This window comes from Neltuma alba, unplaced genomic scaffold (genome assembly GCF_004799145.2).
Source record: "Neltuma alba isolate B1F8T4 unplaced genomic scaffold, ASM479914v2 tig00010603_pilon, whole genome shotgun sequence".
NCBI classification, from domain to species: domain Eukaryota; kingdom Viridiplantae; phylum Streptophyta; class Magnoliopsida; order Fabales; family Fabaceae; genus Neltuma; species Neltuma alba.
This window is the reverse complement of record NW_021635465.1, coordinates 854,844-926,932: the sequence shown is the minus strand read 5'-3', so window position 1 is coordinate 926,932 and position 72,089 is coordinate 854,844. Positions and strand designations below refer to the sequence as shown.

The 72,089-nt window shown below is 35.3% G+C and overlaps 2 protein-coding genes across 2 annotated transcripts; both read right to left on the bottom strand.

Moving 5' to 3' along the window:
* Positions 1-48,603: 48,603 nt before the first annotated feature.
* Positions 48,604-49,463, bottom strand: LOC114757512 (uncharacterized). Its single transcript, XM_028946587.1, has 3 exons — positions 49,224-49,463; positions 48,870-49,147; positions 48,604-48,793 (listed from the first exon to the last, which is right to left on the bottom strand). Exons 1-3 carry the CDS (start codon positions 49,461-49,463, stop codon positions 48,604-48,606), a joined length of 708 nt encoding a protein of 235 aa, XP_028802420.1.
* A 93-nt stretch (positions 49,464-49,556) lies between these two features.
* On the bottom strand, positions 49,557-51,034 carry LOC114757511 (uncharacterized). The gene is made up of 5 exons (XM_028946585.1): positions 51,013-51,034; positions 50,574-50,882; positions 50,289-50,498; positions 49,991-50,200; positions 49,557-49,904 (listed from the first exon to the last, which is right to left on the bottom strand). The coding sequence occupies exons 1-5, from the start codon at positions 51,016-51,018 to the stop codon at positions 49,557-49,559; spliced, it is 1,083 nt and encodes a 360-aa protein (XP_028802418.1). The 5' UTR covers positions 51,019-51,034.
* Between the last annotated feature and the right edge of the window lie 21,055 nt (positions 51,035-72,089).

The following is a 72,089-nucleotide window of genomic DNA, read 5'->3' as shown; positions in this document are numbered from 1 at the left end:
ATATATAAAAAAAAAAGAGAGAGAGAGAAAAGAAAGGGATAAAGATATAAAATTAAAAAAAAATAAGTAGCTTCTCTCACAGTTTTTATTTAGATTAATTCTGTCTTAATAATTTGTATGTTTGTACTCATTTTCATTTTCATTCTCATTTCATTCATTCCGACTGACCCCCATTCCAAATTTTGACCCCTAAAAGTCCTCTTGATTTACAAAGATGTTTCTCATAGTGGAGAGGTAGAATTATTACAAGCCTATGGTAGAAATTGGATTGAGTAGACTTGGAGTGAAATAACCCTAAAGACAAGTGAGTTAAGAGTGAAACACTTATCCGTGAGATGGATCTTTCTTAATCAATCTTTTAAGTTAACTATCCATTGTGCTCATTTTCTTAGCATATCCTTGTTTACTGATGTCAACTCTGTGAGAATCTCTTACTAATCTTCTGCTTTCATCTTTAAGCATGGTAGTGTTTCTCTTTGTGCTAGTGTCACTTTGAATTATTCTTGAGCTTTGTCTAGGAGTACAAAGGTCTAAGTATGGGGGAATTTGATTGAGCTCAAGATATTATTATCTTTTCATCTCATTATCCATGATTTTGTGATACTTTCTGGCCCTTTTTAATGATAATTGTGCTTAATTTAGATTTAGAATCCTTACTTTAAGTTAGTGTCATTTTGAGGATTAAATTGTCATAATTGGTTGTTAATTGGATTCAATTGATTTCTAGGACAATTGATACTTCAATTTGTTGCTTTTTTATTGTAGGACACTAAAGATTGGGGCCAGAATTGAAGAACTCAAGGCAAAAGAAGCAGGAAAGGTGTAACATCCCAAATTTTGGCTCATAGATACAAGTAATAGCACAAGAAAAGGATGATTACTAAGTCTAATGCAATGAAAGTCCCAAAGATCTCTCATAAGAAAAAAGAGATTTTCCAAGGGCAAATGTGTAAAACAATAGTGTTCGAGGACTAAAGAATGACGAACTGGAAACAAGTAAGGGCCAAAGGTTATGCCAGAAACTTACAAGAGATGGTTCCGAAGGTTAGGCCTAAGGAGGGACTAAATTGCAACGAAAAGATTCCTAAGCCAAGTAGGGACCTAATTGTGAATAATAAAAATTCTAGCCGATCAATGTTCGAAGTTATCAAAAATGGCCCAAATGTTTCAGAAAAATTCCAGAAAAATGGGAATAGGATCCCAAAGTCATTATAAGGCTAGAAATGACGGAAATGCCCTAAAGTCATTTCAGGTTTTTGAGCAATTTGAGATAGTCACTCAAATTGAATTATTTAAGGTACGAGACGGCCTCAAATAATCAGGAAAAACTGGGGAACAGTAGTTGAGGAATTTACACAGATTGTAAAATTACTTCCAGCCCCAGAAACTGACAAGGCTAGCTTTAATTGAATTTAAAGCCTATTTATACCCTATCCGGGGAAAGTCAAATTTCCTGTCTATGGTTTGACTTTGGACCAGAGAAAAATTAGAGGAATACCCTGTGATGAAAGGGAAAGAATGAAACCCAGAGACAGATCAACAGAGTTACGAGCCGATAGGAAAGAATTCGGCAAAATCAACTCTGATTGAATATTAATTATTAATATTTTGGGAAAATGAGAAAGAAGTATGATTCCCCTATGAATATTATTAGAAGAGTATGAGAATGTATTTTGAAGATGAAAAATGTGCTAAACCATGTCCCAGAGGTATCGGGTAAGTCAGGACCCGAGAAAGTACCTATTATGATGTAAACCGGTAAGATAGGTGGAGGAATATTGTTGGATGAATTTATGCACGAATTTTGTATATTTTCCTCCCTATCATATTGCCATAGGGGCATGAGGATATGTGTGGAAATGTGTAAAAAGATTAAGGACATACTAGGATTAAAGAAAGGATTTTAAGTAAGGTGATTAAGAAGTTTAATCAAGGTAATTAAGAAAGTTAACCATGGTTAAGTTAATTAACCATGATGACATAAGCCTAAGATATTTAGCAAGATTCCTTGATGAAGAAGCCAAGATCAAGGGCTAGGATTAATTTGAAAATCAAGGGCCAAGATCTAATCTTGCAAAATAAGATCAATGGCTAGGATTTGTCAAGACTTTTTATAAAAATCTTCTCTCCCTCCCTTATGATATTTTCAGCCACCATGAGAGAGAGGAGAGGGAAAACGAAATGGAGAAGGGAAGAAGGAGAAGAAGAACTCATGATCCTAAGGCTATCCAAGCTTCAAATCAAGGTATGTTCATGGATTTTGATCTAGTTTCTACCTCCCTTGGTATTTTTGAGCTCAGATGTTGGTTTGGTTGGGTTTTTCATGGTTGAAACCTAGGGGAGAGGTGCTGCACGAAATTGATTAAGTAAGGAGAAGATGATATTGATATTAGAAACTTGTTTAAAGGCTTGAAAACAACAAGAATCAATTGGTTTGATATTGATTCTTCAAGAAATCCAACTTCCCCTTTCATTTATGTATGATTCTGCCATGGCTGGTTCTTTATGTTGGGTCTGGAATTTGATGATTTTGATGCTTCCAATGAGTTTAAATGATGATTTTGTGTAGGAATATATGTAGAAAACATGTTTGGAAGCATTAGAATTGAAAATGGAAATTTTGGACCTAAGGTACCTATGTTTCGGCCAAACCAGAACAAGGGGGAAGGAGTTGGATTTTGATTGTTTTGAACTTGGAAATGGATTCTACATGCAAAATTATGTGGGAATAGCATGTGGAATTAATTTTAGAATGATTGGAAATAAATCTCAGAAGTTAGAAATAAAGTGTGATCAAGTAAGAGCGAAGTGTGGAGTAGGTTGATAACTTGGTCCTAATTGATGTTTCGCGTAATGTGTTAATGTGTTTAGGACCTTGGAACATCCAAGGGGATGTCTTGTTTATGTCAACCGAAGGCTCAAACACTTGGAAGGTTAGGGGAAGCAAATGGAAAGCAAGAGGGAAGCTATGTTACAAGGTAGTGAACTTACCTATACTGTGTGCTTGATATGTATGCTTGCATGATGTGATTGTGTTGCCATGATGTGACTAAGCTATGATGAAATGTTTGCAAAGTTATGTTTACAAGTTTATGTTATGTTTTGCCTTGGCAATATGTTATGAAAGCATGAAATGCTTTAGCTTACTTTCCATGGCATTCCTATGATGATGTTATGATAACATGTCGTGCATTTGCATTATGTCTTGCATGCTTATGGGTAGTGTTTGCTACTGAGATTCTCTCGAATCTCACCCTCCCTTAACAACCTCTAATAGGTATAAGGGGCATGGAGGAGAAGTCAAGGATGAGGAATGCAGGATTGACGGAAGAAGTCAAGAACATGTTATGGTCTTATAACATGTTAAGTTATGTAACATAGTTTATCAATTTATGTTTGATATGCCTTGTATGTGGAATGATGATATTAAATGTCATGATATGTAAAATGGTATGAGGTTATGTATGGAGATATTATGTGGATTTATAGCATGACAAGAGGTGGAGAAATAAATAGTTTATAAAGATTGAATTAAGTTGAAGGGATAGAATGTCCCTAAATGAGTCACGAATTGGTGCCAATGATGAGGCAGATCAAGTGAATGAATTTAGCCATGAAATTTGGTGACTATACAGGAAACATCCTAAGCTTTAAAACAAGTGGTAAATCATGAAAAATGGATGTGTATGCTAAGAAATATGGCTGTTCAAAGTCAGGACAGGATTTCTGGAAAGTACTGTTTCGACCACTTGAACAGTAATATTTAACGAATAAACTATACTAATTGACAAGGTTTGAGCCCTGAAAGTTATTTTTCCCTTGTAGAAGATTGAAAGAGCTTTAAGTGAAAATTGGAATGGCTTTGTTCTGATTTTTGTAGAATTAGTTATGATTTTTCAAAGTTGGACCTGAAATCTGGAGTTTAAACAGTGAAAAGTAACCCGAGTAATTATGTTGAAAATTTTAATCCACAGGCTTGTACTTTGATCTGCTTGAACCATAACGCTTACAAATACGTACTCTGAGGGGCTAAAGGTAGGATGTTTTAAAAGGACCCTCTGCCTAAGTTTGCCGCGGCAAACATCTTACTTCGCCGCGGCGAAACTCATCTGTTGAAGCAAGGCTCTCTGCCATGTTTCGCCGCGGCGAACCTCTCGAATCAGCAAATCTCAGACCCAACCATTTCGAGAAATTTGACCTACCCAACCCCAAGAACCGACCCATGCACGCAAGTTTCGGGTTAGAAACCCTATTTTGGGTATGATGAGATCAGATTATCATTATTCAGCCTCCACCTACGTCTCTTTCATCTTCTTCTCTCATCTCCACCTCAGAAACCCTAATCCCATTTCCATTTCTTCCATCTACTGCTGCCATGGCTGAAGAACAATACCTAGTTGGAGTTGATTCAAGAGTTATGATGAGCTAAGCTTCTCAACTCTTGAATATGGTGGAAGAAGTATGAGTTCAAAGAGCTTCAAAGGGGAGTTAGCTTCATCCATAAGTTCTAGTTCTTTATTTATGAACTTCTAGGCCTTAGGATTTGTAAATTTGGGCTAAACTATTTTGATTATGGTTGTAATCAATTCTGGATGATTATTTTGTGTATTGGATTAGTTAGTGTTGAATTTGAGCTTCAATATATGTGGTTACATGTATGTTTCTATGCAACTCTTTTGATACTCTCCTTCTTGCATGGTATTGTTTGATTGTTGAGTTAATCTAGGCTTGCATTAAACCAAGTGCATTAATTAATCTTAATACACACACTAAGTGAGCTTAATAGGATCTTATGAGATGGGTGCCATTGATTAAGATCCTAGACTTAAAGAGTTCTTTAAGGTTTTTCATTTAGAAAACTTGGTGATTTCTATTCCCAAAATTATTTTGAACTATGATTGCTTCAAAGCTGTATTCAAGAGATTATATATCATTAACTTCCACTACATTACCACTATCTTAGAAAAATCCAAAAACATAGTAACTTAGATTTGAATTAATTGCATTTAGTTTTGGCATTTCATTAATTGTTAAAAACCCAAAACCCCCTTTTTCATTACCCTGCATAGCATTAGTCTAACCTAGATATCTAACTAAGGCTCCCAAAAGAGAACGACCCGAGTTTGCATTACTGCATAGCTTGGATAAATTTTTGAGTGAGAACCTCTAAGCGAACGATAACTAAGGCTCTCTTTCAACCTCTTTCAAAACCTTTTTCTATCAAGAAATTGCTAAGTTGTTTGTACCAAGCTTTAGGAGCTTGTTTTAAACCATATAAAGCCTTTTTTAGTTTGTAAATATGATCATGGTAATTGGAATCTTCAAAACTAGGAGGCTGTTCGATAAAAACTTCTTCCAAAATATAACTGTTCAAAAATGCACTTTTAACATCCATTTGATATAATTTGAAATCTTTTATGCAAGCAAAGGCTAAGAGTACTCGTATGGCCTCCAACTTAGCTACTGGAGCATATGTTTCCTCATAATCAATTCCTTCTTCCTGATTATAGCCTTTAACAGCTAGTCTTGCTTTGTTCCTGACGATCTGCGCAAATTCATCGAGCTTATTCTTGAATACCCATTTGGTGCCTATGACTGAATGGTCATTAGGTCTGGGTACTAATTCTCAAACTTGATTTCTTTCAAAATTGTTTAGCTCTTCCTACGTTGCAGCTATCCAGAATTCATCGGATAAAGCCTTGTCAATATTGGTTGGTTCAATATGTGAAATGAATGCAGAGAAACGCACTTCTTTGAACACTTGTCTCTGGGTTTTGACTGCTTCATTGACTTTACCAATGACTTGTTCTAAATAATGATTCCTATTATGTCTTTAAGCTTTAGGCTGTTTAGAATTTTCTTGTAAAAGAGGTTCATTTGAATCAACCTTGTTTTCTAAAAACTCTTATAAAAGTTCTTTGTTTGAAGATTTGTTCAAGTTCAATTTTTCTAAGTTCTGAATGATCTCAGCATCATCATCTAGAGGTTTTGAAATTGACCCAGTTTTAGCAAACACAACATGTACTGACTCTTCAATAGTGAACATACGTTTATTAAAAACTCTATAAGCTTTGCTACAATTAAAATAACCAAGAAATAAACCTTCATCAGCTTTAGGATTGAATTTACCGAGGTTCTCTTTTTTGTTGTTGTTGGCAAAATAAACTTTCTTCAGATGAGCTAGATTAGGCTTTCTTCCTTTGTATAGTTCATACAGAGTTTTTCCTAGTAGTGTTCTAATGTAAGCTTTGTTAGAAATGTAGCATACCGTGCTCATTACTTCGGCCCAGAACACTTGTGAAATTCCTTTCTCATTTAGCATTGCTCTTTCCATTTCCCTGAGTACTCTGTTCTTTCTTTGTACAACTCTATTTTGTTGAGGAGTCCTTGGTGCTAAGAAGTTGTGATCAATCCCATGCTCTTCCTAATAGTCCACGAATTTGTTGTTCTCGAATTCTCCCCCATGGTTAGACCTTATTGACACAATAGAAATACCTTTCTCATTTTGGACCTTTTTGGCAAAAATAATAAATGCATTAAATGTTTCATCTTTAGAAGAAAGAAACAGAGTCCAAGTAAATCTTGAATAGTCATCAACTATCACAAGAGTATACAAGTTTCTACCGAAACTTTTGACTCTTGACGGACTAACTAAATCCATATAAAGCATTTGGAGTGGCCTTTCGGTTGAGAGTGTCTTATTTGATTTAAACGAGGACTTTGTTTGTTTACCCTTTTTACAGGCATCACAAATAATATCATGTTCACATTGAATTTTAGGTAAACCAATGACCAAGTCCCTTTTTGTTAGTTTTGAAAGTTGATTCATGTTAACATGTGCAAGTCGTTTATGCCAAAGCCAACTTTACTCCTTTTTACTAATAAAACATTTTTTAGAAGATTTTGAATCAATTTGAGTAGTATAACAATTACTGTCCCTTAGAGCTCTTAGCTTTATGTTCAATTCTTCCTTCTTCAATGGCAAATCATCTCTGCTTATGATTAAGCATTCCTCTGAATTGAAGATCATCCAGTTGTTTTTGTCAGTACTTTGACTTACACTGAGTAGGTTGTGATATAAGCCTTCTATGTAGTAGACGTCTTCAACCTTTATTCCTTTGTCACTTCTTATTTCTCCAATTCCAGCAATTCTCCCAGATTGATTGCCAACGAAGCTCACTTTGCCTCCTTCTCTTGGTTTGAGTTATGTGAACTTCTCTATATCACCTATCATATGTCTGGAGCATCCACTGTCGATGTACCATTTGTTTGTTCTGGATGCTTTGAGACATACCTGCAACAACACAATCATGTTTTAGGTACCCATATCTTCTTGGGTCCTTTTTGGTTAGTATGGATTGTCCTAGGTACATAAGTACCTTCGGGCACCCATTTTAATGTCCCATAAGTTCCTTTCTTCTTGTGATAACAAGAAGAGGTTGTATGACCTCTACGGTTGCAATAAGAACATAATGCAAAAGGGTTAGAGGAATGAATAGTACTTTTAACGAACGTAAGATGTGACCGAACACCACTTTTCTTCTTTCCTTTCCTCTTATCTTAAGCAGGATCAGATCCTATTCCAGTTTTATCCATTGAACACCGTTGAGCTCCTAGAATCATCTTGAGCATTTCACTTTCCTTAGTGAATTTTTCCAAGGTTCTTGTGAGGTCCTCAGCCTTTCTTCTGTTTTGCTCATATTCCGTACATACTGGAGGTGGAGTTGTGCTATTTTTTTTGCTTCGCGTGCTGTTCCTCTAGAAGCTTTTTTTTTTTTTGGAGCTTACCAACTCTTTTGCAATTCTCACTAATTCTGAATGTAATGCATTGTATTTAGATTGTAATTCATCACAGGAGGGTTTATAAGTGATTACCTCATCTGTCTCTGTATCTTTATCTTCCTGAGCCATGAGACAAATGTTGGCGGTTTCTTCGTCGTCGCTTTCTTCTTCTTCTAAGGAACTATCTCCCCAGATTGACGTGACAAAGGCTTTCTTCTTTGAAACTCTACTTTCTTCTTTTCTTTGTCCTTCATCTTGGATAGCTGAGGACACTCTACTTTAATGTGCCCTGGCTTTTTGCATTCGAAGTAGATGATTGGTTCCTTTAGCTCATTCTAAGATATGGATGGTTTGCGTTTTGATTGAAACCTCCTTTCGGCTTTGTTTCTGTAGAATTTCTTGAACCTTCTGATGATAAGACCCATTTCATCATCTTTCAGGTCCTTTTCATCATCATCTTCACTCTCTTGAGTTTGAAGAGCAATGCCTTTGCAATTCTTCTCATTCATTTCCTTTTCATATTTCTGCTTGCTCTCATACTCCACTAGACTCCCAAATAGAGCCACGATAAAGCCAATTGATTCTCCCTTTGTTTCTTTGATGGTCGTTACTTTTGGATGCTTTCTCCATCCTTCATTTTGAAAATGTGACTTCCATGTCTTGGATGCTTTCTCCATCCTTCATTTTGAATAATTTAAACTCTGTGGTGAGAGTGTTGATTCTGCTCTGTTTGACGCCTGTTATTCCTTTGTGGGTAATCTCCAAGGTCTCCCACATTTCTTTTGCAGTTTCCAAACTGGAAACTCGAAAATACTCCTTTTGGCTTAGCACACAGGTTAGTATATTGATAGCTTTATCATTTAGTGTAACTAGCCTCTTGTCTTCTTCATCGAACTCACTGGGACTCTTACGAACTTATTGACCGTCTATTGTTTTCATTGGGATGTAGTTCCCATGTTCGATCATGTCCCACAATCCATATTCTGTAGCTTTGATGAAGATCTTCATCGTCATCTTCCAAAAGGTGTAGTTTTCTCCATTGAAGCTAGGTGGCTTTGACATCAAACATCTATCAGGTAGCATGCTGTCTCTGAAACCTGCCATTGGATCTCTCTTCGGACTGTTAGGTCTTTACTGAAGAGACCTGCTCTGATACTAAATGTTAGTGGTAGTCTCACTCAAGAGGGGGGGAATTGGGTGAGTTATAAAATTTTATGAATTAAAAACAGTAAGCTAAACAGAAATAGAGAGCATAAGTTAGAGCGATTCCACCATGGAGAGTAGACATAGAATTTATACTGGTTCGGTCTCAACCACTTGACCTACGTCTAGTCCTCAGGACACCTCTGAGTATTTTACTAAGTTCCAAGATTAATCGGCCTCTTAGTGCCGCAATACACCGATTGATTTGTTCAATCACTCGCCGTTACTACCCGTAAGGTTATAGACCTACTCAAAGGTCTACACTCTTGAGTTTCACTTAGAAAGTGATTAAGGATGATATGTATAGCTCTCTTACAGAGTAAATGGATGAGAAATACTGAAGCCTAGTACAAACAAGAACAGAGTATTGAATGCAACAGTAAGTTATTTTTAGAAGGTAGCTCGTGTGTTCAATTCTCTGCATTCAATGCTTCTTCACGCCTTTTATAGTTGACGAAGTTTAATAACTGCTAGACAGAAAAGCTTCTAGCCATTGAGAGTTCAGTTGTGTGTTTTTCCAGTTGCAACGGTTTTCACCATTAATGCTTCTGACATGGTAGGTTATAGGCTACTAAATAACCATGGGATAACCATTGAGTTCTTCTTTGTAATCTGTAATAATACTTCAATCTAATAAGTTTTTCTTGTAGAATAAAGCTTAGGAGCATAACTGATCAAATGATAATAATGAACATTCACAGTTCGAAAGTCGAATCAATCAGTTGCTAAATGTATTGACCAAGAACTAGACATCTTTGATCGAAGTAATGATCGATGACTGGTTGATCGATCAAATTATTGATTAATCAAATAGAAAGAATTTGAAACAGGCAAGTTTATTTATCCATCAAGTTATGGATTAATAATTTATAGATCAAGTATTCAATAAATGAACATATAGAGAAAAGGCTCAAGGTCACTTTTGATTTTGAATCTCTTAAAATAGAGAATTAAGATAAACATGAAGGCTGAGAAAAGCTTGAAGAGAAATAATCAACATATTTTGAGAATCACAGTAACTTATTGATGTTTAACTCAAAAGAGTTAATGATCGATTAGGTGATTGAAAACTGCTTGATCGATCAAGCTATCGATAAAGCAAAGTGAGATAGAAATAGATTTTCAAGGAACAATGATCAAGTACTTTATCAATAAATGAATGATGGAAAATTTGATCGATAAAAGAGATTTAACAAAGAGTTTTTCAAAGGGCACAAAATGATTGATGATCGATTAAGTGATCGATTGATGTTTGATCGAGTAAGTGATCGATAAAATATAACAGAGAGACTTAGTTATGAAATTCCAGGAAAATGTTTGATCGATCACGTTATGTGAAAACAAAACATTTAGAAATATGGGTGATCAATCATTTCATCGATAATTAGATTATCAATTAGGTGATCAAAAAACATAACTATAAAAAGTAGAGATGGTGAGTGATTTAGCCCAATTATTCTATGTTATTTCATATCATTTTAAGGGTATTTATGATAGATTTTGGCTCCTTTTGATGATAATTGTGCTTAATTTAGATTAAGAGTCCTTGCTTTGAGTTAGTGTCTTTTTGAGGTTAAGATTGCCATAATTGGTTATTAATTGTATTCAGTTGATTTCTAGGACAATTGATGCTTCAAATTGTTGCTTTTTATTGTAGGACAATTGAGAATTGGAGCCAAGATCAAAGACCAAAGGATGACACAACACAAGATTAGAGTATCAGCACTAATAGAGCTCGCCGCGGCAAAGAGAATCTTCGCCGCGGCGCCAAATTGAAATCTCACCAGTAATCTCTCGGGCAGAGTTCGCCGCGGCCAACTTACAGCTTCGCCGCGGCGAAATCACAAGATTAGGCAGAGCTCCTCTCGGGCATGCTTCACCGCGGTGAAGGATTTCCTTCGCCGCGGTGAACTCTTCGTATCAGCAACGCCAGATCCGGATCAGAATGCGAAAATGGAGCTTCTAATCATATGATCCGACCTAGATGGACCCCTAAAACCCTTAGAAACCCTATTTTCGACGATACACTCCATTCGATCTCCTACAACACCTCTATTCTCCCATCCTCTTGCCTCTCCACCTCCATCTTCTTCCCCATCCATTTCCTTCATCTTTCATTCACTCCATCTCAATTCCTTCCACTCCCAGCTATCATGGCCGACGGATTCACTTCAGTTGGAGCTTTTCTTGAAGCTATGGAGAGCTAGGGTTTATCAACTCTTGAAGAATGGTGGTGTGGCTTGAGTTCCTAAGCTTCAAAGGGAAGTTTAGTTTCAGTTTGCAATTTTTAGCTATGATTTATGGCTTTCTAGGTCTAGGAGTTGTAATTTCTTAGTTAGGAACTTGGGACTGATACTGTAATTATTTGGTTAATGATTACATTTGTAATTTGGATTGATTGATGTTGAACTTTGTGCTTAAATATATGTAGTTGCATATATGCTTATTGTAACTCTCATGATTCTCTCTTATCTTGCATAGTTGTGTTTGGGTACTGAGTTGATTGTGTGTTTCATTAAGCCAATTGCATGATCATTCCAAAATTACACATTAGGGAAGCTTAACAAAGTTTTCATTAATGAGTTCATTAATGTAAGCTTTGGACTCAATGAGTTATTGAGGTTGTTATTAAGAAAACCTAATGATTTGTGAAACTCCCAATATTTTAAGTGAACTATGATTGCCATCAAAGCCATTTTCAAGAGATTTCCTATCATTCATTTCCATTCCATCATTATTATCTTAAAACACCAAAAATATAGTATCTTAGGTTTGTTTTCATTGCATTTAGTTTAGGCACCATTCATTTAAGTCTTAGAAACCTAAAACCCCATTTCATTGCATTGCATGGCATTTAGTCTAGCTTAGGTAATTAATAAAGGCTCCCAAAAGTGAAACGACTCGAGTTTGCACTATACTGCATAGCTTGGATTTATTTTTGATTGGGAACCCCAAGGCGAATGACAGAAAGGCTCTCTTTCAGTGAGATAACAATGATCGATTAGTTGATCGATAAATCACTGATCAATCAAGTGATCGATTAATCAACCAGATAACAACCTTGAACAAAGACAAATCGAGTGGGTTATTAAACAATATTCAATTAGGTTATCAAAAAATCTCTGATCGATAAAGTGAGTGATAAATAAAGAAAGAAACAATATAACTTAAGTGGAAGAGCTTTACCATTTGTCTATCTTTTCATCGATGACCTATTTATTGATCAAGTGATAAATAAACACTTATCAAAATTGTGTCCATTATTTGACAATTCAATCATTAGATTATCGATAAATTGATCGATAATTTTCTGCAGACTTCTATACAAAATAGTGTTAACAATGATCGATCAATTGATCGATCAACACATATAAACTGATTTATCTATCAAGTTGTCGATTAACATTTCTACTAAGTTACTCGTTTACACAGGGAATTTATCTGACAAGTGATCGATAAACCTTTGATTGATGAGATGGTTGATCAACTTACCAAAACACATATTACCCAATTTGTTATCATCAAAACCTTAAATCTAACATGCTCATCATACTTCTCAAGGGATTCCATATTGCAATAGAACCTCTTAACTACTTTAGGGAACTATTCTCCTCCAATACTTAACTAGTTCGAGTAATATTCTAGAGGATCACTTAAATCTAGCCTAATTTTCTCATTGGTCTTCAAATTGTCTAAGTTAACAAAGACCACGGGGCATAATTTTGTGGTGGCAAAATGAGATTTAAACTTGGCTTGGTTTACGTCCTTATCCAAATTCCCAATTAGAAACTCAAATAGTTCAGAGGGAATACCTTGATCAGGTTGAGATGCTCCTTTACTAGTTCTCTGTATTTTGTGCCTCAGTTATCTTGGTACTGGAATGTTTAAGGCCATATCCATAGCTTTATGAACTTAGACCTCCTCATCAAATTCGGTCTCTAATTCCTCGATCACTACTAACAACTTTGACTTGGACTGTGGAGACCTCCTTTGCAGTTGCCCAGTACTTTTTGCCTGACTTTCTCTAATTTTGAGCACCCTTCTCTTTTTTAAGGAATCATCCCGAACTTTAGGTCTATATCGTTTCTTTGACGTTATTTGACCCACTTCTTTGGACTGCACTGGTCTCTCAGTGCTTTCTTCTTTGTTACTTCCGGCTTGCTTGACTCTCTCCATTTCACATCTTGTAGAAGAAATTTGAGTGAATGTTTAGTGATTTGAGAGTTTGAAAGATTTGGTAGAGGTCAAGAGGGCTTAAGGAGTAATTTCGAGTGGAATGGAGTGAGTAATTTAATGGAATAATGGAATTTTAGCCATTACGCAAAAATAAGGGAAGGCTTTCATCGAGTTAGGGTTCTATAACTAATAGGGGTTTTTCAAATTCTGAATGTTATAAACACATAATTTATCAATCAAGTTATCAATCAATGCATGATCAATCACATGTTTGATAAATAAGAAGAATAGATAAGAACACTGAAGACAATTATCGATCAAGTTATCTAACAATGAATAATTGATCACGTTATTGATAAATGTTAAGTAAAACTGCATACCTATTCTGGTTTATCAATCATTTGATCGATTAACATTTTATAGATCAGCTTATCGATGATTCTTACCCACTTGACAGATTTGACTGAGATTCCTTGTTGCTGTTGATCGATGTGGTGATCGATAATTAAGTGATTGATCAGCTTATCGATAATTTTCCTTCCATCATCTTTGATTAGTTCCATATGCCTTAATTATATATTGATTAGTTGATCGATAATTCATGACAATTCATTATATAATTATCAATGTCTTCATCGATCACACCATACTCTGTTTACCTCTGTTTTTCCACAACAAAACAGAGCTTCCTGCAAAACAAATTTCTATATACTCTAATACTTAAGTTAGTGTTTTAATCATCAAAACTTTAAATCTAAGTACTTAAATTAGAGAAGTAGTATAAGATTTCTTACAGCTCATTAGGAGTTACTGTTCCCAATTATCTTCTAAAGTAATTGAATTTCTATTAATCGAGAGGCTTTGTGACTATATATGCTATCTGATATTCAGTGGGAATGAATTCTACTTCCACTTCTTTCTTTTGAACATGGTCTCGAATGAAATGATGTCAAACATCAATGTGCTTGGTTCGGCCATGACGAACAAAATTCTTGGATAAGCTTATTGTGCTCATGTTGTCACACAGGATTGGTATTTCCTTCAAGTTGATTCCCAAATCTTGAAGTTACTGCTTTAACTAAAGAATCTAGGCACAACAGCTAGTAGTGGCAACATATTCTAATTCTGTAGAGGATATTGCCATAGTATTCTGCTTTTTGCTAGACCACGAGACAAGGCATCCTCCTAGAAACTGATATTGTCTACTGGTACTTTTCTTGTCGGTCTTATAGCCTCTATGATCAGCATCTAAGTATCCCATTAGATATTCTACTCCTTTCTTCGGGTACCAGATTTCCAAATTTTGTGTTCTGACAAGATATCTAAGGATTTTCTTGACGGCTTCTTCATGTGATTCCTTGAGAGCTTATTGATATCTTGTATACATTCCCACACTAAATTGGATATCTGGTCTGCTTACTGTAAGATAGAGTAGTGATCTAATCATTGTTCTATACTTGGTTAGGTTCACATCTTTGCCTTTCTCATCTACGTCTAGTGAGATGGTAGAGCTCATAGGAGTCTTCACACTTATAGCATTTTTTAATCCATATTTCTTTAGTAACTCCTTGAGACACTTCATTTAGGATATGAATATGCCATTTCTCTTCTACTTGATTTACAATCCTAGGAAGAAGTTTAATTCTCCTATCATTGACATTTCAAATTCACCCTGTATTAACTTAGCAAATTCTTGGCATAGATCCTCATTAGTAGCTCTGAATATAATATCATCCATATAAATTTGAACAATTAATAGTTCTTTTCTATTTCTTGTGATGAAAAGTGTTGCATCCACTTTGCCTCTTTCAAAACCTTTTTCTATCAGGAAATTGCTAAGTCATTCGTACCAAGCTCTGGGAGCTTATTTTAAGCCATATAAAGCCTTTTTTAGTTTGTAAACGTGATCAGGGAAATTGGAATCTTCAAAACCTAGAGGTTGTTCGATAAAAACTTCTTCCAAAATATAATCGTTCAAAAAGGCACTTTTAATATCCATTTGATATAATTTGAAGTCTTTTATGCAAGCAAAGGCTAAGAGTACTCATATGGCTTCCAATCTAGCTACTGAAGCATATGTTTCCTCATGATCAATACCTTTTTCCTCATTATAGTCCTTAGCTACCAATCTGGCTTTGTTCCTGAAGATTTGTGCAGATTTATCGAGCTTATTTTTGAATACCCATTTGGTGCCTATGACTGGGGTGGTTATTAGGTCTGGGTACCAACTCCTAAACTTGATTTCTCTCAAATTGGTTCAGCTCTTTCTATATTGCTACTATCCGGAATTCATCTAATAGAGCTTCGTCAATATTGATTGGTTCAATGTGTGAAATAAATGCTAAAACACACACTTCATTGAACACTTGTCTCCAGGTTTTGACCCCTTCATTGACTTCACCAATGACTTATTCCAGAGGATGATTTCTAGTATGTATCCAAGCTTTAGGCTGTTCTAAATTTTCTTAAGAAAGAGTTTCATTTGAATCATCCTTGTTCTCTAAAGACTCTTCTTGAAGATTAGTTCAAATTCAGTTTTTTAAAATTTTAAACGATCTCAGCATCATCATTTAGAGGTTTTGAAATCAACTCAGTTTCAGTAAACATAACATGTATTGACTCTTCAATAGTAAACATATGTTTGTTGAAAACTCTATAGGCTTTTCTACAATTAGAGTAATCAAGAAATAAACCTTTATCAGCTTTAGGATTGAATTTACCGAGATTTTCTTTGTTGTTGTTGCGAAGATCTTTAGATGAGCCAGGTTAGATTTCCTTCCTTTATATAGCTCATATGTAGTTTTCCTGAGTAATGTTTGACGAGAGCCTTTTTTATCGTTTGCTTTGGGGTTTTCAATCAAAAATAAATCCAAGCTATGCAGTGTAGTGTAAACTCGGGTCGTTTCACGCTTGGGAGCCTTAATTAATTACCTAAGTTAGACTAAATGCCATGTAATGTAATGAAAAGGGGTTTTTGGGTTTTTAACATTTAAATGAATGGTGCCTAAACTGAATGCAATGAAAACAAACCTAAGATATTATGTTTTTAGTGTTTTAAGATAATAATGATGTAATGGAAATGATTGATAGGAAATCTCTTGAAAATGGTTTTGATGGCAATCATAGTTCACTTAAATATTGGGAGTTTCAAATTCCATTAGGTTTTCTTAATAAGAACCTCAATAACTCATTGAGTCCAAAGCTTACATTAATGAACTCATTAATGAAAGCTTTGTTTAGCTTCCCTAATGTGTAATTTTGGAATGATCATGCAATTGGCTCAATGTAACACATAATCAACTCAGTACCAAAACATAACCATGCAAGATAGGAGAGAATCATGAGAGTTACAATAAGCATATATGCAACTACATATATTTAAGCACAAATTCAACATTAATCAATCCAAATTACAAATATTAATCATTAACCACTGATTACAGAATTAATCCAAGTGTCTAACTAAGACTTTACAACTCCTAGACCTAGGAAATTATAAACACATAGCTAGAAACTAAAGATTAAAACTAAAACTCCCCTTTGAAGCTTGGAAACTCATGCTACTCCACCATTTTTAAGAGTTGGAAAAGCTTAGCTCATCATAGCCTTGGAATCAGCTCCAACCAGAGTTAAATCTTCAGCCATAACAGCCAGGAGATGAAGGAAATGAAAGTGGATGAAGAAGAAGTGCAGGAAAAATGGAAGGTGAACGAGATGGAGATGGAGGATTAGGGTTCAGTGGGAGAGATGAGAAGAGATGATGATAGAAAACGTAAGTGGTGGCTACCTCTTTATGTCTGACCTCACCCATACCCAAACTAGGGTTTCTAACCCGAGAATGACGTGTATGGGTCGATTCCTGGAGGTAGATAGGTCAGATTTTCCCGAAATGGTTGGGTCTGAAATGTGCTAATACGAGGGGTTCGCCATAGCGAACCATGGCAAAGAGCTTTCCTCTTTGATGGGCGATGTTTGCCGTGGCAAAGGAAGAAGTGTGCCACGGCGAACTATGGCAGAGGCTCCTCTTTGCATCTTGTGCCTTGAGTCTTTAATCTTGGCCCCGATCTCAAGTGTCCTATGTAACATCCCAAAATTTAGAACCCTAATAATGGGAGTGTGTGAAATGAGATATGATTGATAAGCATAAGGTGTGAGTAAAGCATGAAAACCCAAAATGGGACGAAACCGACTTTACCGGGTCCCTAGGGGCAAAACGGTAATTTTGGAAAAAGTTTCCAAAAATTACTTAAAAATAGAAAAAAAAATGGAATTAGAGGTTTTTGAGTCACACATGATGTTTTGGGAGTGAGAATAGCCCAAAATAAATTTTGGTGAAAATTCCCAAAAAATTAATTATTTTTGGGAAAATAGGGAAAAATAAAGGGAAATTAAAGTAATAAAATTATTTTAATTACCTAAGGACTCCAAAAATCCAAGGAAAAATATGGATACACTCCCTAGGAATATATATGAATTTATAAAATTGTTTCCAAGCATTGGAAATACAAGAAAAACTTTATGGGGAATTTATTTTGAATTCCTATCGGTAAGGACCCGATTTCGGAGAAAATGTGAAATAAATATCTAGAGGTCTTGAAAAATTCCTAAAACTTTCAGATCACACTCTTGGAATAAATAGGGAATTATCATGAAAAGAAATGGAATTTTTGAAGCCCCTAGCTATTTTTCCTAGTAGAGGGCAAGAAATCGGGTATTATGTGACCGAATGAATTTTTAAATTACCCTAACTAATTCCATTGCTTCCTAACCAGTTTTTACCATTTAGTTAGCATCCAACAAGGCCCAAATTCGTGCTCACCATGATTAGAACAGCTGGCTTGTGTGCTGGGCAAATTTTCAACCATTGGATCAACTCTCTTGGAAAGTGAGTCAAAGCATGTGTGGCTAGGATTTGTTCTTCATTTTGGCTGACCTTTGCACTTATTTTGGGGTAGAAATAGCTGCCCAAGGGCAGGTTTTTGGGCAGCAAATGAGCTCTATAAATACCCCCACAAGGCACTCAAAATTCGGACAGAATTGGGACAATAGAGGGGAGGTTCTGTACAATTTTCTTCTTGGCTTCCAAACACTCCTCAAATCACCTCCAATCCAAGGTTAATCATCAAGCTTTAATCCAAGACTCCTTGAGGTATGTTTAGTCTTTAATTTGATGCTTTTTCCATGGTCAAACCGTGACTTAATTTGAGGGGGAAGTGCTGTTTCATTTCTATTGTGCTGGAAGTGCTAGGAAAGGATAGGAAATTGAGTATGAGTTGTGTTGTTGATGTTTGGTGCGGTTTTGAATGGGTTGTGAGTATGAGTTGTGTTGTTGATGTTTGGTGCGGTTTTGAATGGGTTATGGAAGAAATTACCCTATGAACTATGACTTTTCAGTTCAGCCAACTCAAGAACTCAAGGGTAGGAATTGTTTCAATAAGTTTTAATGGTCCCAATGGATTTAAAATGTGATGGTATGTAGGATTATGCTAAGGAAGTGTGTTCAAATTCATTGGAATCAAATATGAAAATTTATGAACCTAATAGGAAGTGTTTAGCCATCTTGAATATATGGAATTATGATTGGATTTTGATGGTTTTGATGCTTCCATTGAACTCCTTGGGCGTTTTTGTGTAGGGTTATATGGAGGAATTGAATTTGGAAGCATTAAAAATCAAAGTTGGATACTTTGACATTTTTCCTTGGAAAATTCGTTTCTGTTTTGACCAGAACTTAAGAAAGGGATTTGATTTTGTAAAATTTGATTTGATATTTGAATTCTACATGAAAAACCATATAGGAATGGCCAAGGAGGTTTCTTGAATCAAAAGGAAAACAATTAGGCCAAAAATCCCAAGAAAGAAGGGTTTAATGTTTAAGTAATAGGGAATGTGTTTGAATAATTGTGGAATGATTGGCATTGGTGTTGGTTTGATAGGTACCTTGCCAAATCCTCAAGAAAACATCTTGAACTTAAAGGAAATCAAGGACCAAGTACCAAAAGGTAGCATTGAATTACACTTTGATTGTTTTCTTGCTTACATTGATGTGTTAATGTGAATGTGTGCAATGTATGCCATGATGTGACTAAGCTTTATTGCAAATGTTGATTGCAATGTTTGAATTATGTTTCCTTGGCATTATGTCCATTGAATATGTGTATGATAGCTTACTTTCCATGGCATAAAAGCATGAACATATGAACAAGATATCTGCACAAAAGCATTGCACGTAGTGTTTGCAGGAATGCATGATAATTGTGATTCTGTGCTACTGGGATTTCTTTGAAATCTCACTCTTATGTTTAACACCACTTAGGAGGGAGTTCAAGCAAGGGCAAAGGCAAAGAAATTGTCCCGGAGACCTAATGAACAATTAATGTACCCTAGTGTAAATTTTTGGAACTTGTTATGTAATATTATGACTTTGGAAATGTTTGTTGGATAATAGCTCCTAAGGGGAGCCAAGCATGTATGTCTATGTTTAAACATGTGAAAGCCTAGTAGAATGTATGTTCAAGCTTGCATTAAGCCTCAAATAATTAAGGATGGGTAAAAGGTTATGAAAGAGTCATTACAAAGGTAATTAGGGGATAACATTTGACTAAAAAGGACCAAACTTGGTGCATATGAAATAAATAGCAAATGTTCGAATATGGATTTGAAATTTGACAGACTAATAGATCATATTTTTTTAGCTTTAAATCAAGTGGTAGATCATTAAATTTGGAATTTTGTAGAAAGAGTTATGCCCTTTCGAAGTTGGATAAAAATACTGGGAATTTCAGAATTTTCCAAATGAACAGTACATAATTGCGTGGAAACTAGTATTGATCTGTGAGAAATTGATACCTGTGAATATTTTTCCTATGTAGAGCATTTCATAAGCTTCACGTGAGACTTGGAACCACTCTGTTCCGATTTTTCTACATTTAGTTATGATTTTTCAAAGTTGACCTGATTTTTAAGGGTTACATGAATAGTAACCGAAATCAAAATTTTAAATCTTGGTTTTTACCTACTTTGAGCATCGTGTAACGATTCCAAATAGTTCTAAAGGACGTATAATGGGGTTTAAAATGAAGGTGTGACATCCTACAATAAAAAGTAACAATTTGAAGCATCAATTGTCCTAGAAATCAATTAAATACAATTAATAACCAATTATGATAATTTTACCCTAAAAAAGACACTAACTCAAAGTAAGGACTCTTAATCTAAATTAAGCACAATTATCATCAAAAGGAACCAAAATCTATGATAAATACCCTTAAAATGATATGAAATAACATAAAATAATTGGGTTCAATCAATGTTCTGATGTAAGCTCTATTAGAAATATAGTAGGCCATGCTCATTGCTTCAGGCCAAAACACTTGTGAAATCCCTTTTTCATTCAACATCGCTCTTGCCATTTATGTAAGCACTCTGTTCTTTCTTTCCAACACTCTATTCTGTTGGGGAGTTCTTGGTGCTGAGAAATTGTGGTCAATCCCATGCTCGTCACAGTAGTCTATGAATTCGTTATTCTCAAATTCTCCTCTATGATCAGTCCTAATTGACACAATAGAGATACCTTTCTTATTTTGGACCTTTTTGGAAAAAATGATAAATGCACTAAATATCTCATCTTTAGAGGAAAGAAACAGAGTCAAGGTGAATCTCAAATAGTCATCAACTATCACAAGAGTATATAAGTTTCCACCGAAACTTTTAACTCTAGACAGACCAACCAAATCCGTATAAAGCATTTGGAGTGGTCTTTCAGTTAAGACTGTCTTTTTTTTATTTAAATGAAGACTTTGTTTATTTACCCTTCTAACAAGCATTGCAAACAATATCATGTTCAAATTGAATCTTAGACAAACTAATTACTAAGTCCCTTTTTGTTAATTTTGAAAGTTGATTTATATTGACATGAGCAAAACGTTTATGCCAAAGCCAACTATCCTCATTTTTACTAATAAGACAGTTTTCCAAAAGTTTTGAATCAATTTGAATAGTATAGCAGTTACTGTCCCTTAGAGCTCTTAGTTTTATGTTTAATTCTTCCTTCTTCAGTGGCAAGTCATCTTTGTTTATGACTAGGCATTCCTCTAAATCAAAGATCACCTAATTGTTTTTGTTGGTACTCTGACTAACACTGAGTAGATTGTGACATAATCCTTTTACGTAGTAGACATCTTCTACCTTCATCCCTTTGTCACTTCCTATTTCTCCAATTCCCACAATTCCTTTAGATTGATTTCCACCAAAGTTCACTTTACCTCCTTCTCTTAGTTTAAGTAATGAGAATTTTCTAGTATCACCCGTCATATGTCTGGAGCATCCACTATCGATATACCACTTGTTTGTCCTGGATGCTTAGAGGCATACCTGTAACAGAACAATTATGTTTTAGGTACCCATACCTTCTTGGGTCTTTTTTGATTAGTATGGTTTATCCTAGGTACATAAGTACCTTTGGGCACCCACTTTAATGTCCCGTAAGTCCCTTTTTTCTTGTGATCACAAGAAGAGGTTGTATGACCTTTACGGTTGCAATAAAAACATAATGCAAAGGGATTAAAAGAATGAGTAGTATTTCTAAAAAATGTAAGATACGACCAACTACCACTTTTCTTCTTTCCTTTTCTCTTATCTTGAGTAGGATTATATCCTATTCCTGTTTTATTCATCGAGCATCGTTGGGCTCCCAGAATTACTTTGAGAATTTCACTGCCCTTAGTGAATTTCTTCAAGGTTTTTGTGGGCTCTTCAGCTTTCTTTTTGTTCTGCTCACATTCTGTGCATACTGGAGGTGAGGTGTCTGTTTGCTTCGCTTGCTATTCCTCCAAATGTTTTATCTTTTTCTCGGAGCTTACCAACTCCTTTGCAATTCTTACTAATTTTAAATGTAATGTATTGTATTCAGATTGTAATTCATCATAAGAAGGTTCGGAAGGGATTACCTCATCTGTCTTTGGATCTTTGTCTTCTTGAGCCACGAGATAGATGTTAGCTGTTTCTTTATCATCACTCTTGTCTTCCTCTAAAGAACTGTCTCCCTAGATTGACATCACAAAGGCCTTCTTCATTCTGAGCTTTTCTTTCTTCTTCTCTTTATCCTTAATCTTGGATAGCTAAGGACACTCAGCTTCGATGTGTCTTGGCTTTTTGCATTCAAAGCAGATGATTGGATCCTTGGGCTCATTTTGAGACATGGAGGCTTTACGTTTTTATTGAAACCTCCTTCTGGCTTTGTTTCTATAGAATTTCTTGAATTTTCTAACTATAAGGCCTATTTTATCGTCCTCCAGATCTTCTTCATTGTCATCTTCACTTTCTTGAGTTTTGAGAGCGATGCCTTTACAATTTTTCTCATTCATTTCCTTTTTGTATTTTTGTTTGCTCACATACTCTACTAGGCTTCTGAATAGTATTGTAACAGAGCCAACTGATTCTCCCTTTATTTCCTCAATGGCTATTACTTTTGGCTCTCATTCCTTCATGGCGCCGCTTTTCCTCACTTGATCTTATTGGCTGTACTTCTTGCCAAGTATAGTGAAGTGATTGATGAGATGTGAGAATCTAACTTCCATGTTTCGGATGCTCTCTCTATCCTTCATTCTGAACAATTTGAATTCTATGGTGAGAGTGTTTATTCTGCTCTATTTCATACTGATTGTTCCTTTATGGGCAATCTCGAGTGCCTCCCACATTTTCTTTGTAATTTCTAGAATGGAAACTCTGAAATATTCCTTTTGGCTCAGGGCACATGTCAGTATGTTGATAGCTTTATCGTTTAACGTCACCAGCCTTTTGTCTTCTTCATCAAACTCCCTAGGACTCTTATGAATTTGTTGACCATCTACGGTTTTCATTAGAATATAGTTACCATGGTCAATCACGTCCCATAATCCATATTTAATAGCTTTGATAAAGATCTTTATCCTCATCTTCTAGAAGGTGTAGTTTTCTCTGTTGAAGCCAGGTGGCTTTGATATTGAACATCCTTCAGGTAGCACACTGTCTCTGAAACCTACCATAGGATCTCTCTTCGGACTGTTAAATATTTACTGAAAAGACCTGCTCTGATACCAAATGTCAGTGGCAATTTCACCTAAGAGGGGGTGAATTGGGTAAGTTATAAAAATTTTAATGTAGTGAAACAGTGCTGTAAATAAAACAGAGAAGGTTAAGTTAGAAGGATTTCACCGCAGAGTGAACACCTCTGAGACTTCCACTATGATCCCAAGATTAAACGGGCTCTTGGCACCTTAGTACAGTAATTGATTATCTCAATCACTCCCTCTTACTACCCGTAAGGTTACAATCCCTCTCAAGAGTCCACACTCTTGAGTTACCCTCAGAAAGTGAGTAAAGTAGATGTATCAAACTCTCTCACAAAGTAAATGAGTAATAAACACTGAAGCTTGGTCAAAACAAAGTATTGAATGCAACAGTAAATATTTCAACAGAAGGTAGCTCGTGTATTCAATACTTCAATCAATGCCCTTTGTGCCTTTTATAGTTGGAGAGATTTGATTAACCGTTAGAATGAAGAGCTTCTAACCATTGTAAATTAGGTTACGTGTGTTCAACAGTTGTAATGGTAGTTTGCCATTAATGTTTTTGACATGGCAGGTTGAAGGCTACTAAATAATTGTTGAGCTTAGTAATTTGTAACAACCTCAGAAACAAGTAAGTCTTCTTTCAGAAGAAAATTTGTAAAGCTAACTAAACAAATGATGATTATTGATATTCATATAACATTTAGAAGTACAGTGAATCAATCATCAGACACTTTAAATATAACCTGTACATTCTTGATTGAAGTCTTGATCAATGAACAGTTGACCGATCAAGTTATCTATTAAACAGAGAGAAAAAGCTTGAAACACTCATATATATTTATCAATTAAATTGTGGATCAACAGATGATCGAACATGTGATCGATAACTGTGAGATATGACTACAATGACCTATGAAAAGGATTCTGTAAGAATAAATTTTTAAGATCATGTATGCCTCTGAATCCTTCCAAAGAGAATTATGTGTAAAAGGAAGGCTGAGAAAAGCTTAAAGATAAAAGTATGAGAGATTTTGAAACCATCGTGAAAAGCTTGTTATGAAATGAAATTGTATAATGATCAAATAAGTGATTGAAAATTTCTTGATTGATCAAGTTATCAATAAAGCTAAGTATGAGCGTAATAGTTTTTCAAAGACCATTGATTGAATACTTTATCGATAAATAAGTGATAGGAAAACTAATCAATAAAAGGTCAAGAAAATTTTTTCACATCAAAATCACATAGTGTATAATGTTTGAGTAGTTGATCGATCAAGTAATCAATAAAATAGTATGGGAAAAACTTAGTTCAAAAGGCTAGGAAAGAGTTTGATCGATCGTGTTATGTGAAAACAGAAGTTTCAGAAGATTGGATAATCAATCATTTCATTGATAAATCAATGATCGATCATGTGATCCAAAAGAGACTTAATACAGTTTAGTGCAGTGAGATAGTGATGATCAACTAGTTGATCAATAAAGCATTGATCGATCAAGTGATCGATTAAAGAACCTGACAACATACTTGGACAGAATATCAATAATCTATTAAGTTATAATGCAATGATAGAACAGGTCATCGATAGATCTTTGATCGATGATGTGATCGATAAATGGTGAATAGAACAGAATACAATGTGAGTAGGAAACTTTACCATTTATCTATCTTTTCATCAATAATGCTTATCAGAATTATGTCCTTTTATCTGTCAGTTGTTTAATCATTACATTATCGATCAATTGATCAATAATTCTCTGCATACTTGTATACTAAACTGTGTTAACCTTGATCAATAAATTAATTGATCAACTAAAAAGTGCTAATGGGAAACTGAGACATTGGTGTGATATGCTCAAACCCTGGTACATTACTGTCTTTGACCCTTTTTGTTCTATCTTTGTCAAGTCTTTCCAGATTTAGTTCTCATCTCTCAACCTCATCTTAGGGATCTGCTCGTTAATACTTAGTTTATCTTCATATCACAAGAGGTTCTTCTTTTATCTGGAGCTAGCCTGAATGTCTCTTGTTCAAGACTTATGGCTCTAACTCTTCTAACTATGACTTTCCTCTATTACTTGGAAGAGAATTGAGTTTAGCCTAATCAATGATAAGGTTATCTAGAAGAAAGTCATAGGTACTCTCTCTGTACTGGTTTATCATTAAAGGAGGTTTCCACATCTTGAACTCATCCCCAGTACTTATCTTCCCAAAAAGGTAACATACTCTTACTCTCTTGGCTCGACCATTTTCCCTTAGGTTTGGTCTATTATGACCTCGGGAACTACTGCACTTTACAGTAAGCCTTTCCAAGATCCACTGTGACCTTGAAATACTATCATCAATCTAAGCCATGTTAAGATCTCTAAGAGACTCTAGACTATAGGACTAAGTAATAAAATAAGTCACCTCTACTCAAGTGGTCACTTAATTGATAATTCTCCAAGATGGTTCCAAGAGCCAATATCATTCTCTTAGGCCTTATTCAATTCTCTAAGCCACCTATCTATCTCCTTAGGTGCCTAAGCCAACCTGCTTAAAGAGTTCTCTTACTCCTCTAGCTACTCTTACCATCTCTAGCTAATTTTGAATAGTACAAAGAGAGGACTTATGCAACTGCTCTTTCCTTTGCTTCACTTCTTAGTAGAAGCATTATTCTAACATGCATAATATTGGGGCAACGTGTTATAAGGAGTTGCATAACTCCTTATGAATGCATAGCTCTAACATAGGAGCTGTCACATCTGGTACTATGGTAATTAGGAATAAGAAATGTTCCTAAATAGTTAAGGGTAAAAAATGACCAGGAGAAATAGAAGATTTATGGTGGAAAATAATTATTATGATTTTCCAAGCCAATTATGGAAATTTGACTAATTAAGGAAGATTGGTCAAGAATAATTATGGGAAAATATTTCCAAGTCTCAAAAAATTAAGGAAAAATAAGGACAATGTTCCTTGAGAATTATATGGGATTATAAAATTGGTTTTATGACCAAATTACCATTAGAGAAATTACAAAGGAATTTAAGGGCGATTTAAGCTAGTTTAAGGTCCTTTATTTGGAAAATTCCAAATAAATAATTGGAAGCAGAATAAAATCCCAAAAAATTCCTATGATATCCCAAGGAATTATAAGAGATTATGGAATTAAAAGAAGACCCTCAAGTATCCAAGATTTTTCTCAATTCCTCTAAAAAGTGGAAAAATCACTAAAGAGAAGGAAATTAGTTTTCCTTTTATTTAATTATTGGGAAATTAAATTTGAGACAAAGAGGAAAATTTGGGAAGATAAAAATGAGGAGAATAGTTTATGGATCTGATAAAAAATAATTACAGAGGCCAGAGCACTGTAATTATAGAAAAGAAGTTAAACCCGGAGTCAAAGTGCATCGATAAAGCAAGACTAGCGTCTTGTAATTCAAATGGTTCACATTTAGCCATGTGTCAAGCCCTTAATAGAGAGGATTTAAAGCTTTCCAAGTGTCAAACCTCAAGTAGAGGAGAGTTTAACTTTTGGAAATTAATTACAATTGGAATTAAGTGATTAAGAGGGAAATTTCAAGAAGGAGTAGGCTTTTGACACTTGGCTTCTCATTAATGCTAGTAGGTGAGATATTTTGTGCACATTAAATGAGCAATCCTCCCCCTAAATCAAATGCTAGTTTCGTCCAAGAGCAAACCAAGAGGGAAAAGAGAGAGTTCAAGGAGAAATCAAGAGAAAAGGCACCAACTTTGATCATCCAACCAAGATCTAAGGTTAGTTTTTGGTTCTAAGTTGTTCCTTGCCTTGTTTGCTTGAGTTGTATGGTTGAAATTTCTGATTTTCTTCCTTCTTTGGTGCTGGCCAAAATGTATAATAAGTAAGGGAGGAAGTTTTATGGTTCAATCTTGCTAGAACACTTCAAAGCATGTTAGATCGTAATGGTTATAAGAGTTTGTAGATTGATTTTGAAGTGTTTTCTTTGTTATGTTGCATGAGAACCTTTTCGGCCAAAGCAAGATCTGGACCCTAGGATGTGTTTTTCAAAGTTTTGAGGCTTCCATTGTGTTCAAAATGAAAAATGGTGTAGGGTAAACCTAAAGAACAAGTGTTGGAAGCCATAGAATCAAAGTTGTAAGTTTTGGATTTTGAACCCTAATGGTTTGGCCAAGCTGAAACTGGAAGAGGAAGTTTTATTTTCTTAAATCCAAGAAGATATTTGGAATATACATGAAAAATCATGTAGGAATGAGTTAAGAGGGAATTTTTAGGGTTTAAGGAAACTCTAAAAATTAAAGAACAAAGGTGGATGCTTTAAGGGACAAAGATTTCCTTGAGTTATGTTATTGATTTTTATGAGGAATGGTTGATGATTCTTGCTGCCCTTTTTGTGGATTGCCATGTTAGGGTTTGGCATTTGTGGAAGCAAGAAAGGAGAACAAGAAAATCAAAGAGCATTAGATTAAGGTAGTAAGATTTAATTAACCTTAATGTTGAGTGTTGCATTGATTGCCATGCAATTTCATGTGCTATTATGTGGTTGAACTAAATGATGATGATGATGATGATTGTGTAGCTATACTCCTTGCTTTATGTGCCTTGGCTATTGCATGTTAGAGTGCTACATGTATGAGGTAAAGTAGTTCCCTATTAATAGCAAAAGGTTGGAATGCTTGTAATTGATGCATATTAATGTTTTGGTTGATTGATCTTGCTATTGGGATTTCATTGAAATCTCATTCCCCATATGTAACCTAATATTTTAGGGACTGAATCATCAAAAGGGAGGCTTTAAATCGAAGGACTAATATGGTGATAAACCATGAGGAAATATTTATATTTGGTTATGTATAAGTATCTATGGTTGGTGCTGTAATCCCTAAGTAGGATGCCAAATTAGAGCCATGTTTTAGTAAGCTACCAAATGAATTTCTGTACAAAATTTAGTATGCTTAAATTTGACGTCATAGGCTTCAAATCAAAAGGTAGCACGTTAAAAATGGCCAACTATACGATTTATAATGATTTTTTGAAAGTTAAGGTTCAGAATCTGAAAAAATGCCAAATGGATAGAGGTGAATTTCACAAAAACAAGATACTTTTTCAAATGGAATTGGTTTATAAGATTATTTTTTTCTTCAAAACGAATTCAAAGAGATTTTTATAGAATTTTGAACCATTCCATTTCAATTTTTCTAGATTAAGTTATGAATTTTTGAAGTTGGGCCAGAAAATTGGATTTTTACTCGATGAACAGTACAAATCTGAAAATCAGCGTTTTTTATGAATTTTTGAGCCCAAGACCATCCAATGTGGTCTAAAATGGTTTTAATTAAACCCTAGGTAGATCTGATAGTAAGGTATGATAGGAGCTGAAGCATTCCTTCCCTTAGTATGCATAGCTCTAACACCTGGAGCTTAAGCATATTTTCTATAACTATAACATAGTGCTTGGCATTCCAATGCAATGAGTGGAAGCTCTTACTAGTTGCTATGTCTGTAGCGTGCCATTCAAACATCTTATCCCTACTAGAGGGAGCCTCTCATTCTGTTTACAACTGATTTTAGAAGTTAAAGGAGAGGACTTATAAGGTTCTCTTGTTTCTGCTTATACTAGTACTCTGCTAAGCTCAAGAACATTTAAACCTAGCTTTATCCCTAGCTAGTAGTGCTTCCATTAGGTAAAGTCAACTCTACTTGCCTTACCTCTACTGCTCATCTTTGTTCTCAATGGAGGACACATCACTTCACTAAAAGAATGTCAACTCTTCTCGACTGCTTCCCTTTCCTACTCAGATAGGGTATCTTGCTTCATCTAGAGCAGTGTCAATTCTGACTCGAAGGACCAGTTCCCCAATTTCTCTAGGAAGAATCATGGCTAAGACCATATCCCTTGTAAAGGGTGCCTTTCAACCTAACCCTAAGTGATTGAGTATCTCTTAACATTATCGGGAACATGCTTACCTCTTTATGCTAGTTCCCCACATAGGTATCTGTCTCATTCTTATCTCTTTCTCTTCTTATTGATCCCTAAGAAATTTCACTTGGGCTATCTATCTTGAGTTTACTATCTCCAAATTCCTATTTATCTATTTAGGAACCTGAGATAGCTACTCTATCATAGTACCGTAGTGAAATGTCCTGCCTTTAACCACTCAGAGCACGCATTCATAAGCGTTATGGTTCAAACAAATCATGACACAAGCCGTGGATTTAAAATTTCAACATAATTACTCGTGTTACTATTCACTGTTTAAGTTCCAGATTACAGGTCTAACTTCAAAAATTCATAACTAATTTCATAAAAATCATATTGGGGTGTTCTAAAATTCTACAAAAATCTATTTCAATTCTCTTTAAGGAAAAAAAATATCCAATTCGACTTATCATTGCCCAATTCATACAGTTTAATCAATAAATATTACTGTTCATTTCATAAAATCTGGAACTTTCAGATTTTGTGGCTCAACTTTGGAAATTCGTATCTCCTTGTGTACAAATCCAAGTGATATGATCTACCTCTCATTTTAAAGCTTGGATATTTACTATAAGTCTACCAAATCTCGTGACTTAACTCATTCGTTTGATAGGTCAAACTGGAGCTACAAACTCACTGCTCTATGACCTATGTTTTATCCCTTAACATCTCTTTACTTTAATTCTTTTTATTTCTTTGGCATACATAACATGGGCTTACTCTTTCCCATTCATGATCATACACTCTCATTCATGCCATAAATATTATAATTAATTACATGGCATCATAGACATCCATAACATAAATTACATAATAGGAGAATTACGCATTGAATAATAATATCATTCATTAACATGAACAATTCTCTACTTTCTTCTCCTTGCTTCTCATGCCATTATTGCCCATCATTGATTGACCTAAATGGTTAGTTAGGGAGGAGTGAGATTCGGGGGAATCTCAGTAGTAGACAATACCATATTAATTATGCTAGATGGATGCTAATGCACTATACGTAACTTGTTTATTCTCTTGTTAATTAGTGACATATTAGCATGCTCAAAGCTATATTCTTGATGCATGGCCATGGAGACATAATATACTCATCATGAATAGTAATTACAGTAGCTAAAACATATCACAATAACATTCAATAACATGTACACAGCAACACACAATCATATAACATCAAGCAATGATAATAGGTAAGTTCACTACCTTGCACCTCAAGCTTTCCTCCTACATTTCCTTTAACTCCCTTGACTTTCCAACCATGTGAGCATTTTGTTAACATTACCAAACATCCTCTTGGATGTTCCAAGGTCCTAAACATAACCACAATGATCATACAATCCATTAGAACCACTAGATTATAAAATATTCAAGACTAGTTCTCTTGAACTTCAACCCTTTCTCTTGGTTTTAGGGTTTTCTTTCTAGCTTTTCTAACATAAATCTCATTATTTTCCATCCTTAAGATTCATTTCTTATCAATTACAACCACTTTAGATGGCCTTAGATTCAAGAAGATCAAATCTGAAAATTTAACTTTGCCGGTACTGTTCACACAGAGTTTCCAGAATTTTTGCTCAATTTTGAAAATTCATAATTAATTCTAAAAAAAATCAAAATTAAGTGGTTCTAAGTCTCACTGAAAGCTTCTTAAGTTCTCTTTAAAAAAAATAGTTTCAGGAACCAATTCTATGCTGAAAAGTACCAGAATTATACGGAATTTGACACTCTTCCAAAGGTTAAACACTGTTTCTAGCTTTCAAACCCTAACTTTGAAAAATCACCATAAATCGTACACATATCCAAATGAAGTGTTCTACCAATGGATTTAAAGCTTACAGAGTGTACTTTAATCATACCAAATTTTAGAATCAGATACAAAGAGTAACTTATTTGAAATAGGCATCAAATTATATGCTACAACCATCACATACCTTGATCTTGAAGCTTGAATCTTGTTCCTTCTTCTTGGCCTTAATCCCTACATTTTTCTCTCTAAATTTTGACAGAGTTTCCCCTCTTAAACTCATGTTGGCCAAAAATATGAAGGGGAAGAGGCTCTATTTATAGCCAAAAATTTGTCTTGAATGGACTAAAATGCCCTTGGTGGCTAATAGAAAGAGTAAAGGCAATTTTGGAACTTCAAGTTGACTTTTACATCATCATTGCATCATCTTCTTGCATCATCCTTACCTCATCCTTCTAGAAGATGCCAATTGTCACAAATATGGTGGAGGATAAGGAAAATTAGATCCTAGCCATTGGATCACAATTTAATCCTTAAGTTTCCTTCGGATTTACTTGGCCCACATTTCTCCGGCTTTCTTTTTGGCCTTCCGGAGCTTAGAAAATTCTTCTGTCTACTCCATAATTTCCCTTTTATTCTAGAGAGTATCTATAAATTTTCTTAGGCTATAACACTTCCTTTAAGCCTTGCATAAAAATTCATTTACTAAAATACCCTTTATCGGTATAGCCGGCTTTTTAATTTTTTAAAGCCATTCTACTGGCCTTTTGGTTGTAGGACTAATTTTATAAATTAATACAACCTTTCAACCATTTAACCTCATTTTTGTATACATTTTTGAGATCTCTTGCTATTTTAAATAATTACCTCGAGCCATGTACTTTTTACCAGCCATAACATAATAAATTCCATTTAAGCTGTCTTAGGGGTATTTTCATCTTTTCTCTTAACAGAAGAGCCTTAGAATATCATTTCCTATTTTTTGGAATTTTCTTAGAATTCTCTGTATACTCTTCTATTTTTACCCCTATTAGGTCATAACATTCTGAATTTTGTGATTTAGTCCCTGCTTGGGCTTAACTTTATACAATCCTCTCTTTAAGGTTTTTAACTTAACCCCTGGCTTATTTCTACTCTCTTTTCTCTTTCTGGGCCCTTAAGACTTTATTGGAGCCTCTAGCCTTGATTATACTTGAGTCCCTAAAAACTTTTACTTTACAGTTTAGTCCCTAAAACAGCTTTGACTTCCTTTCTCATCTTTGGGACTTCTGCTCAAAAGGGGTCTAGTAGCCTATCCAATTCAGGCTATTTCTGGTACTTCTAGGCCTAAAAGTTTGGATGTTACACTTAGCCTTAATGAGGCTACAAGAGTTTGTCAAGCTTAGGTGAACACTATACCCTCTTGTTAGTGTATAGACTTAAACCTTTGACTATCCTGTCTAACTCATTGTCATTATTCTTCCTCTAGAGGGGGAGTCTGATAACCTTAAATAGTGACTACCTCTTTCTTTCTGATCTCTACTAGTCTTACTCTCTGTGACCTCTAAGAGTCATAGTCTATTGAGTCTTGCTAAGATACTGCTTCAACATCTGAGAGTTGTTGTGTCTATTCATTGTGACTAGACTCCTTGTTCACCGCGATAAAGGTCACAACCTCCTCTAGCAATTACTTCTATGTTCATTCGTCGCCACTAGTGCCTTTGGTTCATCACAATAAAACATACTTTCTCTTAACCTCTATTGGTCTTACTTAGCTTCTTTCCATCATAGCATCACCCGCCGCCTGAAGGACTTTTGTGTCCTTAGCTGATAAACCTAGTCGTTAGGTAATCAAAATTATACTAGGAAAATATAGCAGGTAAAGCAATGCCTATGTCATTCTTCTTAAGGAGCCTTAAGTTGGAATTAAATTCTTAACAATTCACTTTAATTATCAAATTACCAAGGTGAAGGATTAAGTTTTAGAATGGAAAATTGAAGCAAGAAACAAATTCAAAATAAAAGCTAATAGTAAAGGTTCAAAATACAGAAGAGATTCAGATAAGCGATGCTAGTTCCCCTAGCAATTCATCCTTCCGTCCTTGTTCAGTCTTATAATTTGGAATCTCTTTGAGTCAATTAAAAGAATAGATTCAGCTACTGCTCAAATCTCTCTAAACACATGTCAATAACAACTATCTTACTAGATTCATTGTCTTGCTCTGTAAAGAAGGAAAATCAATTGACAAGAACACTTGAGAGGCAAATTGCAATTCTATGAGGATGACCAAAACTGTAAATCATCAAAATCATTCAATCAAATTCAGAATGATCAAACAACAGTGCAAGCAAATTGAATTAGATCTACAATTTATCAAGAATCCTCTATTCAACTAAATCAAAGGACACAAACTCACTTGCAAATGTTCAATCAAATCTAAATTCCAAGAAAAATAACTCTAATCACACAACTCTCATTCTAATAAAAAATGTTTAACTGATATAAATGAATCTTGGAATAGAAAGTGGAAATCAGTTCTTAAAAGACAACATGTTTAGCTCTATGAACTCAGGTCAGCTTCATTGCTAAGAAAACTTAGGATTTTAGCCACTCATGCCTTGATTTGTAGCAAAATCAGTAAGAATCAACAAAAGATCCATGGTTGATTGGTGGAAGATAAAGGATTTAGACAAAAATGGAAGGGAGAATTGAGAAAAGGCAGAGAAAACAAGAGAATTTGTGATCTGGTGGTGGAAGAACTGAAACTGAACTCTCCCCGTATGAGCATGCAACTTCTATATTTAAATCTGAAATTTTTCATCATCCACTGCGGCACCTTTGATCATCTATCACGGTGCCTAGCTAAAACGGTGTCGTTTCAATTAGTGATTTTGAGCTCCTTGTTAAACTGAGTCTGCCGTGGTGCTTTTGATCATCCACTACGATGCTATTACCAAGAGTCTTTTTACAAATCCCTCGCGGCTCCTTCTGTGATATGTTGTGATGCCCCAGACAGAATGCAAGAATGCTAGTGAAGCTCCTTGAAATTCACACCAAACAAGGATAAAAAGTACACACAAATAAAGTCACATAAAATCATACAAAAACACAAATAAAACCTCACAACTCCCTTCACCAACTCTTATGCACAATGAAAGCTAATTATACCCAAAATATGCAATTATAAATGGCAAAAGCGTAAGTTTAGGACTAGAAATAAATGCAAATAATGAGACTTATCAACTTCCACATACTTAGCTTTTGCACTCTGATTGATGGCCAGACTATCGCCTTCCGGATCGTCAAGAAAGAGAGTTGCACTAGATAAAATGCAGTATAGGATGCAACCAGTTGTTCTTCTCGAGGAGCTTGTTATTGGAAATCCTAGTCTAAATTGGTTTTCAAAAACATTGTAAATTTGAGTGGGTACAAAAGGGGTTTTAGTTGTTTTAAAGGTGACGTAACAAATGTAAAGTGCAGAAAGTTAACTATTTTTGGTATTTTAAATGAATGAAGAAATGTTTTGGATTAAAAGGGAATTATGGTTAAACAATCTCTTGATGATGAAAACTCAGCTATCACTACTCTTTAGAATGATTGGGAGTTTTAGAAAACCTCTAAGTCTGAAGAAAACCCCAAGTAATCACTTGGGTCCAATGTCTTAATTAATGAAAACTCACTTTAATCAAAGTTCATTAACATCTCTCAAGACACTGTTGAAAACCACTTAGAGTGTAGATGAACAGATGATGCAAATGTCCTCTAAATGTCAATTGACAAACACAGAATACCAAGCACGCAGATTAATCACAATAATCATTGAAAATCAAACTGAACACAAGGATTCAAACTGAAATATTATATAGATTAATCAACATTAACATCATCCAATCCAAATACAATAAAATAGTCTAAACACCATATTTACAATTTTAAACCAAGTTTGATACAAGTGCAGAAAGTTCCTAAATCTAAAAATATTCAACACAGCATTAAACAATTGCTTAGACTATAAAAAAAACTCCCCGATTAGATCATTGAGCTCAAGCTTCATTCTCCATCACCAAAAGGCTAAGGGGTTTAGCCTCTCATACCTTCAAACCAATCACAATTGCTCCAACAATGAACAGCCATGGTTGAAGCTAAAAACGAAGTTGGAAAAATAGATAAGAAGGGTGTTAGAATGGTTTGATCAGTCCAAAATTTTAGAAAATGATGAAGAGATGAAGAAAAATGGAAGTTTTGGGTGTAGGATCAATGGAGACTTGAGGGGAAATGATGGTGGCTCAACCTTGTGCAAATCTACAGAATGGAAGAGTGTCTTTTCATGGTGGCTGCCCTCCTTAGGTATAGAAGCTCAGAAACCTATTCCAAAATACACAGCTTCACTTAACGCACTCAGGTCGTGACCCCAGGAATGTAAGGTCACGACTCGGGGGGTCAGGTTGTGACCTGATAAGTTCCATGTCGTGACCCAGGAAGACAGAGAGCTCTCATCTTGACTTGGGTCCAAAACGTGTAATTTCACTAAGAGGCATCTAGGTCGCGACTTAAGGAGTCTATGTCACGACCTGGGGAGGCAAAACACTCCCAACTTTTGTGTTTTGGTCCTTGTAACATTTTGGCTCCATCCATGCTCCATCATGATTCTTGGATCCTTCTCCAATTGCCTAAAAGTCACAACAAAGAGCTTTGTAAAGACCAACTGATTACAGATTAACGCAATTAAAATTTAGAAGAGAAAAATGACTCTTTCTACCCCTTAAACAGTAAAATGCAATGCATGACTCAATGTAATCAAATAGATATAAATGCACGCATAATAAGAGTAAAATTATTGCAAAACATCAGAAAACACTTGAGAAAACCATATAAAGATTGGGTTTTATCACACTCCTGGGCAAAATCAAGTCTAAACATAATGTAAACGAGAAGGATGAAAGAAAAAGAGTAAGCAAGCTCAAAAGTTCAAGTTACAAATGCAATCAACAATGACTCATTAACCAATTTAAGACAAAGAAATCAATCAATGATATGTGATTTAATCTAAGTGAACAACATATAGAAGACCACACAAAGAAATTAGTGTATCACTCAACTCACAAATGTTTAGGGTTCTTTTGCTCAATTCACTTGTCCAAATGCTCTACCATATGCTTGTAATAGTTCTAACTCTCTACTACTCAAATATGTAACATCCTACCTTTAACCCCTCAGAGTGCGTATTAGTAAGCGTTATGATTCAAGTAGGTCAAAATACAAGCCCGCGGATTTAAAATTTTCAACATAACTACTCGGATTACTTTTCACCGTTTAAATTCAGATTTCAGGTCTAATTTTGAAAAATCGTAACGAATTCTATAAAAATCGTATCTTCTTGTGTATACATCCAATTAAGACGAACTACCTCTCATTTTAAAGCTTGGGATGTGTACTGTGAGTCTGCCAAATTTTATGGCTTAACTCATTCATTTGATAGGTCAAATTGGAGCTACGAACTCAATGCTCCATGACCTACGTTTTATCCCTTAATCCCTTTTTACTTTAATTCTCTCTATTTCTTTGGCATACATAAATTGGGTTTACACTTTCCCAATCATCCTCATACATTTCTATTTATTCTATAAACATTGTAATTAAATACATGGCATCATTAGCATCCATAACATAAATTACATAATAGGAGAATTACATATTGAATAATAACATAATTCATTAATGTCAATAGTTCTCCACTTTCTTATCCTTGCCTCTCATGCTATTATTGCCCACCATTGATTGAACTAAATAGTTGGTTAAGGAGGGGTGAGATTCGGGGAATCTCAGTAGCAAACACTACCTATAAGCGTGCAAGACATAATGCACATACATGACATGTTATAACATTAACATATGAATGCCATAGAAAGTAAGCTAAAGCATTTCATGCTTTCATAATATATTGCCAAAGTAAAGCATAACATAAACTTGCAAACATAACTTTGCAAACATTTCATCTTAGCTTAGTCAAATCATGGCAACACAACCATATCATGCAAGCATACATATCAAGCACACAATATAGGTAAGTTTACTACCTTATAACATAGCTTTCCTCTTGCTTTTCCTTTGATTCCCTTGTCTTTTCAACCCTATGGATTTTTGGTCAACACCATTAAACATCCTCTTGGATGTTTCAAGATCCTAAACACATCAATACATGATGCAAAACAATTATTAGAATCAAGTCATCAACTTATCTCTACTTGATTCTTTCTTGAACATACTTGAACTTGAACTTTTGAGTTTCAATTCCAACCTTTCTAAAATTATTTCCACATGCTATTCCCACATAATTTTGCATGTAAAATCCATTTCCAAACTCAAAACAATCAAAATCCAACCCTAACCATTCAGAACAGTCAAGGCCAAACAGAATCACAAACTAAGGGAAAGTTGGATTTCTTGCAAAATCAACACAGAACCACTTGATTCTTGTTGTTTCCAAGCCTTTAAACATGCTTTTAACATCCATATCATCTTCTCCTATTCCAATAAATTTCGTGCAGCACCTCTCCATAGGATTTCAATCATCAAAAATCCAATCAAACAAACCACCAGCTCAAAAATAACAAGAGAGGTAGAAACTATATCAAAAACAGCACACATACCTTGTTTTAGAGCTTGATCTGGCTTGGAACCACCTGGCCTTTCTTTCTCCCTCTTCTTTCTCTCTCTAGAAACCATTTTGCAAGAGCTTCCCCAAGGTTTCCATGGCTTAGGACAAATTGAGAGGGAGGGGAGGGATATTTATAGAAAACAAGAACGAATCTCGGCCGTTGATATTAAAAATATGTTGCTTGATCTGGACCGTCCATTTTTTCTTTTTATCTTATGATGACACGTGTCCTATGACATCATGCTTACCTCATCTTGATGATGTCATGCTTACATCATCAAGCCATATGTCTTTAATCCAACCGCACACGTATCTTGCATCCGACCATACACGTGTCTTGCATCCAACCGTACACGTAATACCTTTTTTCCTGATCTAACCGTACACTTGTCTCTTCCATATTCCTTCATCATTTTGGCATTAAAATAGTGAGGAAATTAATATAAAATTCGTGGAAAAAAATAGCCCTTAGGCATTCCTCTACCTATTTTGCCATTCTGTACCGTATAGGTACTTTTTTGAGTCCTGACTTACCCGGTACCATTGGGACATGTTTTGGCACTATTTTCTCATCTTAATTAAGTACATATATGGCGCCATCTTAGAGGAGCATAGATAAAAATAATTAGCTCTACTGACAGGCTACTTAACCTTACTGAGTCACACAGTAGAGATTTTATTATAACAGGTAGACAAAGGACTGTCTAAAATATTCCCGTACTACGTTTTGATTTTTATGCTGTCCATAAATATCTTCTGCTGACTCAGTGTGATGACTCGTAGGTGTCATGATTGCATTTGGTGACTCAGCATGTTGACTCAGTGGTGTCATGATTGCATTTGGTGACTCAGCATGCTAACTCAGCACCGTCATGATGGTCTCTAGATATTTTCTTTCTCCTTTTCCCAGAAATATTATTAAATAATACTTAATCAGCTTTACCTTCTCTGAATTCTTTCTATCAGCTCGTAACTCTGTTGATCTGTCTCTGGGTTTCATTCTTTCTCTTTCATCACAGGAAATTCCTCTAATTTTTCTCGGGTCAAAAGTCAAACTCTAGACAGCTATTTTAACTTTCCCCGGATAGGGTATAAATAGGCTTTAAATTTAATTAAAGCTAACCTTGTCAGTTTCTAGGGATGGAATTAATTTTACAATTTGTGTAAATTCCACAACTACTATTCCCCAGTTTTTCCTGATTATTTGAGGCTGTCTCATAGCTTAAATAATTCAATTTAAGTTACTATCTCAAATTGTCCAAAACCCTCGAATGACTTCAGGGCATTTTCGTCATTTCCAACCTTATATCGGCTCTGGGATCCTATTCCCATTTTTCTGGAATTTTTCTAAGTCATTTGGGCCCTTTTTGCTAACTCTGAGCATTGGCTGACCAAAACTTCTATTATTTACAATTAGGTCCCTACTTGGCCTAGGAATATTTTCTTTGCAATTTGGTCCCTGCTTAGGCCTAACCTTTGGAACCATTTCTTGCAAGTTTCTGGCACAACCTCTGGCCCTTAGTTGTTTCCAGTTCATCATTCTTTAGTCCCATAACACTATTGTTTTACGCATTTGCCCTTAGATAATCTCTTTTTCCTTCCGAGAGATTTCTGGGACTTTCGTTGCATTGGACTTAATAATCATCCTTTACTTGTGCTATTACTTGTATCTATGAGCCAAAATTTGGGATGTTACAAAATACATAAGCACTTTAAGAATCAAGAGGGCTTTTATGGCTTGTAATGTAAAGGGTAGGAAGGCAATACACAATAATGCATGTGAAGATAAGAATAGTACGCAAATCAATTTGTAGAATTCAATAGCATTAACAATATTCAATTGAGGATTTAATTTCTTGATCTTAGACTCCAAAGGTGTAAGGGTACTTTTATTCCTTATTTACTTTCTTTATTTGCTTTCTTCAATTCCTTTCAACTTTTTTTTTTAACATGTATTGTTTTTCTTTTCATATTTCTTCTCTTTCTTCTTCTTTTTTTAGACTAAGGTATATGAGGTAAGGAAGGGGACAACCTGTGTAACACCTTAGGTTTATACCAAATAACTTGCCTTGTGAAAGCATTTGGAATCACTTTTAAAGACTACAAGTTATGAAAAATCACGTTTGAAATTTTATATGACCTTTAAAAATGAGAAAAAGCTTAAAAGTTTGAAACTTTTTTACTTTCCCAGTTTAGGTCACGACTTAGTACTTCCAGGTCATGACTTGAAGTCACAAAGGCCATTTTTGCCTCTAGGTCGCGACCTTAACTTCTCAGGCTGCGACCTCAAGTCACAGAATGCTTCTGCGCACTATTCACATTTCACAAAAATCTGTCAACTTTAAAAATTCATAACTAATTGTAGAAAAATCAAAATTGAGTGATTCCAAGTTCTATGGAAAGCTGTTTAGATAAACTTTTGAGGAAAAATAGTTTCTATACTGGTTGCCTTGAAATTTGAGCCCAGTTTTCTTTGAAAACCTTACTGTTCATTTGGTCATTTTTGGATTTTTACTTTATTTTTTCCTAACTTTGAAAAGGCATAACTTTCTGCTCGGTTATCAGAATCGGGAAAACTACCCCTCATTTTAAAGATAAAAGTTAGATCTCTTTGGTTGCCAAATTTCATAACCTAACTCACTTGTTTATTCAAATGGTCATTGGTCAAACTTTAATCCCTTTTAGTTAACTTTTTACCCTCTTTGGAAGGGTAACTGAACTTAATTGACCACTTAACATCATAACATACTCTCATTAGCTATACTAGCTATCTCCAATATGCTTGGACTATTATATCATGCTTGTATAGTTCTAACCTTAATCATGCTATTAGAAACTTAAAACATGCTTAATATTACATTCTTCCAAAATAGAAAGGTTCAAAGCCATATAAAGTCACTATGGCTTACTATCTCTTTAAGTAAGAGCCAACTCCTTTCCTTTGCCCTTGGTTGTTGAAGGCCCTAGGGTTTGTTTAAATATTGGGGTAAGATTCTTGGGGAATCTTAGTAGTAATTGCATACATTATCAAGGTCACACAATACATTATAAATCAAGCTACACACATACATACTTTAACTTTATGTCCATGCTATGGCAAGGACATATCATCCTAAACATTCATGGCACTCAACATAGCATAAGCCAAGGCATAATTTGCATGGAGGCAACATCATATAACATGACATTCTCGTCTACCTCATAGCATAACAGGTTAGCAAAACACATAGTCATAATCATACAAAGTAAGGTGATACTTTAACGTAATGAATTGCAAAGCTACCTTAATTGCTTTCCTCCCTCTTGAACTTTTTCCTCTTAACTAGATTTTTATCCCTTTGTTGTGTATAGCCTATTAGGCAACCAATGACACAACATTAAGTATCATTGCAACTTCACAACTTAATATAACCCTTTTTTCTTGATTCTTAGGGTTTATTTTTCTAGCTTTGATTCTTGAACTTTCTCGGGCCTTTCCTACATAATTTTTCATGTAGAATCTATTTATCATATTAGTTTTATGAAAATCCAATCCCTTCCCATTGAATTTAACTTGGCCGAACTATATATATAATTATAGGGAAAAGGATTTTCAACCAAACTAACATGTAGTTACTTAATCCTTAACCTTTAACCATGCTTAATCTTAACCATACATAACCTAAACCCTTCCTATCCATTTTGAGGAAATTTGGACAACACTTCCCCTTAAAAATATGACTTTCCATCATTATTAGAATAGCCTAAAACCAACATATCATCATTATAACTTGAAATAGAAGAGTTGTAGAAGCTTACCTTGATTCCAAATGACTTCCTCTCACTAGAATTCTTCTCTTTCTCTCTCTAAATGGAATTTTGCAAGAGGTTCCCTACTCATTTGGTCTTGTACGAAATGAACATGGGGGAGGGGTATTTACAGGCTTCAAATTTCACTAATTCCACATATGCCCTTCTTGCATAAAACTTAATCTTAGCCCTGTAATTTTTACCTCTTTCTAAATGTACAAATCTCAGGCTATATGGCTTAGTATGTTGACACTTGGATGATGAGTCATTAGGACTTATGTCATCTCTTCTTATCCATTAAGATTAATTAGGCTTTAATCAAGGTTAACTCTCTTAATTCCTTGATTAACTTAGCTAATTACCCTTCTAGAAGCTTTTGAATTTTCAAAGATAGATGGTTAAATCCTAGCCATCCAATGAACTATATTTGCCATGTGTCAAGATCTTATGGAAGATGGCTTAACCTTAATCATCTTACTTATCCATAATTAGATTTTAATCTAACTTGATTTATCATTTTCTTTTCCTTTTCCTTTTTATTTTCTTTTTCCCTTTCTTGGCTAATTTGGGCGTGCCATGTGTCCGTGACAATCTGTAAGAAATTTTATCACCCTTGTTGTTCTGACAGTCTATTAAGTCTTAATATAGTACTGGTTTATTTTATCTGATAGCTAAAAAATTCTAGTATCTCAAAATTCTTATATCAACTCACCATTAATTATATCTCAGTCAAGGGAACTTTTCTAATTAATTTCATAATTTTTCTCCCTCTATAACTCCTTAAATTGCCGTTTCTAAAATAGACAATTTACCGATATTAATTTAGCTCTAAATTCTATTAAAACCAACCTCCTCATCATTTAGGGTTGGAAATAATTTTATAAATTTTCATAATTCCTAAATGAATTTTTTTTAAAATTTCATAATTTTCTGAGATCTCTAGATATTTTTAATAATTAATATTGGCTAATTTTCCTTAATTTAGCTAGAATATTAATAATTAAAATAATTTTTTAATAAATTATTTTCAACCTGTATTTACTTTATAGACTTCAAATACTGTTCCATGACATTAATTCATTTTTCATGATTTATTGGAAATTTTTAGGATTTCTAGACACTAATTACGATAATGCCCTTGATAGACCAATCATTTTAAAAATGACAATTTGGTCCTTTTCCAGTTCTCACTTCAATTGTTGTGTTGTTTATCTATCTTTTGTCTCACCTGGCCTTGGTCAACCCTAAGTCTTTCGTTAATCATGCTAAAGATATTAGGGTATGACATATTTTTCCTATTTTTAGGTTAGAAATTTTGGGATGTTACAACCTACAATTATGGTGGGTCAAAATTCTCTTTGCAAATTTTTAGTAGGTGGCCATTGAACTTGAAAGTCTTACCACTCGTCTCATTGACCAACTCTATCATGCCAAAATTGTGCACTTTAGTGACCAAGTATGGTCCTTCCCATCTTGTGCTCAACTTTCCAGGTTCAAATGTGAATCGTGCCTTGTACAGTAGCATTTTATCTCCAACCTTGAAAGTCTTCCTTAGAATATTCTTGTCATGAATCATCTTTATCTTTTCCTTGTAGAACCTAGAATTCTCATAGGCTTCAAGTCTCAATTCTTTAAGTTCCTGCAGCTGTAATAACCTTTCCATACCAACATAATCAAAATCAAGGTTACATGCTTTCATAGGCCATAGAGACTTATGTTCAATCTCAACTAGTAGGTGACACATTTTACCATAAACCAACCTATAAGGAGACATGCCTATAGAAGTTTTAAATACAGTTCTGTATGCCTACAAAGCATCATCTAATCTAGTACTCCAATCCTTCTTAGATGGTTTAACTATTCTTTCCAACACCTTGATTTCTCTATTTGCATTTTCTGCTTGCTCGTTACTTTGAGGATGAAAAGGTGTAGATGTATTATGTGTCACACCATACTTAGTGAACAACCCTTACAGCAACTTATTACAAAACTGGGTTCTATTATCACTAACTGCTGCTGCTCTAGGGATACCAAATCTAGAAAAAATGTTATTTTTCAGAAATATTGAAACAGTGGCAGCATTATTCTTTTTAGTTGTTATGGCCTCTACCCATCGTAAGAGATAATCAACTGCAAGGAAGATGTAGGTAAAACCCATAGAAGGGGGAAAAGGGCCCATAAAGTTAATACCCCATACTTCAAGCACCTCACAGAAAAGCATTGGGTGTTAGGGTAGTTCATGTTTGTTAGTTAGGCTGCCAAATCTTTGGCAAATATCACAATTCTTACAATACTCATAAGAGCCTTTAAAGAGTAAAAGCCAATATAAACCAGCTTTTAATATTTTTCTTACAGTCTCTTAAGCATTAAAATGGCCTCCACAGGTTTAAGAGTGGCAAGTGTCACATCCAGTATTATGATAATTAGAAATAAGAAATATTCCCAAATTATTGAGGATTAAAAATAATAAGGAGGATTTTGATGACAAATAATTCCAGTAATTTTCCAAGCCAAAAGTAGGAATTTGACTAATTAAGGAAAATTGGTCAACATTTAAATAAGGAAAAATATTTTCAGGCCTTGGAAAATTAAGAAAAAATGAGGATAATATCCTTTGAGAGTTATATGAAATTATGAAGTTGGTTTTATGATCAAATTACCCTTAGATAATTTATAAGAGAATTTAAGGGTGATTTAGGCTAATTAAGGGATTTTATTTGGAAAATTCCAAATAAATATTTTAAGGGGAATAAAATTCCAAGAAAATTCCTATGAGATCCCAAGGAATTATAAGGAATTATGGAATTAAATGAAGACCCTCAAGTATCCAAGATTTTTCCAAATAATGATGAAAAGTGGAAAAATCCCTAAAGAGAAGGAAATTAATCTTCCTTTTTAATTAATTTTGAGGCAAAGAGGGCAATTTGGAAAGATAAAAATGAGGAGATTAAATTAAGGATCTGATAGAAAATAATTACAGAGGCTAAGCTACTGTAATTATAGAAAAGAAGTCAAACTCAGAGCCAAAGTACACCGATAAAGCAAGATTAGTGTTTTGCAAATCAAAGAGATCATATTGAGCCATGTGTCAAGCTCTTGATGGAGAGGATTTGAACTTGCCAAGTGTCATTCCTCAAATGGAGAGGATCTTGACTTTAGTAATTAATTTCTTTTGGATTTTTGTTAATTATGAAAGAGAAATCAAGATTAAGGGGGTAATGACACTTGAACTATCATTAAAGATGGTGGTTGAGATATTTTGAAGCGTTAAACAAGCTCATCTTCCCCTCATTTCAGATGAGTGTTTCGGCCAAGAGTGAAAGAGGAGAGAAAAGAGAGAGCTTGGAGAGAAAAGCAAGAGGAAGTGAGCACTTTGGTCATACAAGCAAAGATCTAAGGTGAGTTCATAGTTCTAGATGTGTCTTGCTTTCTTTTCTTCCCTTTTTATGGTTGAAAAATCTGTCTCCTCTCTTTAAATAATGTTGGCCAAACTGAATACTTAGGGGAAGGGATTTTTTCTCATCACACTTGTTAAAACACAATAACACAAGCTAGTTCCTAGTGTTTGCAAGTGATTATAGGTTGTTTTAAAGCATTTTTCATGATTGTTTCTTTGAGTATTATTTTTGGCCAAGCTAATGACTGAACCCTAGGATGAGTTTTGTAATGTTTTAAGGCTTCCATGATGCTTAAAATAAGAAATGGTGTAGGGTAGACCAAAAGGAACAAGTGTTGGAAGCTTTAAAGCAAAGTTGTGATTTTTGGTTCAAGTCCTCTAGTGGTTCGGTCAAAGGGTAGCTAAAAGAAGCAGTTTTGTTTCCCTAGATCTAAGTACATATTTGGAATCTACATGAAAAATCATGTAGGAATGAATCAATAAGTGATTTTTAAGGTTAAAGAGAAATAGTCCAAAAATAGTGAACAAAGGAGGGAGCTTTGTGGATCAAGAATCATTTTTTATTTATGTTCTTGCTTTTTCTTGGTTGGTTAATGATTCTTGCCACCCTTTTTGATGGATTGCATTGTTAGAGTTTGATATTTGTGAAGGAAAAGAGGAGAAGGAAAGAAAGCTAAAGCTTTTGGAGCACGGTAGCAAGTTAAACCTAGCTACTAATACTAACTTAGGATTATTGATGATTGCATGATTAATTGCTATTATGTGGTTGGACTTTCTTGATTATAATGTGGCTGCTCTTTATACTTCTTGCTTTGGCCTTTGCATGTTTGAGTTTGCCAAATGATAAGCATGCTAGTTCACCAATAGTAGTTAATATAATTATGCATGTTGATGATGCTTGTTGGTGTTATAGTTGGTTAATTTGTTATTGGGATTTCAATGAAATCTCATTCCACCAATGCAACCTAACATTTTTGGGCCTGAATCCTCCAAGGGAAAGCTATAGATTGAAGGCTAATTGTGGGGTTTAACCACAAAAATTCATGAACTTATTTTGGTTATGTACATATTATACTAACAGTGCTGTAAGCACACTGACACTGTCTGGTTCACGTGACTTTTTGATTATGCTCCCAAACGTTTTTAGTCACGAAATTTGGTATGATAGAAGATAACGTCCTGAGCTTCAATTTGATAGCTAATACGTTAAGAATGGCCCAGTATACGATTTATAATGATTTTTCAAAGTTAAAGGTCAGAATCTGGAAAAAGGATTTTTGGCAAATGGACAGTGTTGTATTTCTCAAAAACTTGATGCTTTTTCATAAGGAACTGGATAATGAGATTATTTTTCCTTGAAATAGGACTTAAATAGATTTAAGTAGAATTTTGAACCACCCTAATTGGATTTTTGTGGAATAAGTTATGAATTTTTTAAGTTGAGCCAGAAAAACTGGATTTTTACCCGATGAACAGTAAAAATAAGAAAATTAGCGTTTTTGTGGGAAAAAGTGAGTCCAAGACCATCCAATGTGGTTTAAAATGGTTTTGAAAGGAACCTAAGTCAATATAATAGTAAGGTGTGACAGCAAGCATGCATGATATCTTGGAATTCTTCATTTGGCACACATTTTCGAATGATTTGGTCACTACACACTTTCCAAAAGATTGAAGGGTCCCAAATATAGTGTTTAGACTCACTCTTGATCTTTTACATCTGGAAATGAGATAATGAAGAAGGGATTAGATCGGTAACTAAAAAGTTGACAATGTGATAATACCATGGTTTTATGAGAGACAGTACTGAAACAGAACAATACTTAAACTTATCATAGGTGAAATGTGAATCAATTATTCCCCTTGTAGTTTTAGGTAGGCGACTTAGATGGTCAGCTACCACATTCTTTGCTCTAGGCTTGTCTTTTATATCACTATCAAATTCTTGGATTAACAACATCCATCTTAAGAGCCTTGGTTTTTGGATTGTGGCTTGCTGAAAAGGTACTTAACAGGGGAATGACAAGTGAAAACAGTGACTTTAGAGTTAATTAGGTAAGGTCTAAACTTGTCCAATGCAAAAGCAATAGAGAAAAGCTCCTTCTCAGTAGTTGTGTAATTAGTTTGGGCTTTATCTAATGTTTTTGAAGCATAAGCAATGACCTTAGAAGCCTTACCAACTTTTTGTCCCAAAACTGCATCCATTGTATTGTTAGAGGCATCACAACACAATTCAAATGGTAAATTCTAATTAGGGCAAGTCAAAATAGGTAGAGAAGTCAATATGGACTTAATCTCATCAAATGATGCTTTAAACTCATCAGTGAAATCAAAGGGAGCATCTTTTTGTAGTAATTTCACTACTACAAAATGAAAAATACTCGACAGTTATTTTGGATCATATTTGACGGTTAAAAACCGTCAACTATACTGGCGTTATATATTTCAACATAAAATATTTGACGGTTATTAACCGTCAAATATTTAAATCATACTTGACAGTTACTAGAGAAAAATCGCCAATTATTTTGAGATTATACTTGACGGTTCCAAAAACCGTCAAGTATTTTGTAATACTTGACGGTTCCATAGAGTGACCGTCAAGTATTATAAACATACTTGACGGTTATTTTTGAAAAACCGTCAAGTATTATTTAATACTTGACGGTTTTAAAAGTAACCGTCAATTATGTTATAATACTTGACGGTTTTAACTAATAACCGTCAAGTATTATTCGTTTTTTAAAAATTCGTTCTCCTTTGCCAGCAACCCCTTGCAATTTTGAAACCGATAACAAAGGCTCATTCAACAGAATCATGCAGGCCAGCATTCAAACCAATTCAGCCATATACATATATGTTAATGAACCGAAAATAATTTACATTATCATATATATACATGAACCAATGAAAACCAACTGTGATATATTAAAATTCTGGCAAGTACAAAAAGGTGAACCAATTCCAAAATTAGCCAATTGCCAAAGTTGTGCAATGCCTAAAACTAACCAACAGCCAAAAATGAACCAAAACCAAAATTATATTGAAACCAAAGCTAGCTGTACGTACATACACTGTCTTAATGTACACTTCCCTATCTATGTTGTGCCCACTGACGGAATAAGGCCATCGCCAACTCCTCAACGATTTCTTTCATCTGAGCAGATGAATACACTGTGCAATATGTGTCAGCAAAGTACTGTATGCAACCACAAATTATGACTTAAGTTAGATAGAAATGTAAAGCTACAGTAAGTACAATAATTCTTAAATATATAAATTGAACCTTAACAAATGCATATTACCTGCGTGGGAATTGTGTCAGCATTGTGCAGAATTATCTCCTTCATAAATTTCATCACGCAATATCCACAATGGGAGCTCTTGTTGGGCTGACGTGGGCACTGTAAAGAATGGAAAAGGAAATAATATTAGTCAATCATATAAATAAACCATATTTAGTAGAATAGTAAATCATGGTAGTGAATACCTTCACTTTCTTCCACGGGAAGGTATCGTCAAATTGGCCGTTTTTTACCGGGGGGCAGGGTAAGGCCTGATTTGTGCGGTATAGCCACAAAGCCCTGAGAAGACAATAAAATTGAATATTAATGATTGTCAAAAATTTGATTGAAGCAAGAAATTAAATTAAATTTAAATAATAGAGATAAATATTACTTGTTGAACAATGAAACCATAAATGGTCGATTGGTTGGATCCCCATGAAGAGAATCAAGATACCAAATCCTCGGCTTTGTGGGATTGACCACAATCAGCATCCAGTGTCCCCTAAGTATAAGAAAGACAATTAGAACTATTACAAATTATTTTGAAAATGAAAGAATTTAGGAAAGTTTACCCTTGACAATAAGGCGCCAAAAACAAAGTCTGAGCCCCCGGTGTTGCCCTAGAAATGAAGATATCTAACAAGTCTCTGGATAAGTCTTTCTTCATATTAGGTCCGTGGCCAGCAAAAGTGTGGGGGCTGATAATCTTGAACTTGTCATCAAGGCCACCAGGGGCTATGAAGTTCTTGAAAAGATATCTAAATCAACAAACGAAGATATCAATAGAATAAATGTTCAAGTACTTAAGTATTTAGTTAAGGTTTTAACAAATACCTGATATAAAAGTTACAGGCATTTGTGCTGGCCATTCCATGCGTCAGAATCTCTTTCAATACTTCATTTGTGACATAATCTGACGAGGGTCGACCGTATACCTCTGGCTCAAACTCTAGGGGAATCATGAAATCCTCGCCATGTTCTAATCTGGCCCCAATTGCATATTCCTCAAGACATATTCGGAATCTTGATGATACCACTTGAACGGGCTCAGAGGGCTGCTTCTGTGGTGATGATAATGAGTGATCACCCAATAGGCTCTTCTTCCCCTTAGACTGACAAACAGACTGTTAGTAATTAAAATAGAGTTTATTTTAAATCAGCTGAATTTGTAGACCTATACATATATACCTTTGAAGGATGTCCTAATGTAAGAAGACGGCCAGGCCAAGCGACAAAGCTACCCACTGCTTGAGCCACTGTCTCTGCATCTGGGGTGGGTATCGGGAGGGCATAATTCGCATCAATAGCAGTGTTCAACTGCACCCTCACATGATCAGCAGGGAGAGGAACATTATGAATTATACTCTCCCCCGGTAAATTGAACATGCGGCCCGTTGCAACAGTGTGATGTTTAGGGCTATCCGCCATACACTGAACGTCGCTTCACCCTGATTTGTTTAACATGAGAGACAAGTTAGCTAGATATATAAATTATTGAATGTAATTATATAAACACAAGTATTATACCTCAGGTAGCAAGGGGAATGTGCAGCTGTCTTTGCCACTTGGGCTGAGATTCGGAGCCGGCTGTGGTGCTTGATTCTTGATCAACTGCTCGATTAGGAGCGCTTGAACTTTAACCTGCTCCTTTAACCAGCGTGTTTCTTCCTTCAGCTCCATGAACTCAGCAGAGGAAGGCGTGCACGATGAAGAGGGCTTTTGTCGGTACCCAAAGTAATCTCTCTTGGTGACTCCATAACCGACACCCCTAAGAAGACCAGGATGGTCAGGAGTCCCCAATGCCCTCCTCAATATATCCTGGTCATCTGCAGAATATGCCCCCTGCGAAACTTCCTGGGACAAACTCTCCTGTGCAACAAACATTGATATAGTTATTCATACTTAAAGATATTTGACAATAACGTGAAGATTATTTAATTTAGAATAATACTCACCATCCTGTCCACGACCTCCTTAACGCGAGGATTATCAATTTGGCCATCTTTATTTTGCCTGGCCAGTGCCCACAGCATCTGACGTGATACAGTGACATCTGATCCCTCCTGCTGAGTCACCTCTTGCTCAAGGCCCGCATAACCCAAGCGGCCCTTTCGGTAGGGATACTCATTCTTCTTTACTCTTTCCTTATTTTGGGAACTTAATTCCTGCAAAAACAAAGTAGATTCACAATTAAACAATATATAGATTAAACAAAATGGACTATTTAATATCAAAAAGAGCGAGGATTATTACTTGAAATTGCCTATCACGACGTGACGTCACAAAAGCAGCCCAATCCTCTGGTTTGACCAAGTCCCGTATCAAGCTAGGAACCTGGGACTCGTCGGCTGTGGAAGGATCCTTCAAGTACTTGTGTGTGACAAAATATCGGAAAGAGCGTAGTGCCCTCCCAGCCTTCCCCTCCACAAACCTCTTCCTGCTCTCATCTATATCAAATGCAGACTGCAAAACATATAAAACAACACATTAGTGTCACGCAGCTTGTAAGAAAACAAAATTTGAGTTATAATATATTACCGATACATCTGTCCAAATAGTGTCTCGCACTGAACGATCAACCCTCCTCCAGTGCTGCGCTGTAATGGGCACGGTGCTTCGTGCCACTGCCCCAATATAGCTGATAAATTTATTTGACCGTACAGCTTGTCCTTTCTTATTCCACTGTACGGCAAATTTCTTTCCTTCTGTTCGAGCTTTCACGACCTCTTGCATGACACAAAGGCCCCTCTGTATGCGTGCTGCCTCCTCTTGCAACTGTCTCTCCTGCTCAGAGGCATCTCTCGGCTGAGATGGGTTATCAGTGCTAGATCCGCTATCGTCTGCCATCTGCAATGAAATTGAAGTAAACAAAATGAATCAGAATCCATTAAATGAAAATAAAGTCATTAATGACGAAATTTATTTGAACAAAATTAAAACAAATAAAAGAATCAAAGAAAATAATGAGAGAATTTACATGCATGTTTAAGAAGATCTTTTTCTTTTTCTACTCTTATGTTTTTGCATGTTCTTCTTGGTTTGAATTGTTTTGATCTTCTTACGAAACACTTTCCCCCTCTTTGAAATCCATATTCCGTCGTTGTGATCATGCCTGACATACATGGATTGATCTTCATTTAAATGAGAATCAAGTGAGGCCCCTTGAAATGGATCATCTTCAATTGCATTGTCTTCATACCCCGTCTCTTCAATATCCATTTTATTAGTCAACAAAACAATAGACCATCCTTTGGCAGCCGGGTCAGGGACATAAAACACTTGCGTAGCCTGAGAAGCCAAAATGAATGGCTCTTCCTTGTATCCTTCTTTATTCAAATTCAATTGTATAAACCCTAAGTCATCAATCCTCAATGCATTATTATTATCCACCCATTTGCAACCAAATACCGGAACTCTGAATTCAATGTAATCCAACTCCCAAATATCCTCAATCACTCCAAAGTATGACATACGTGCATAGATAGGATTTTTATCTTTGGCACTCGATATATGCATGGTACTAGCTACAAGAGTTACGCCACTATTTTGCTGTTTACTCCGATCATCTTGTTGTTTAGTATAGAAAGTGAACCCATTCATAAGGTAGCTTGTGAAAGAAATCACATGTTTGCTCGGTCCATCTGCCAACAACTTTAATTTCTTCGAAACAGAATTAGGATCATTATTATACTTGCCATGCACATGCTCTCTCAACCATGCTGTAAATTGTTTATTGTGTGTTTTGGTGTACCAACTTTCAAGTTTATTGGGATTATCCCTCTTTAGCTCATCAATATGCTCATGCACATAGTCCTCAATCTCTTCGGAGTTGTGCAATACATATAGATGTGCCTGCTCCCACTGTTGGTTTGAAATAGTTACGACTTTCTTTCCCATAATCCCTTCTCCATCTGTCCTTCCCTCATGACGAGACATTGGAACCCCAATATCACTTGCATTTTTTAAGTAATGGGTACAAAATTCAGTAGCCTCTTCACAAATATATCGTTCTACAATACAACCCTCTGGCCGACTTCGATTTTTCACATACCCTTTCAATATTTTCATGTAACGCTCAACTGGGTACATCCATCTTAAATACACTGGGCCACACAATTGGACCTCTCTAACTAAGTGGATGGTTAAATGGACCATGATGTCAAAAAAAGCCAGAGGAAAATACATTTCAAGTTCACATAACGTAACTATGATTCGGGTTTGCAATCTTGGCAATTTACTAGGATTAATCACTTTGCTGCAAAGAGACTTAAAGAAGAAACATAACTTTGTGATCGTAACTCGTACCTTATCAGGTAAAATAGCCGTATTGCCACTGGAATAAAGTTTTCCATTAAGACATGACAGTCATGAGATTTTAAACCTTTTAACTTCATATCCTTCATTGACACAAGGTTACTAATGTTAGAAGAGTAACCTTCCGGCACTTTTACTGAAGCAAGAAACTCACAAAAACTACTTTTCTCTTTTCTAGAAAGGGTGTGAGCTACCGGACGAAGAAATGTACGAGTTCCCTTATCCTCTGGTGCCAATTCCTCCCTTATCCCCATTTCAACCATGTCTAGCCTGGCATTTATGCCATCTTTAGTCTTCCCGGGAATATGGAGTAATGTGCCAAACAGACTTTCACATACGTTTTTCTCAATATGCATAGCATCAAGAAAATGTCTCACATTCAGGGTTATCCAATACGACAGTATAAAGAAAATAGACCTCTTCTTCCACCCACTTGTCCCAACATGCTTCGCGAAAGGTTTTCCAAATTCACAATCTATATCTTTCACCTTTTGAAATACATCCTCCCCAATCAACGGTGTTGGTGCCTTACCTTCTTCTGAATTCCCATTAAAATATTTTTTGAATCACCGGTAAGGATGATCACGATGCAACCATCTACGGTGTCCCATATATGAATTTTTCATTCCATGCTTCAACCTTATGGAATCTGTGCTCTCTTCACAAATGGGACAACCAAGTTGTCCTTTAATGCTATACCCTGAGAGATTACCATACGCAGGAAAGTCGTTAATTGTGCCAAATAACATAGCTCTCAACTTGAATTTTTCTTCCTTATATGCATCATATACATCAACTCCATTCTCCCACAATACTTTCAAGTCTTCAATTAATGGAGCTAGATATATATCTATGTCATTTCCCGGTTGCTTTGGCCCAGATATTATCATAGACATCATTGAATACTTGCGTTTCATGCATAGCCATGGAGGAAGGTTATATATAAACAAAATCACTAGCTATGTGCTGTGGGTGCTGCTTTGCATCCCATAAGGGTTCATCCCGTCGGTGGCTAATGCAAGGCGTAGATTTCTATCTTCTTCCCCGAATTCAGGATACTCAATATCAAACTTCTTCCATTCTGGAGAATTAGCAGGATGGCGAAGCATGCCATCTTTAACCCTTTCATCTACATGCCACCTTAAATTTTTCGCATCTTCTACATTACTATACAAGCGTTTGAATCTTGGCACTATGGGAAAATACCATAATGCCTTCTTCAGGCTCTTCCCATTCTCTTGGTAGCATGATGCATTACACTTAGGACACTCAGTTAGTGACTTATACTCCTTCCTAAACAAAATGCAATCATTGGGGCAAGCATGTATCTTCTCATAGCTGAGGCCGACAGAGCGCAACACTTACTTTGCATCATACGTTTTACTTGGAAGCTCATTTTCTTTCGGTAGCATTTGTTTAACAAGCAACAGCAGTTCTGTGAAGCCTGTGTCGCTCCACCCATTTCTTACTTTCAAATTATACAGTTTCAACACTGCAAACAATTTTGTGAAATCAGTACAACCTTCATATAGAGGTGTCTTAGCATCACACTTCAATCTATCAAACATTTCAGGACAATCGTCAAGTTCCCGTTCAATCGCATCTGTCATCTCTTCAAGACGATCAGCTTCACATGTACTCATGTCAAGATTAGATGATCCACAGCTTTCACTATGCCCTCGACTACTATTACTCACATCTCTTGTCTCTCCGTGCTTTGTCCAACACTTGTAACTTTGATCAATTCCATTGATAATTAAGTGGCTCTCACAATCGGATGGTGAAACCCACTTCAAAAGGCAACACTTTAAGACAGGGGAAAGTAATCCTGTTGCGATCATCGGCGTGCTCAATCGCAAACTTAATAAAATCTTCTACCCCATCCCAATATTCTTTTGATAGACGATTGGCGGACATCCATTCTTTGCCCATGGTCCCCGACTAAGATGAATCATTTAGAGGAAAATGTGATCAGTGACTCAAAGATATTATGAGAATTAAACAAAAATAGAAAGTCAACACATGAGTCACTATTGATCACATTTATCCCTCTTTAATTCTACTTGCTAACAACTACTAGTTGTTAGCAACTAGTAATTCAACAAAAATTTACTTTCATTTCAGTTTGAAAAATATTCTACTACTACTAATGTGTTATTCCATTTGAAAAAAATTTGACAGCATAACGACTTATAACTTAGAATTCCCTAGGCTTTATGGCAGAAAACCAAACCAGCACATAGTCAATTTCAATTACAAAAACAAAAATTGAAACATTAGCATTGCATTCCCTAGACTTTATCGCGAAAACAAAAAACTAAAACACCCTAAACCCAAACTGATCAAAATGCGAAACACCCATTTAGAATCAAGAACAGAAAAAAAAAACCCATTCGGCCAAATAGCAAACCCATTTTCCGTGTGTGCATGGTGAACGGTCCTAGCATTATCCTATCATTCCCTTTCCACTACAATCATTTCTCAAATGAAGAACTAAAGGAAATAAGGGGAGCGAGTGAAGCATTACCAACCTGAAGCCGAAATGACAATCTGGAGAATGCACGACAACGACGAAGCAGGAGGATGCCGCAATGATAATGGAGGACACCGAGAGGGACGATGATGGAGGACAAGCAAGGACGGGCAAAAAAAGCAAAAGGGAACGGCCGAAACAGAGGTGGGTACGGCGGCTTAGAGAGTCCGAAGCGGAAGGGGGCGCAATTGGGAGAATGCACGCACAATGACAAAGCAGGAGGATGCCGCACCGATAATGGAGGACACCGAGAGGGACGATGATGGAGGACGAGCAAGGACGGGCAAAAAAAGCAAAAGGGAACGGCCGAAACAGAGGTGGGTACGGTGGCTTAGAGAGTCCAAAGCAGAGGGGGCACTAGAAATTTTGAACTGAAGAGACTGAACAGGGGAAAGTGACGGGTTTTTAAGCACAATACTTGATGGTTTCTATTAATAACCGTCAAGTATTCTCCAATAATATTTGACGGTTTTAAATCAAAACCGTCAAGTATTACTAAACTTGACGGTTTTTATTTAAAATCGTCAATTTTACCTTTAATATACTTGACGGTTATTTTATAACCGTCAAGTATTTTTGGAATACTTGACGGTTTCTTTGAAACCGTCAAATATTGTTCTACTAAAATTGACGGTTTCTTTAGAAACGGTCAAGTTTTCTTTCGGGGGATTATATTTGACGGTTTTTATGATAACCGTCAAATATTTAGCGTCAAGTATTCCCTAATTTGTAGTAGTGTTTAGACATTGGAAAAGCCACTTTACTAAAGTCCTTTATGAACCTTTGATAAAATCTAGCATGGCCTAAAAAAGATCTAAGTTCCTTAAGATTTGTTGGATAGGGTAGAGATGAGATTACCTCAATTTTTGCCTTGTCTACCTCTATTCCCTTTTCAGAAATTAGGTGACCTAGAACTATTCCTTGTTGTACCATAAAGTGACACTTTTCAAAATTCAAGATAAAATTCTTTTCAATATATTTAGATAGAGCTTTTTCCAAATTCACTAAGCATTCATCAAAATTATTTCCATAGATGGTGAAATCATCCATAAACACCTCAATCCCATTTTCTAGTAAATCACTAAAGATGGATAACATACACCTTTGAAACGTGCCCGGTGCATTGCAAAGTCCAAATGGCATTCTTCTATATGCAAATGTACCAAAAGGACAGGTGAAGTTAGTCTTCTCTTGATCTTGGGGTGCAATGGGAACCTGACGGTAGCCACTGAAACTATCAAGGAGACAGTAATGAGATTTACAAGCTAATCTTTCAAGCATTTGATCTATAAAAGGTAGAGGAAAGTGATCTTTTCTTGTAGAATCATTAAGCTTCCTATAGTCAATGCAAACACGCCAAGAATTCTGTATTCTAGTAGGATTAATTCATTTTTCTCATTCCTCACTACAGTGATTCCACTTTTCTTAGGAATAACCTAAACTGGAGTTACCCATTCACTATCTGAAATAGGATATATAATACCAGCACTAAGCAGCTTTGTCACTTCCTTTTTAATAACATCAAGTATAAGTGGGTTAAATCTTCTTTGAGGTTGCCTTATGGGCTTTGCATTTTCATTTAACAAGATTCTATGAGTTCAAATTGAAGCATTAGTACCAGGAATATCTACTAGAGACCAGCCAATTGCATTATTATACCTCTTCAAGACAACAAGTAATTTAGACTCTTCAAGATTAGTCAGAGAGTTAGAGATTATCACCAGTAGTCTTTCATTTTTAGCTAGAAATGCATGTTTTAGTGTTGATGGTAGGGGTTTAATACCCAATTCAGGAGGTTGAACAAGTGAGGGTATCAGTTTCTTAAGCTTTAAGGTGGTGTAATTATTTCCGGATTGCTTCAAAGCTTCAGTACCAAAAATTACAGCTGTGTATTCATCCACATATGAGTAATGCCTCCTAGTTAGACTCTGCAACAATGCATTTAAAACACTTGTAAATCCATGTGAAAACTCAAAATTAGGTACAGCATAATCTTGGGGAATTCTGATTTCACAAGTGAAAATAGATTGAAAAAGAGCACTCCTTATGCTACATATTTTAGCAAATTTGTCATGATTAATTTCGTAAGTTTAGGAGCATCTGCACTTTACATGGTTTTCAAGAGATATTCTAGTTCTACACAATTAAAGAAACTAAGATCAAATGACTTGTAAACATAATTTGAACATAAAATATGATAAGAGTTTAAAGAAAAATCCCGTTGTCCAGAAAGTTCAGCTTTATGCTCCTTATGTGGGAAGTTTGTTGATGGTTGCACTAAATGCTCAATCTTGAGGACAGGACTTGTGGAATTTGCATCATCCACAGCTCCTTCATTGTCTAAGAAAGTTGGGTTGGCCTTGCAATCATGATCCTGGTGCCTTTCACCTTCCTCTTTTTGTACAAAAGTTGATTTATTCTCCTGTACTATTGAAATATCTACAAGCAACTTTCTTGCAAGTTGTTCATCATTTGACAGTGTGGAATTAACATCAACTGAAGATTTAGTGGATGAAATTGAAGATAAATCACTCCAAGTGGAAAGCCAGCCATTAATTTTAGAATCAATGCTAAACACATCATCTAGGTGTGAAGAAAAAGAAGATGAAGAAGAATATACGGAAGAGAAAGAGATGAAAGAATCTTCAGTATCATCATTGCTATCTTGCTCAAAAATAGGCTTACACTCATTTTCAAGTGATCACACAAAGTTCAAAACTTGCTTCGTGGGTACTGTTCCTCAGTATTTCTAGAATTTTTGCTTAACTTTGAAAATTTGTAATTAATTCTAGAAAACTTAAAATTGAATAGTTCCAAGTCATACTAAAATCTCCTTAAGTTCTCCTTAAATGAAAAATAGTTTTAGAAACCAATTCTATGCTAAATAGTACCAAGATTGTACAGAAGTTTCCTACTGCTTTGATGGTTAAAACTGTTTCCAGATTTCAAACCTTAATTTTGAAAAGTCATCATAAATCATACACATATCCAAATGAAGTGTTCTACCTATGGATTTAAAGCTTAAAGAGGGTACTTTAATCATGCTAAGTTTTGAATCAGATATGAACAGTAACTTAATCGAAATAGGTATCAAGATAGGTACTAGAATCACCACATATCTTGATCTCGAAGTTTGAATCTTGTTCCTTCTGCTTGGCCTTCACCCCTCTGTTGTTCTCTCTAATTTTTGACAGAGTTTTCTTTCTATAAATTCTTGCCAAAATGATCTTCCAAGGTGGGGTATTTATAGCCAAAACTTATGACTTGAATAGACTATTATGCCCTTGAAAGTTAATAAAAATTATAAGGATAAACTTCGAACTTCAAATGCACTATTACATCATCAATACATCATCTTCTTACATTATTCCTTACATCATCCTTCTAGAAGAGAGTCTGGTGACACAAATGTAATGGAGAGAAAAGGAAGAATAGATCTTGGCCCTTGGATCAAACTTGAACTCCAAGTTTCTTCCTAATTTACTTGGCTCACATTTATTTGGTTTTCTTAATACCCTTCTGGAGCTCAAAAGATTTTTCTATCCACTCCATAAATTTTCTTTAATTCTATAGAAGATATATGAATTTTCTCAAGCCATAACACTTCCATTAAGCCTCACATAAAAATCATTTACTAAAATGCCTTTAACCAGCATAACTAAGCCTTCCATTTTATTCTTGCCATTCTGCTAATCTTTTGGAAGTGAGACTAACTTTATAAATTATCATAGCCTTTAAGCTTCCTAACTTCATTTTTACATACATTTTTGAGATCTCTTACTATCTCAAATAATTACCTCAATTAGTATACTTTTTATAGGGCTATAATCTTATAAATTTCATTTAGGTTGCCTTAAGGGTATTTTCGTTATTTCTCTTCACAAAAGAGTCTTAGAATATTATTTTGTATCTTTTTATTTTTTTGAAATTTTCTGTGTACTTTCGATAATTACCCCTATAGGCCCGTAACTTTATGAAATTACGGTTTTGCCCTTGCTTTAGCTCAACCTCATAAATAATCACTTTGAGACCTTTATCTCAGCCTTAGGCCGATATCTAATCTCTTTTCTCTTTCTGAGCCCTTAAGACTCTCCTGGAATCTCAACATTACTTACACATTTGCCCCCTGTAACTTTCTTACTTTGCAGTTTAATCCCTAAAACTGCTTTGACTTCCTTTCTTATTTTTGAGACTTGTGCTCCGAGAAGCTTAGCAACCTGCCTATTTTAGGCTACTTCTGTCACATCCCACCGAATTTAGCATTGGTAGAAGGGATGAAAAATTTGGTTAAGGGCCAATAGGGAAAGAAGATCGGCTAAGAAAACTAGACATGGTGTGAGACCTAAAAAGGGTCTCGACTGATATTTTCAAAATTATCAGTCCAGGAAAGGCAAAATAGGAAAAGTTGAGAAAAATTCTAGAAAATTTTCTAAAAATGGAAAATTGGTGAATTAGAGGGCTTGGCACCTCAATGGAGGCCCTAGAAGTAAAATTAGTGTGAAAATGAATTATTACGAAATTTCCTGAACATGAAGGTTTTTCATAAAAACAGTGAAAAATTGAAGAAAAATAATTATTTTAAATAGCTAGAGGCCTCAATAATTCTCCAAAAAATATGGATTAATTATATAAATATTTATGAGAATTTATAAAATTGATTTCAAGCCTTGAAAGCCCAGGAATTAATTTTAGAAAATTTATTTTCCCGTAGTTTTACTGATAAAAGCCTGATCGAAAAAAATTTAAAATAAATAGTTAGAGGTGGAGAAAAATTCTAAAAATTTCCAGATCATGTCCTTGTATTAAAAGAGGATTTTAATGGATAGAAATGTATTTTTAGAGGTCTAAAAAATTATGAAAGGTTACGAGTGAATAGTAACTAATAAGATTTCAAGATGGTTTTAGATGGTGATCTAATTTGTGGGCCATCTTTTTAAGCCATCCTAGACCATCAGAGGACCCCATATTAGGCCAAGAAAAGGCCCAAAATTCGTGCAAAAACCTGGCCAATTAATTAAAGCCCAATTAAGCCTAACTTCAATCAAAATATCAGTAGGAATATTCTAGAGACTAGACACTAGTCATGATCTAAAAATTAGAGGGCTTGATGGCAATGACATGGCCGTTTTTTGGGCCAAATTTCATCTACAAGTGAGGGGAGGAAGTCAGATTTTTCTTGTCTATAACTTGATAAGTTCTTTTGGACAAGAAAGCATCAAGGTATGTCTAAGCTTTACTATTGTTGAGATTAAAGCTTGTTTGGTTAGGTTTTTGAATTGAAATTCCAAAAGGGGAGATACTGTAATTTTCATCTAGCATGCTTATTCTTCAGGGAAGGATAGAAACCTTAAATATGATGTGGAATGAGCATGTTTAAATGGTGTTTGGATTGGCTTTTGAAAGAAAACCAAGTTAGGTTTCCTTAAGGTTCAATTCGGGCAAGAGAAGTTTGTGGGGAAGGAATTTTTTTCACCTTGATTTGATAATTCTAATGGCTTTAAAATGTGTTTTTATGTAGGAATATACTAAGAGGAAGTATTTAAAATTATTTGAATTAAAAATGAAATTTTTGGAAACCTATATGCCCCTATTCAGCCAAGGCTGGTTGAGAAGGAAAGAGTTTGATTTTCATAAATCTTTTTTGATATTTGGATTCTACATGAAAAATTGTGTAGGAATGGACCAAGAGATTGATAAAAACAAAGAGGGAATAATTATGTCAAAAATCAAAGAAAAAGGGGTTTAATTAAGCCTAATGTCAAGCATTAGTATTTATGCTTGAATTATTGATAAATTAGAATGCGTTTCTGCATGAATTGATAGGTTCTGTGAAGAAAAAACAAGGAAAACATTAACCCCTTGAAGAGGCTGAATCATATCAAGTATAAAAAAGGTAGCTTTGAATCTAATTTGATTGTTTTCCTTGCTTGCTTAATGTGTATGTATTGCTTGCTTTATTCTTCTATGAATTGATTGATTTATACTACGATGTGAAATGCTCTTGATATTTGATATGTTTTGGCCAAATACACATAGATATGGAATGTGAATATGTACTCAATTTCCTTGATGGAATAATGTGTTATTCATGTAATTGGAATTGATTATTGTGCATTGTAACATGTCACATTATGTAAGGCACGATTAACATGATAATTATGATTCATTGCTATAGAGATTTCTATGAAATGTCACTCCCCTCAATGTATAAACAACAATAGAAATCTCAGGTGGTGTCACCAAGGGCAAGGAGAAGGGACAGGAAGTCATATTTAAAGGGGGTTAAGCTTAATATTATTGAAACAATGTTTTGTAATTATATACATTATGATGTATATGTATGGATTTATATTGAATTGCTGTATCAATCACATGGATACCTTATATATGAACAATTGCTCAAGGGATTATGGTTGAGTATGTGTTGTGTGATGGGAAAAGCTAGATGAAAGGAAAAGAAAAAGAAAAAGCAAGAATGGTATGGAATAGCGATAAAAGTTGACTTTTTGAAAGCAAAGTTTGACCAACTGGATGAATCTAGATCTAAAATTTGATATGCTTATAAATCTCATTTTTAGCTTTAAAATAAGTGATAATTCATTAAATTTGGAGTTTTGTACAGAAAGATATTCCTTTCCAAAATTGGGCATAAATCCTAAAAAATTAAAAATTAACCAAATAAATAGTACCACTTTGAACGAAATCCGGGATTCATGTATGAGATCTGGATACCAATCGGTATTGTTTTTGGAGAGCATATCAAGAGCTTTCCATAGAACTTGGAACCATCCCGTTTCGATTTTTTACAATTAGTTATGAGTTTTCAAAATTGGCAAAAATTTAAGTGAATAGTGAATTCTAACTCGGAACAAAAGTTAAAATTTTGAAACTTTCCTTGCTCAGGACTTGAATAATGGTTCCAAACTATCACACCTTACTATCGAATCCACTTAGGGTTTACTTAAAACCATTTTAGACCACCTTGAATGGTCTTGGGCTCAAAAATCCATGAAAAATGCTGATTTTTGGATTTTTACTGTCCAGTTTTCTGGCCCAACTTCAAAAAATTTATAACTTAATCTAGAAAAATCAAAATGGAGTGGTTCAAAATTCTATAAAAATCTCTTTGAATTCTCTTTTAAGAAAAAATAATCTTATGAACCAATTCCATTTGAAATAGTGTCAGGTTTTTCTGAAAGTCACTAAAAATTGTGTAGTTGGCCATTTTTAACGTCCTACCTATCGATTTGAAGCTCATGAAGTGAAATTTAAGCATAACAAATTTAGTGCAAAGATTTAATTGGTAACATAATAAAACATGGCTCTAATCTAGCATCCTGCTTAGGGATTACAGCTCCAACCATACATATTTATACATAACCAAATATAAATATTTCCTCATGGTTCATCACCATATTTATCCTTGGATTTGCGGCCTCCCTTTTGATGATTCAGTCCCTAAAATATTAAGTTACATATGGGGGATGAGATTTCAATGAAATCCCAGTAGCAAGATCAATCAACCAAAACATTAATATGCATCAATTATAAGCATTCCAACCTTTTGCTATTAATAGGGAACTACTTTACCTCATACATATAGCACTCCAACATGCAATAGCCAAGGCACATAAAGCAAGGAGTATAGTTACACAATCATCATCATCATCATAATTTAGTTCAACCACATAATAGCACATGAAATTGCATAGCAATCAATGCAACACTCAGCATTAAGGTCAATTTAATCTTATTACCTTGATCCAATGCTCTTTGATTTTCTTGTTCTTCTTTCTTGCTTCCACAAATGCCAAACCCTAACATGGCAATCCATAAAAAGAACAGTAAGAATAATCAACCATTCTATATAAAATTAACAACATAATTCAAGGACAACCTTTGTCCCTTAAAGCTTCCACCTTTGTTCTTGAATTTTTAGAGTTTATTTCCTCAACCCTAAAAATTCCCTCTTGACTTATTCTTACATGATTTTTCATGTAGATTCTAAATATCTACTTAGATTTAACAAAAGAAAATTCCTTCTTTTAGTTTTGAGCTGACCGAACCATTAGGGTTTAAAATCCAAAAATTACAACTTTGGTTTTAATGCTTCCAACACTTGCTCTTTAGGTTTATCCTACACCATTTTTCATTTTGAACACATGGAAGCCTCAAAACTTTGAAAAAAAAATCCTAAGGTTCAGTTTTGCAAGTGGCCAAAAGGTCCTTCTAACAAACCCACCATGAAAAACTTCCAACAACATCTTAAACCACTTGAAAACATCATGATTTAAGGTGTTCTAACAAGATTTGCCAACAAAACTTCCTCCTCTACAATATATATATATATTTTGGCCAGCATCAAAAGAGAAGAGAAACTAGGATTTTCAACCATACAACTTAAGTAAACAAGCAAGGAATCATCTTAGAACAACTTACCAAGTTTGAATCTTAGTTGAAAGATCAAAGTAGCTTGCTTTTCTCTTGATTTCCCTTCAAGCTCACGATTTTCTCCCTTGATCTCTCCTTGGTTGAAACATATTCAGAAAAATGGGGGAGGAAGAGCTCATTAAGTGCACAAAATATCCTAACCACCAATATTTAATGCTATGCCATGTGTCAAATGCTTACTTAATCTTAATCCTCTCTCTTAATTAACTTAATGCCAAATGAAATTAATTTCAAAAGTCAAGATCCTCTCTATTGGTGGCTTGACACTTGGCAACTTTAAATCCTCTCCATTGATGGCTTGACACATGGCCAAATGTGAACCATTTGAATCGCAAGACTCTAGTCTTGCTTTATCGGTGCGCTTTGACTCCGGGATTAACTTCTTTTCTATAATTATAGTATTCTGGCCTCTGTAATTATTTTTTGTCAGATCCATAAATTATTCTCCTCATTTGTATCTTTCCAAATTTCCCTCTTTGTCTCAAATTTAATTTCCCAATAATAAAATAAAGGGAAAACTATTTCCTTCTCTTTAGTGATTTTTCCACTTTTCAGAGGAATTAAGAAAAATATTGGATACTTGAGGGTCTTGTTTTAATTCTATAATCTCTTATATTCCTTAGAATATCAGAGGAATTTTCTTAAAATTTTATCCTCCTTAAAAGTATTTGTTTGGAATTTTCCAAATAAAGGACCTTAAACTAGCTTAAATTGCCCTTAAATTCCTTTGTAATTTCTCTAAAGGCAATTTGGTCATAAACCAATTTTATAATCCCATATAATTCTTAAGGAACCTTGTCCTTATTTTTCCTTAATTTTTAAGGCTTGGAAATATTTTTCCACCATAAATCTTCTATTTCTCCTTATCCTTTTTGGCTTTTAAATATTTAGGAATATTTCTTATTCCTAATTACCATAGTACTAGATGTGACATTTCTCCCCGCTAAATAAATTTCGTCCTCGAAATTTGAAACGTATCTTATTGGAAAAGTTCAGGATACTTTTCCTTTATCTTAGTCTCCATCTCCCTCATAGCTTCTTTCAGTATAAGACCTTTCCAGACAACCTCGACTAGCAGAATCTGCCTGTTTCTCAGCTGTTCGACTTTCTGATCAATGATTCGTTTTAGTCTGATCTCAAAGACACGTTGTCTTGGAGCACAATGTCATCATAGCTTATGACATGTGTCGGGTCTAGATGGTACTTCTTTCATTGGGTGACGTGGAAGATGTCATGAATTTGACTTAAATTCGGGGGAAGGGTCATTTATAATCTATTGGTCCAGCCTTGGACATAATTTGAAACGGTCCAACATACTCCGAACTTAACTTCTTATGCTTTAGGGATCAATTGACTTCTATTGTTAGTTACACTTTAATCACCAACCTCGATCTTTAACGATCTCCTTTAATGTCTGAGTAGCTCTTTTGTCTACTTTAAGCTATTAGAAGTCTTTGCTGAATAACTTTAATCTATTGGGAAGTCTAATCCACTATATTAGGACCATACTTCTTTCATTGGGCTCTATCTAGCACAAGGGAGATCTACACTTCCTCTGATAGAGTGCTTTATATGGCACCCTTTAGATACTTACATGGAAACTGTCATCTTAAGCGAATTCGGCTAACGGTAAGTACATATCCTAGTTACGCCGAAATCAAGTACATATGCGTGTAGCATATCTTCTAACATCTGTATCGTTCTCTGTGTCTGACCATCCATCTTAAGACAATAGGTTGCATTGAATCTGAGAGTAGTGTCCATTTCTTTCATAAGGACCTCCAAAACTTTAAGTAAATCTCAGGTCTTAGTCTAAAACAATACTGTTTAAGACACACAGTAGCTTAACAGCTTCCTTAACTTTGATCACCCGTTTTCTGTTGGACTTAGTGCATTCTTGACAAAATGGCTAACATTTCTAGCTTTTGCACTTTCTCACATTCTTCCCAAGGTCACCCTTCCTTAGGCTACTCTTGCCTGAAACATTTAACTAAACAGTGCTAACGAAAAACTAAGGCACTAATTTAGATAGGCTCAACCCTGGTACTTTACTGTCTTAGACTCCTTTCCTGATCTATCTTTAGTTGGGTCTTGTCAGCTTACATTCTTGTCTCTTGCCTCATCTTAAGGATTTATCTGTTAATACTTAGCCTGTCTCTGTATCACATGGGTCTTCCTGTATCTAGGACTAGACTGAATGTCTCTTTTTCAGGTCTTATGGCTCTAACTCCTCTAACTTTGGCTTTCCTCTATTAATCGGAAGGAAATTGAATCCAGCCTAACTAATGATAAGGTTTTCTGGAAGGAAGTTGTGGGTACTCTCTCAGTATTGGTTTACAATCAAAGGAGGTTTCCACATCCTCAACTCATCCCTAGTCCTTATCTTCCCAAAGTGGTACCATACTCTTAAGATCTCTGGGAGACTTTTGACCATAGGACTAAGTATAGTCACCTCCTCTCAGTTGGTCACCTAACTGATAATTTCCTAAAACTTTTCCAAGAACTATTACCATTCTTTAGATTTCCTGTCAATTCTCTAGGTCACGTATTTGTTTCTCTAGGTGCTTAAGCCAATTTGTCTTAGGAGTTCTCTTATTCCTCCAGCTGCTCCTACAGTTTCTTACTATTTTAGAACGTTACAGAGAGAGGACTTATGCAACTTCTCTTTCCTCTATTTTCCTTTTCAGTAGGAGCATACTCTAACATGCATAATGCCTGGCATTTCAAATACAAGGAGTGCAAGTTCTTACTGGTTGCTATGTTTGTAGCATGCCAACCAGACATCTCAGCCCTAAAAAGGGAGCCTCTCTTTCTATTCGTAGTTGCTTTTGGAAGTCATAGGGAGAGGACTTTGAGGTTCCTCTTCTTTTTACTTGCTCTAATACTATGTTAAGCTCAGATACATCTAAGCCTAGCTTCGTTCTTGGCTAGTCATACTTCCATTGGGTAAGGTCAACTCCACTTGCCTTGCCTCAGCTGCTTCCCTTTCCTGCTCGGATAGGGCATTTTGCTCCATTTTGAGCAACTTCAATTCTAACTTGGAGGACCAATTCTCATTTTCTCTAGGAAGATTCCTGATCAAGACCTTAACCCTTAAAAAAGGGTGCCTCTCAACCTAAACCTCAAGTAACTGAGTATCTTTTAACATTAAGGAGAACATGCCAACCTCTAAGCTAGTTCTCTACATAGTTATCTGTCTTGTTCTCTTCTTCTTGTCCTTAAGATATTTCACTAGGGCTCTCCATCTTCACTTCACTATCTCAAAGTTCCTATTCATCTATTTTGGGACTTGAGACAGCTACTCTATCATGGTGCGCTAGCCCTAACAAGGCTGTAAGAGTTTGTTCAGCTTAGGTGGTTACTTACACCTTCGTAATGGTGTAAAGACTCAACCCCTAACTGTTTTATTTAACTCCTTATTATTACTTTTCTTTTTTAGGGGGAATCTGGTAACTTGAAATAGTGGCTATTGCTCTCTTCCTGACTTCTACTTATCTTACTCTCTGCGACCTCTAAAGTCGTTATGTCTTGTTGAGATACCACCTCAACATCTGAGAGTTCTTGTGTTTGTTCGTCGTGACCAGAATCCTTGTTTGCAGTGACGGAAGTTACCACCTCTTTTGGTAATCACTCCGTATCCGTCCATCGCCACTAATTCCCTTGGTTTATGATGACAAAACACACTTTTCTCTTAACCTCTGCTAGTCTCACGTAGCTTCATTCATCATACCTTTTCCTGTCTGGGCATCCGTTATGAAGTTTAACTTAACTTCTTAATTTAACTCCATTTCTCTTGAAGATAGGATCAGGATTTTTGTCCTTGCCATTATAGGATGACAACCAATTCAATCCAACTACCCCATCAACTTCATAGAAGGCATACATATCAAGTCTAAGGCAATATAACAGTACTCATAACTAACTATACAGTTTAAGCACACATCAGATGTAATTATCCTATTATGTGCTGGTGTGGACACATGTATATCATAAGGCAACGTATTCATAATCAAGCCGAGTCTTTTAGCTTAGGCATACAAAATAAAAGAATGACTAGCACCCTAATTAAACATTGCAATCACTGGGGAGTTGTTAAGAATGATCGTTCCTTGACCAATTTTTCTTAATTAGTCAAACTTTTCATAATCGACTTGGAAAATTATAATAATTATTTTTCACCATAAATCTTCTATTTCTCCTTATCCTTTTTGGTCTTTAAATATTTAGGAATATTTCTTATTTCGAATTACCATAGTACTGGATATGACACAAACATTTCCAATTATTATATAATGGGGTAATAAAGGAGGTGTGACAACTCTGCTTTGGGACCTCAAAATTGGGATGTGACATATGGAGATGTTATTGCAATATGAACGTGGATGATACCTGTGATGAAGAAGGAAAACTGATCAAAAGTCTCATCACCACTAAGCTCAGAGGTCGAATAATCACCCTAGACCTTGTGAAGATTAATGAGCTACTGGGTACTCAAGAGCATGTAAGAGGGCCTAAGATGAATTATGTAAAAGCCTATAAAATCTTGATACAAAGTGATGCCTTTCCTGAAGAGCTTAGCTTTGCTTCAAGCCAAATGTGTGATTATTATAGAATAATCCACTATATTTACTCTAGAAGTATGGTCAAGGGACAACTTCCTTGGGAGAAAGGATTAAAGTTTTATTTTCACAGACAAGAGAATATTGGTAGATCAAAATCAATTTAGGCCAATTTTCAAATCAGTATCAAGAGACAACATACATATCAGATCAAGAACAGCCCAACAATATGCATACTAGACAATACAATTCAAACACACACTAGAGGTTACTACTCTAGTGCCAATGGGAGTGAAAGCACACAAATCACACAGTAATATATCAATAGTAAAGCTCAATCACCCAACATACTCATACGATATAAATAAACAGCTTATGCCCAGATCAAAATTACACCCCGTGCAATTATGCTGATCATATATTGGATTACCTCGAGCTACTTCCTCCTCCTGCCCTGGGGGAGCACTCAGTCTTGAGTTTACAGCCAAAATTGTTGATACTTTACTGATACTCCCTTATAAAATGTCTGGGGTTTCCACAACGATAGCATAAATTTTGACCTACTATGCATGGCTGGTCTCTGTGATTTTTGCCACAAGTTTCACAAATTTGGTCCTCCTAAAAGTGTCTAGTCCTCCTCCACACATGCCCTTCTTGGGCCTTTTGCTAAAATTAAATTTTCTCTTTCTATTACCATAAGAAGCTCCCTAAGTCATCATCCTTGCCTAAGGTTTATCGGCCCCTGGGGTTGCCTTGGTACAGCCATAGTAGTTCTAACTACTCTCGGTGATTCGGTAGACTTCTATTGCATTATTGAAATTTTCAATCTATCTCCGAGCTACCTTTTCTCTTAGCTTCAGTCTCAGGCCCATAATAATTTTCTTGGTAAACCACCATTCATCATTCATGTGCTACAAATAGGTAAAATATTGAGATAACTTAACGTATCTCACCAAATACTTTTCAAAAGGTTTATCTTTTGCTTGCTCTGTGGTAAGGAATTTAGCTCCTTTCTCATCTCTCATCAATCTCGTAAAATATTTCTAGAAGAACTATTCCTTGAATAATTCCCAAGAAATCATAGTCTTAACAGCTTAGAGGACCATCTCTGTATTCTTCCACTATCTATTTGCTTCTCCCTCTAGCTTATAAATTGCCATCTGTGCTTTAATTTTTGATGATCAATCCATAATTCTTAAGATTTTCTCTAGTTAGGTAATCAAGTCCTCGGCTATTTGCACATCTAGTGTGCCTTCAAACACTAGTGAATTATGCTTACAGAAACACGTAATCTACTATTATAAATTATTTGGTTCTCCTACAAGGCTTACCTGTTCTACTGCTGGTTCCTATGATTAGGGTTAGATTGGTTAGGCTACCCCGGCTGTTCCTTGTCTGGGTTATTGTAACTATGCTATGACTGTTGTTATTACTACTGCTATTACGACATCCCTTTCTTGTGCTTGATGAGCTTGGGTTGCACGTAACTTTTGCATCATTTTTAATTATTCCTCTAATCTATTCATTATTATTTGTATTGGATCAACAAGGGGCCTATTTTGTTCTTTCCCTATCTGTGCATTACGTCTTGTCCTCACATACTTGTTATTTTTTCTTAACTACAAAAAAACAACATCATGATATAACCTTTAAATACTTAAAATAGCAGCGTAGTTTAACCAGTCACAACTAGTCATGTCAAGAGTCGCATATAACTATAGTCATCTAAAACTAGCCAGGAAAAGAGAAAATAGAAATAACAGACTCTTCCAGGACATCCAGCATTTGCTCAAAAGTATATCTGTCCATGTTGTCACAAATGGATGGTATAGATTCTTTCCAGATCCATATATTTGGAAGAGTAGAAAACAATGTCATACCCTATATATCGGTATCCAGGATCTAGCTTTCCCTATTAACTGTTGTCACACCTTACTATCAAATCTAATTAGGGTTTAATCAAAACCATTTTAGACCACATTGGATGGTCTTGGGCTCAAAAATTCATGAAAAACACTAATTTTCGGATTTTTACTGTTCATCGGGTAAAAATCCAGTTTTCTGGCCCAACTTCAAAAATTCATAACTTATTTCACAAACATCCAAATCGGGTGGTTCAAAATTCTATAAAAGCCTCTTTGAATCCTCTTTCAAGAAAAATTAATCTTATAATCCAATTCCTTAGGAAAAAGTGTCAGGTTTTTGTGAAATTCACTTCTGTCCATTTGGCCAAAATCCTTTTTCCAGATCCTGGACCTAAAATTTGAAAAATCATTAAAAATCGTATACTTGGCCATTTTTAACTTTCTGCCCATCAGTTTGAAGCTTAGGACCTCAACTCTAACCATACCAAATTTTGTGCAGAAATTCATTCGGTAACTAAATAAAACGTGGCTCTAAACTAACATCCTGCTTAGGGGTTACAGCACCAACCATTGATAATTATACATAACCGAATGTCCACGAATTTTTATGGTGTATCACCATAATTTAGCCTCCAATCTGCAGCTTGCTCTTGAGAGTTACAGGCCCTAAAATGTTACATTATATTTAGGGGATGAGATTTTTGAAAAACCCAGTAGCAAGATCAATCAACCAAAACATTAACATGCATCAATTACAAGCATTCCAACCTTTTGCTATTAATAGGGAACTACTTTACCTCATACATGTAGCACTCTAACATGCAATGGCCAAGGCACATAAAGCAAGGAGTATAGCTACACAATCATCATCGTCCTCATCATTTAGTTCAACCACATAATAGCACATGAAATTGCAAAGCAATCAATGCAACATTCAACATTAAGGTCAATTAAATCTTACTACCTTAATCCAATGCTTTTTGATTTTCTTGTTCTTCTTTCTTGCTTCCACAAATGCCAAACCCTAACATGAAAATCCATAAAAATGGCAGCAAGAATCATCAACCATTCCTTATAAAATCAATAACATAATTCAAATAACTCCTAAACCGCCCTAAAGCTTCTATCTTTGTTCTTGAATTTTTAGAGTTGGTTTCCATAAACCCTAAAAATCACTTCTTGACTCAACCCTACATGATTTTTCATGTAGATTCCAAATATCTACTTGGATTTAACAAAATAAAGTTCTTTCCTTTAGTTTCAGTTTGGCCGAACCACTATGGTTCACTTTCCAAAAATTACAACTTTGATTCTATGGCTTCCAACACTTGTTCTTTAGGTTTACCCTACACTATTTTCCATTTTGAACACAATGGAAGCCTCAAAACTTTGAAAAAATCATCCTAGGGTCCAGATCTAGCCTTGGCCGAAATGAAACTCAAGCAACATGGCAAGGAAAACACTTCAAAATCAACCTACAACCATTTGTAACCACTAGGATCTACCATAGTTTGAAGTGTTCTAGCAAGATTGAACCATAAAACTTACTCCTCTACCATATATATGTTTCGGCCAGCATCAAAGGAGAAGAGAAACTAGGATTTTCAACCATACAACTCAAGCAAACAAGGCAAGGAACAACTTAGAACCGAAAACTTACCTTAGATCTCACTTGTATGCTTAAGTTGATGCCTTCTCCTTGGTTCTCCCTTGAACTCTCCCTTTTCCCTTTCCTTTCTCACTTGGTCGAACCAATAACCAGAAAATGGGGGGAGGAGGAGCTCATTAATGAACCAAATATATCTCATCTACCACATTTAATGAGGAGCCAAGTATCAAATGCCTACTCCTTCTTAGTTTTCCCTCTTAATTAAATTAATGACAATTGAAATTAATTTCAAAAGTCAAGATCCTCTCCATTGGTAGCTTGACACTTGGAAAGCTCTAATCACCACCCATTAAAGGCTTGACAAGTGGCACTTGTAGGCCAACTAAAGTGCAAGGCTCCAATTAACACTTTATCGGTGCACTTTTGCTCCGGGTTTAATTTCTTTTCTATAATTACAGTGGTTCGGCCTCTGTAATTATTTTCTGTCAGATCCATAAATTATTCTCCTCATTTTTATCTTCCTAAATTTCCCTCTTTGTCTCAAATTTAATTTCCCAAGAATTAAATAAAAAGGGAAAACTATTTTCCTTCTCTCTAGTGATTTTTCCACTTTTCGGAGGAATTGGAAAAAATCTTGGATACTTGAGGGTCTTCTTTTAATTCCATAATCTCTTATAATTCCTTGGGACATCATAGGAATTTTTTTGGGAATTTATTCTCCTT

Bases quoted from the DNA above. Each gene is read 5' to 3' on its own strand.
- LOC114757511 (XM_028946585.1), bottom strand. The intron at 50,201-50,288 runs GTAATAATCCTC...TTGTTTTTGCAG, and splicing joins GTCGTGATAGGCAATTTCAA to GAATTAAGTTCCCAAAATAA. The intron at 49,905-49,990 runs GTGAGTATTATT...TTTGTTGCACAG, and splicing joins AGGAGGTCGTGGACAGGATG to GAGAGTTTGTCCCAGGAAGT.
- LOC114757512 (XM_028946587.1), bottom strand. From the start codon at position 49,463: ATGGCGGATAGCCCTAAACATCACACTGTTGCAACGGGCCGCATGTTC. The intron at 49,148-49,223 runs GTATATATGTAT...TCTGTTTGTCAG, and splicing joins CATTAGGACATCCTTCAAAG to TCTAAGGGGAAGAAGAGCCT. The intron at 48,794-48,869 runs GTATTTGTTAAA...TTGTTGATTTAG, and splicing joins GCCTGTAACTTTTATATCAG to ATATCTTTTCAAGAACTTCA.